At 35.0% G+C, this 72,089-nt stretch overlaps 1 protein-coding gene and 1 pseudogene across 8 annotated transcripts; one reads left to right on the top strand and one right to left on the bottom strand.

Annotated features, from left to right (window-relative positions):
- The first annotated feature begins 36,443 nt into the window (after nt 1-36,443).
- On the top strand, nt 36,444-38,164 carry LOC111298796 (LEAF RUST 10 DISEASE-RESISTANCE LOCUS RECEPTOR-LIKE PROTEIN KINASE-like 2.5; annotated as a pseudogene).
- Nucleotides 38,165-39,911: 1,747 nt separating this feature from the next.
- Nucleotides 39,912-45,415, bottom strand: LOC111290527 (chloroplastic group IIA intron splicing facilitator CRS1, chloroplastic-like). 8 transcript variants are annotated; one of them, XR_016328613.1, is made up of 10 exons: nt 44,651-45,415; nt 43,677-44,217; nt 43,164-43,294; nt 42,316-42,666; nt 41,999-42,155; nt 41,532-41,824; nt 41,329-41,388; nt 41,055-41,190; nt 40,841-40,977; nt 40,128-40,738 (listed from the first exon to the last, which is right to left on the bottom strand). XR_016328613.1 is itself a non-coding variant. In XM_022881890.2 (8 exons), the coding sequence occupies exons 1-8, from the start codon at nt 45,380-45,382 to the stop codon at nt 41,134-41,136; spliced, it is 2,322 nt and encodes a 773-aa protein (XP_022737625.2). In that variant the 5' UTR covers nt 45,383-45,415; the 3' UTR covers nt 39,912-41,133. The 8 variants fall into 8 exon arrangements, 2 of the variants coding, with proteins under 2 accessions (XP_022737625.2, XP_022737612.2); XR_016328615.1 differs by having other exon boundaries at nt 40,128-40,734; XR_016328612.1 differs by having other exon boundaries at nt 40,841-41,190.
- Nucleotides 45,416-72,089: the final 26,674 nt, after the last annotated feature.

Here is a 72,089-nt window from a genome sequence, read left to right as displayed (position 1 = left end):
GCCTACAGTGCCTGCACCACCTTTCTAAGGCATTCTAGAAGCTTCTCCCAAATGGTCCTTAGGCTTAGCATTAGGTAACTCTTATAAGAACTCATTCTTATGGCCTAATACTTGAGCGAGGGTTTGGCCTCCATGCGATGGGATTCAAACCTTAGCCTCAATGGTGCACATACAGGGTGTGACATTCTCTTCCACTATTCTGTCAATGCGTTCATCATGTCTTCTTCATGAAACTTTTCAATCTGATCCTAAAACTATCATAATGCCTTAGCTAGCCCCTAACTTATCTCACTATCTGATTGGCCTTTCTATTATACTAAGTACTCATGCATAAGCATGTGTTTCCATTATTGTACCATGTAATTGGCTAAGATGAACTCAACCTCTCAATCATAAGAGGCCTTAATGCCTAGTGCTCTCTTTGATTAGCCTTGAGAGGGATTATTTAAGTATCCGTGATAGGGTTTGAGCATACTTACATGGAAGATCAGATGTATGTTAAGCTGTGAGGGTAGCTCAAGCTTGTATGTAGTCTTGCCTTGTTTAAGAACTCTGAGTATGCCCATTGTGCATCCCTAGTTATCATAGCACCATGTCTAGCTTGACCAGCACCAAGTAGCCTACTTGATTCTACATGTCCCATTACTTTCAATCAGCCTACTTTTTCAATCACTTTACTGCCTTATATACACTCACTCAAGCTAGATTGGCTTATTCTTGCCATGCCTTGGCAAATTTGTAAGCTACTAGGTTCAGTCTCATGTACCCCAAGGTAATAGCATTAGGTATACATGACTGTTGCCTGGTCACAATCTCAAAGGGACTTTGATTTGTAGCCTTGCTCCATTGAAGATTATATGAGAAATGAGCTACATCCAATCTCTTGGGCTAGTCTCATTGAGGGTACTGATATAGTACTAAAGGTACACCTCTAATAAGGCATTCACCCTCTCGGTCTATCCATTGGTCTAAGGGTGCATAGTGGTAGAGAATCTAAGTTTGACCCTAGAAGCCTAAATAGTTCACTCCAGAACTAGCCGTAAACCTACCATCTTGATCTCTAATGATGGATTGAGGAATATCTTAGTACTTCATGACATTCTTGAGGAATAATTGGGCTGCTTCTTCCACTAGGCATTCCTTAGCTGCTAGAATGAAGGTTTTATACTTAGAGAACTAGTCTATCACTATGATGATGCTACTATACCCATCCATCTTAGGTAATCCAATAATGAAGTCCATGGAGACACTCTCCTATAGGTATTAAAGAACTGACAGTGGTTTTAAGAGTCCAACTAGGGATTTTTGCTCTATCTTGTCTTGTTTGCACACAAGACAAGTTCTGACATAAACCTTCATATCATCCCTCATCCTAGGTTAATAGTATCAATCCTCAATAAGGGTTAAGGTAAGGTGCATACCTGGATGGCCTACCCACCATGATGGACGGTCGGTCCATCGTGAGCCATGACTTTCTTTTACGACTTCCTTTTATAGCTTGCAAAACTATAGGATAAAGAGTTAGTTTCCCTTGGTGTATAGTAGATCACCTTTAAGCCATAACCATTTGATCTTTCCTTTTTTTAATACTGGATCAAGGTTTTGGCTATGAGATCTTAAGTCAACCTCTCTTTGATATGTACAACCAAAAAACCTTGTAGCCTTTTGTTCGCTGCTAGTTCAGCCTAGTAGTTGAGTGCATCAGCCATGACATTGGCCCTTCTTGGTCTATACCCCATGGTAAAATTGAACTAGGCAAAGAAGTCTTACCAATGTGCCTACTTGGGAATAAATTTTTTTTTACTTTGGAAGTAGATAGTTGCCACATTGTTGGTCATCACCATAAATTTGCTTCCCAATAAGTAATGTCTCTACATACGTAGGCAATGCACCATGAAAATTATCTCTTTCTCTCATATTGTATATCAACACTTAGTCTCATTGAGCTTTTTACTCTCGAAGACAATTAGATGCCAATCTTGCATCAACACACCACCAATAGTAAAGTCATATGCATTAGTGTGTACCTTAAATGGCTTGGTGTATTTGAGGAAAGCTAGGACTTCCTCTTTTATGATAGCTTGCTTTAGATAATTAAAGGCCTTCTAGCTGTCAAGACTCTATTTCTAAACTTGTCCCTTATTAAGTAGGTCGATTAAGGGTGATGTAATGCCTAAGTACCCTTTTATGAAACATCAATAGTAGTTTGCCAGACTAAGGAATGACTGCAACTTTGTGACCTTGGTTGATGGTTCCCATTCTTGGATTGCATGGACCTTGTCACCATTCATTTGGATATGCCTATTTCCTATAATATGGCCTAAGAATGAGACCTCATGCTGGGTGAATGAACATTTCTCCTTTTTTACATATAGATCATTCTCCTTTAGTACTTGGAACACTTGCCACAAATGATCCACATGATCCTCAAGCATTCAGCTATAGATAACAATATCATCAAGGTATACTACAACAAATCGATCAAGGAACAATATATAGTACCTTGTTCATCAATGTGTAGAATGTCACAGGCTCATTTCTTAAATCAAAAGGTATCACCAAGTACTTGTGTGCCTAATAACAAGTCACACATGCTATCTTTGATTCATCACCTTTGGCTATCCTTACTTGATAGTATCTTGATCTTAGATCCAACTTGGTGAACCCCCGTGCTCCTTTTAGTTGGTCAAACAAGTCGGTAATGAAGGGAATGGGATACTTGTTCTACACTATAAGCTTGTTAAGCACTCGATAGTTAGTGTACATTTGTAAAGACCCATCATACTTTTTATAAAATAGGATTGGTGCACCATATGGACCTTTAGAGGGCCTGATGATACATCTCAAAGCTCCTTGAGTTACCTCCTTAGCTTCTCTAGCTTTAGGGGTGACATCCTATATAGGGCTTAGGCTAGTAGCTTGGCATTATGCACTAACTCAATCTCGTGGTCTACCTCCCTTTTAGGTGGTAGTTTCTTAGGTAGTTTTGTAAACATAACATCCTTGAAAGACTCCAACACCTCTAGCACCTTCAAGGGGGTGTTATCATTTAGCTTTCAAGGCTTATTTTCCTTTAGTGCCACCACAAAGTGGGCTCTTCTTTTAGCACACCCTTGGTGAGCTGAATAGTAAATAGTGCCTTGGTTTTAGTCCTTTGCTTTTGTTTCATCGAGATAATACATTACACCAATGGTCCAAAATGCAAATACAGTTGGTAAAGGGAACAAATAATGTATTGATCCTATTAATGAAATCTAAATTGATAATAAAATCATAGTCATCAAGAGGGATTAACTTGACTTATTGTATCTTGCCCATGATATGTACCTTTTTGAAGTTGATAGTCTTGATTCATCCAAACCCTTTCTCAACCTTGAGCCCTAGTCTCTTGGCCACTCCTTCAAACATGAAGAGATCAGATGCACTTGTGTCCATTAGAGCATTCAAGTGCTTGCTTGTAATTGAGATTTCAATGAACATGAACCCGTTTCTCTTGCTCCCTTTCTTTGCTAAGATAAAACTTAACAGGATCAAAGCAAAATTCAATCCCTCATTCTTGGTTTGATAGTCACATAGAAAACATGTCATGGGTTAATCCCTAGTCACTAGCCATTTGTTTTTTTTTTCTCTTCCTTATTAGAAGGCTTTCATTTGTGCATTGGTGTCCTACCACTGCTACTCTTGTCCTTGTCTCCCTACCTTTGTCCTTATCTTGAAAGACTCAAACTTGTCCCCTTTTTGAATTCTATTAAAGATTCAGTAGCGGTCATGGCTTGGGTGAAGTCTTGGACACCCATGCTCCTTATCTTTCACTTACCCCATGGCTTGAGCCTATCCATAAATGTGAAAAAGGCCTTATCCTCCATAAGGCTAGGAATTTGGAGCATGAGTTTTAAGAACTCTTGAACATAGTCTCGCACCTTTCCATATTGGGTGAGCAACCATAACTTGGCTCAAGCCTCCTTGGCAATGTATTGTGTGTAAAAGTACTACCTATACTCTTTTTGGAACTCCATCCATGTTTTAATGGTAGCACCCTTGTGCTTGGCCTCCCCAAACCTATGATGCCACCATAAAAGTGCAATGTCCAAAAGATACATAAAAGTAATGCTTACTTTAGCAATGTCCTCTTTAATGCCTATTGCATGGAAATACTGCTCCATACTCTATAAGAAGTTATCTACATCATTTGCAAATTGCATCCCCCTGAGCTCCTTTGACTTGGGAACCTCCACCCTAGTATTAGGAGCTATTGTGAGTATGCCTCCCCTTATGGCTACCTTACATATGAAGAGCCTCATTTTGAGCTACTCCATCTCTTCCGTCATGGCTTCCACTAGGGCCTCTAAGGTAGAGTTCTTATGGATAAAGCTTTTGATATTTTTGAAAAGAGTTTGCCTTAACTCTTCCATGATCTCCTTTCCAGCTGAAACCAATTCCTCCATTTGAACTTTATACTTGTCCGCATTTTAGCCATGGCCAATTCAACCTTGGCCAATCGAGCATCAAAGGCTGAGATCATGTCCCTACTAGTGCCTTTCTTGCCATTTCCAATAGTACGTGTCTTATGAGCCTCTTGCCCCTCAGCATGTTGGTGGCTTATCTCGAAAGTAGACATTTATCTTGGATTAGAGTTACAAACCAAACTATGCTTTGATACCAATTGTCATGGGCTTTGGTTTTAAGCCTTGCAACCACATAGCCTTAGGTAGGAAACTACCACTAATGTACACCTAAGTTAGCCTTTAACCTAGTTAAGTGAGTGTGCCACCTACTAAGGACTAGTCAGACCCTAAAGACAATCGAACATTATAGCACAGTAATAAGGCACCGGTAAAAGAACACAAGATCTTTTTTATTGCAGGAATAATGTGGCTATGTACAAATGTGCTTGAATAGCTTGTTGTTTTAAAAGTTCATAGGTTCATAAGTTGGTTTTATAGGGGAAAGGGCACTTCTATTTATATTTGAGCCCCCATGGCCTATGTGGTCACTAAAGAGCCAAGTGTGTGGCCCTTATATACATTATAGAGGGTTCTAAAGCCCCTAGATACATACAAGGTCTGTTAGGAAATTTCTAGAAAGGAGCTGATTACGAACACTTTGTGGCACATTAAGTCTAGAAAAGTTTTAGGCTCTGTCATAAAGTGCCAAGGCCTCAGTCCTTCCAAAAGCTTCTCTGTCTAGTGCTATAATAATCATACCCACTTTTGGTCCAAGCGTAGAGCTTCTATAAAGGTAAACGAGTTTGAGTTGGTTAAGGATTGAAGCCATAAGTTTGTGATGGTTAGCAGACCATGAGTTTCAGTGGTTAAAGGATGATGAAAGTATACCGATTAGTGGACCATGCTTGTGTTGTCTTGACAAGGCCTTGTGAGATATGGTGCTCAGTGGACCACGACAGTGTGCTATTTAGTGGAACGAGCAAGTAGGAGTTGGCTAGTCAATAAAGCCTTGAGTTTTGTAGGTCAAAGGGTCGATTTAGTTAAGCGAAGCCGATGGCATTGGCATTCAAGTTTGTATCCAGTCAGCTAATTGGAAAAGTTTGAATAAGGCAAAGAAAAGTTAATTGAGTTGAGCCAAATATGGAGACCTTTAGTAGATTAGGCCAATGGGATCGCCATGAGTTCGAGTACATCAGTGGACCTTGAGTACTAAATGGGTTAGTGAAACCTAAGATAGAGCCTACCAGGAGACCTTGAGTTTTGAGTTGGATTAGTGGATCCTCAAGCACTAAGTAGGCTTTGAGTTGCCATATAAGTTATGCCGGAGTCAAGGTAGATAAGTTATGGAACCATCATGGAGATATGGTTGCATGCAGAGTTGAGTTAAGTTTTAGTAAAAGTGGGAAAGACTTATGATTTTTAGTGGTATTGAGCAAAGGTGGTGAAGTCTATGAGATATCTAAGCATTGAGTTTCAATCTGAGATAGTGAGCATTATGGTGCTGCCATTAAGGCGGTTGGCCAAAAGGCCACACCTAGAGAGGTGACCTTGGAAGGGCTAAAAGGATCCAATTTGTGAGATGACCAAAGTGTTTGAATGCCACATGGTGGCCATTCACTCAATTAAAGGTCATGATTGACAAGGGTGTCTCAAGGTCATAACTTGGTATGATCATGGTTGAAGCAATCTAATAGCATTTAATAAGAAACTAAGATTGAGTTTGATAGGCAAAAATGGAAATAGCACAAAAGGTATGGATGAGCAAGGATGAGACCTATCTACATCAATAATGAATTAGTACTATAGACAAGGGCCTGGCTAGTTTGAAGTGAGCTACTCTTAGGCACATATGGTGTCTAGGTGGGTAGTTATCATCAAGTCATGAATGTAGCATGGTGTCTTCTTGGGTTATGGTAAACTCAAAGACAGTTAGGGCCAATGGGCTTTATATCGCACCTTTGCATTGAACCATAGGGTTAGGTAATAACATTGACTATGCCCTTTAGTTTCCCTTCCTTGAGTTGGAAGGATTATGAGATGGTGTTTGCATATAAAAGGCACCACTGAGCCTGAGGGATGAGTGGAGTAGCAGATAGGTACACTATTAGACCCTTATCACCAATTGGTAAAGGTATGCTATGGGTGATAGCATACTTGAGTTCCTCGAGGCAAGATGGGAATGATGTTAGGTGTCCATAATGCATTTAGGTAGCTTAAAATAAGGCGTAGGGCTAAGGCTCTGAGATATGAGTTTTATGGGATGAGATAAGCCTAGTGTGGCTTAGAGCTGTCTATTGACCAACATTGGTGTTATGCCTTCAGGTTTTACACATAAGAGCTTGTATATGATAGAGGCAGGCATGGTGTTAAGTTCTTAGCATGCCATAATGAGATAATATCATGAAAAACATGGCTGTGAGCCCTTATCTGTAAGGTAGGTCAATGCTTAGGACTTTGATGCCTACAGACAGAGATGGGTGCTCAAAGCCACCTGAGAATTATAGGCAAATGAGATGTAAGGAGTTGGGTTCTTCCCTATTGATTTTGAGAATGTTACAGGCAACGCTATCATGGTTTGAGTTAGGAAAAACTCACAAGTATGCTATTTAAAGGATTGAAAATGATCTATCCTTGGAGAAATAGAGTCGAGAAAGGCTAACCTTAACTAAGAGTAGTGTTGATGCCATATGGACACATGGTTTTGGTCTAAGGAATGTGTGGCTCATGACATTTTGGTATGAAAGCCATGTTTTGCTTAGTAGTGGGACTAAGGTGGCCCCAAGTGTAGGCATGATAATGATATACCAAAGTGGTGCTAAGCTCAAAGAGAGCTATCAAGGCACTATTATGATAATATGGCTATATGAGCTAGATAAAAAGCCATTGATGCATGCTATAGGAAAAATTGGCCTAGGTGGAAGGCCATCGAGTGGACTCTTGGATGCCAAGCAAAAGGGCTTAAGAGCGTAGCTTTATCTAGTGAATAGTGTTAACTCATACAGGCATACAATGCCATTGAGTGGTGGACAATAGATGAGACCAAAATGCAAAAGAGGCACACACCTTAAAATAGTGTTTAAGCAAGGCCATGTGGGCTAAGATATGTGTGGTCTTAAGGGACATGAGTTGAGCATTGAGATCAGTGACTAACATATGCACTTGTTGTGTGGAGCAATTGCCCTAGCAGGGGTACGAGTTGAGTATTTGGGGTCCAACCATGGAGACATTTTATAAAGGTAGAAAAATTTGAGTTGGTTAAGGATTGAAGCCATGCATTCATGATGGTCAATAAACTATAAGTTACGATGGTCAAAGGATCATAAAAGTGTGCCAACTTGTGTTGGCTGAGAGAGAAGGCCTTATGAGATGTGGTGCTTAGTGGACCATGACAGTATGCAGTTTAGTGGAACAAGCAAGTAAGAGTTGGTCAGTTGATAAGGCCTTGAGTTCTATAGGTTAGAGGACTGATTGAGTTGAGCAAAGCTAATGGTATTGGCATTTGAGTTTGCATTCAATCAGTAAACTAGATGAATTTGAGCAAGATAGAGAAAAGCCAATTGAGTTGGGCTAAATATGGAGTCTTTGAGTAGATATGGCCAATGGGATGGCCATGAGTTTGAGTAGGTCAGTGGACCTTGAGTACAAAATGGGTTGGTGAACCCTAAGATGGAGTCGGTCAGGAGACCCTATGTTTAAAGTTGGACTAGTGGATGCTCGAGCACTAAATGGGCATTAAGATACCTTATGAGATATGCTAAAGTCAAGGTAGATGAGTTGTGGAACCATCATAGAGATATGGCTGCATGCCAAGACGAGTTGAGTTCGAGTAAAAGTGAAGAAGACTTGTGATTTTTGGTGGTACTAAGCCAAGGCAATAAAGCCTATGAGATATTTGAGCATTGGGTTTGAATATGAGATAGCGAGCATTAAGGTGCCACCATGAGGGTAGTTGGCCAAAGGGCCACACCTAGAAAGGTGACCTTGGAAGGGCCAAAAAGACCCAAGTTGTAAGATGACCAAAGTGTTTGAATGCCATCATGTTAAAGTCTATTATGGGTGGTGCTGCATAAATGTAGTTGGCCTAAGCACCATTTCTAGTGATGCACATTAAAGAGTTGGTTTCGTAGGCATGCAATTGGAGTGATGGGTCACATCCAGTGGGGCACACCAATGTGTGGAAAATGTTGGTGGCCATTCATTTAACTAAGGGTCATGATCAACAAGGGTGCCTAGTGGTTGTAACTTGGTGCGACCATTGGTGAAGCAGTGTAGTGGCACTTAATGAAAAACTAAGATTGAGTTTGATAGGCAAAAATGGAAGCAACATAAGAGGTGTAGTGGAGCAAGGATGAGACCCATCTACATTGACAATGAATGAGTACTAAGGGCAATGACTCATTCGATGGGGTCTCGACCCAAACCTTGAAGGCAAAAGTGAGAGACATATGAGAAAACATCAACTATGTGCAACAAGAGAGTTGGGTGTGGTCTTGGCATTGATGAATGCATCAACATAGTAAGTGTGGGAAAGTGTCATGGTCAGACCCTGGTATGCCTCGACCTTACCATGACTAACCCTGAACTAAGTAGGGGATGAGGCCTCAAAGTTGGGACAGTGGTCTAGGAGCTATGCGCGGGTAGTGGAAGCCTTGGAACATGTTACTGGTAGTGTGTGTGGCTGGTGTGAAACCTCAGCCCCAAGATGTATGGGCATGTGCAAGCTAACGGGCAAGCACGTTGGAGTAGGGTAGCCAATTAGGTGTTGTCAGTTGAAACTGTGTTCAGGCACCCTCGAGTGGGTTGGTTGAGTAACAAGTGGAATGTTAGAATTATGGTATCCAAGAGACAACTCAATAAGCACCAAATTGGTTGAAGAAAGGCCCTAAGGTGGCTAGGGAGAAAAATGTCCCCATTTTAAATGATTTCACCGTTCTAGGTAGGATGGCTAGGAAATTTATTATGCTCTCTATAGGAGAAAGACTGGTGTCAACTTTCCACCAACCCCTTGGCTAATGGGTACGCAGGGGCGTAGCTAGTCTGAAATGAGCTACTTCTAGGCATATGTGTTGTCTAGGTGGGAGAGCATCATTGGGTTACGAGTGTGGTATGGTGTCTGCCTTTACATTGAACCATGGGGTTAGGTGGTAGCATTTGCTATACCCCTTGGTTTTCCCTTTTTGAGTCAAAAGGATCATGAGATGGTGTTTGCATAGGAGGGGCACCATCGAGCCAAAACAATGAGAGGGCTAGTAGGCAGGGATGCTACTAGACCCTTGTGGCTAATCGATAAAGGTGTGCTATGGGTGAGAGCACACCTTAGTTCCCTAAGGTAGGACAGGATTGATGCCAAGTGTCCATCATGTGTACTGGTAGCCTAAAATGAGGCTAGGGACTGAGCCCCTTAGATATGAGTTTCATGGGATGAGATAAGCCTAGTGTGGCTTCGGGCTAGCTGTTGACCAACATCGATATTGTGCCTTTGAGTTTTAGGCATGACAACTTGCATATGATGCCATGGTGTTGGGTTCTCACCATGCCAGAATGAGATAATATCATGCGAACTATGGCTGTGAGCTTTTTTATGCAAGGCAGGTTAGTGCTCAGGACCTTGATTCCTACAAGCAGATATGGGTACTTAGGGCCACTTTGAAAATCATAGGCTGATAAGATAAGGGGAGTTAGGTTCCTCCCTATTTAGTTTGGGAATGTTGCGGGTGACCCTATAAGGTCTAAGCTAGGAAGAGTTCATAAGTATGCGGCTTGAAAGAGTGGAAATGATTTGTCCATAGAGAAGTGGACTCGAGAAAGGCTAACCTCAATTAAGAGTAGTTTTGGTGCCGCATGGATGCGTGGTTTTAGTCTAGGGAACTCATAGCCTGTGACATTTTGGTATCAGAGCCATGTTTGGCTTACCAATGGGACTAAGGTGGCCCCTAGTGTGGGCATGATAATTATAGACCGAGGTGGTGCTAAGCTCAAAGAGAGCTATCGAAGTCTGATTGTGATAATGTGGCTAAAAGGGCTATAGAATGAGCCCTTGATGCATGTTATAGGAAAAACTAGCCTATGTTGGAGGCTTTTGAGTGGACTCTTGGATGCCAAGCAAAAAGTCATGAGAGTTTAGCCACAACTATTAAACAGTGTTTGCCTTGTACGGGTATACGATGCCTATTGAGTGGTGGACAATAGATGAGACTGAAATGTGAAAGGGGCATACACCTTGAAATGATGTTTGAGTAAGGCCATGTGGGCCAAGACTATTGTGGTCTTAAGGTGCATGAGTTGAGCATGGAGAATAGTGACTAATGTGTGCACTTATTGTGTGGTGCAAGTGCCTTAGCTGAGGATGAGCCAAGTATTTGGGGTCCAAGCATGGAGCTATTCTACAAAGGTAAATGAGTTTGAGTTGGCTGAGGTTTAAAGCCATGAGTTTATGATAGTCGATGGACCATGAGTTCTAGTGGTTAGAGGATCATAAGAGTGTGTCAGTTAATGGACCATGCTTATGTTGGTTGAGAGAAAAGGCCTTATGAGATATAGTGCTCAACGAACTATGACAGTGTGTAATTCAATGGAACGAGCAATTGAAAATTGGCCAGTTGATAAAGCCTTAGGTTTTATGGGTCAAATGATCAATTAAGTTAAGCAAAGCTGATGGTATTAGCATTTAAGTTTGCATCCAGTTAGCAGATCGAACAAGTTTGAGCAAGGTAGAGAAAAGCCAATTGAGTTGAGCCAAATATGGAGTCTTTGAGTTGATGCAGCAAATAGGATAGCCATGAGTTTGAGTAGTTCAGTGGACCTTAAGTACTAAATGGGTTGGTGAACCCTGAGATGGAGCTAATCAAGAGACCTTATGTTTAAAGTTGGTTCAGTGGATCCTTAAGCACTGAATGGGCTTTGAGATGCCCTATGAGCTATGCCAAAATCAAGGCAGATGAGCTGTGAACCATCATAGAGATATGGTTGCATGCAAAGAAAAGTTGAGTTTGAGTTAAAGTGGGAGAGACTTGCACATAGCCTCAGTTGTCATGATATTATCTCATTATGGCATGGTTAGAATCCAACACCATGCTCGCCTACATAGAACACAAGCTCTCATTCCTTGAACCCTAAGGCATAACACAAATGCTGATCAATGGCTAGCTTGGAGCCATACTTGGCTCATCTTATCCCACGAAACTCATATCTCAGAGTCTTAGCCCTTAGCCTTATTCTAGGCTACCTATGTACATGATGGACACTCAACATCATGCCTGTCCTACCTCGAGGAACTTTGGTGTGCTACTCTAGACATAACACACCTCTAAGGATTAACCATAATGGTCTAGCAGCATGCTTGCTTGCTAGCCCAGTTATACCTCTAGCTTGATGGTGCCCTTCTTATGCAAACACCATCTCATGATCCTTGGTTACTTATCAAGCCAGCTCAAGAAGGGGAAATTTAGGAGGCATAGTGAATGCTAGCATCTAACCCCTTGTGTCACAATGTATATATCCATGGACCTACCAATAGACATAGATTAAATGGAGTCACCACCAATCTTTTTTGTTTAGGTGTGATTAGCCATCTCATCGAATTTGTCCCATTTAAAGATGAATCCCCAAGATTGACTTATGTATCTTTAAATAGTAGATTCTAATCCACAAAACCAAATTTTAGGTTTGAGAGTGTAGTAACGTGTAAGGAAAGTTATAGCACCCCTTAGCGCCCATCCAAAGGATGGTACCAGTTTTGATTTCAAATGTATTTGTAATTTACCAATGTATTTAATATTGAAAATTGATCCTAAAGTTACCTCAATACTTTGGTAGTAATTTAAGATAATTCTCTCACCTCAGGAATATTCATGGAAACTAGTCTCCTACCCTGAAAAGGCTCCACACTTGGATTTATTAATGTATTTTATTCAAAAAAATTAGTAAAGTCCTCCAATAGTTTGATAGGATTTACTTTGAGGTAGATCTCTTAATAGTTTAGTAAGATTTTATTTGAAAATATTTGTAAAAATTTTATTCATGTGAGAAAATTCCTTAAATCTCTAAATAGTTTGATAAGACTTAATTTAGGAAGCAATCCTCCAATAGTTTTGCAGAATAAAAATTGTTTTTCATTTTTTGAAATTTATTTATGAAATTTTCCAATAGTTTGGTGGAATCTATAAAATTTAAATCTATAAAAATTCTCCAATAGTTTGGTAGGATTCAAGAATTTATTTGAAAAGATTTATTTCTTTATTACTATTTTTTATTTTCAGAAAAAATTGCAAAATGTTTAATAAATAATATGTTACTCAATAAATAATAAAAATTAGTAAAATAAAATAATAAAATAAAATACATAAAAATCAAAAAATCAAAAAATCAAAATGAAAAAATAAAATAAAAAAATTTGGGACGTGGGGTACGATTGAAGTTCCGTCGCTAGCCCTTAAGGACACATGACAAATAAAGGATAGTAACACATCCAGTTTCCATCGATTTAGGTATGCAGCACAAGATCTCGACTGCACCCAAAGGGATAATGACCACATAGGAGGAGATTGAAGAGGATGATTGGTTAATAGTTTGATGCATTGAGCATAGTGTCACACCCTGGGCGGGCGCGCCAAGCACATCAGGCGCACCAGCACGCGAGCCAAAGGTTGAGGCCCGCAGACCAGGCGTGCTGGCGGGTATTTACGCACAAGGCCTAGGAGACGAGGCCAGAACACCCACCCAACTTGTAGGCCAGCCCGTGAGGCCAAGGCCTGGCATGCAGGCTACCCGCACCACATCCAGAAGGGCCCAAGGTGCTAGATACGCAAGTGAAGCTTCTGGAAGCTTGCAGGATCAGCAGGAGCCTCCTGGTAGATTTGGTTGACCCTAAAAATCAAGAGTTACAATCCTGATTGATTGTAATCTGTGTAATCCCATGATTTTAGCCTTTATTCTAGGGATATTGCCATTAAGTGTAGCTGGAGCCTCAACTATAAATAGAGGGCTGCTCCACCCTCATTTGTACACCATCAAACACTTCTGTTTCAATGAATATATAGCATATTCCAGCATTCTGCCTTATTATCCTATTTCTCTTTAACTTGCGTAATCAGCCCTTCCCATTGTTCTAGTGCCTGCACGCTTATGTTTTAGGTTGACTTAGGCATAAAGGAGGAGATTCCAAGCCTAAGGCTGCATGGATTCTGAGTCTAAGGTCAGAGCAAGTTTGATTCTGCATGTTTGTGTTGTGCAGGTTAGATCATGATTAAGGAGATGGCATCCCAAAGCGACGTTGCTAACCAACAACCAGAGGCCCAGGAGCAGGGGCGTGGAAGGGACAAGAAAGCTAGTTCAAGATATATATGGTCTACCATGGATGGTAGGCTGACCAAGGTGGAGGTGACCATGGGTGACATGGGGGAAAAGCTTAAGGAAGTGGAGACTCACATTGCATCGCTAGACTCCATGGGAGAGGAGATCCAAGATGAGCTACAAGCTGCTCTCAACAAAGGCATAGACATGATCACCCAAAAGAATGAGGCCTTGGAGGCTGAAGTGCTGACCTTGCGCGATGGCATGGAGGCCATGCACCAGCGGATAGAGGAGCTTGCCAGTGAGCTCATTACTTGCAAGACTGCCATTGGGAATGGCATGTTTGCTGGAGTGTCCAAGTCCAGGTTGGATATCCCCAAGCCTAAGGAGTTCAAGCGAACTATGATGGTCAAGGAAGTAGACAACTACCTATGGGGTATGGAGCAGTACTTCCGGCCATGGGCATGCAGGATGAGGTGATAAACGTAAGCACCACTGTTATGTATCTCACTGATGTAGCCTTATTATGGTGGAGGCACAGATGTGATGATGTTAGGCGTGGGAGTGCCAAGATTGGAACCTGGGCAGAGTTTCAAGAGGAGTTCAGAGAGCAATTTTACCCGAAGTATGCTGATGATGAGGCGAGGGCAAAGTTACACAGGCTGAGCCAGCAAGGGGACATCAGGGAGTATGTCCAGAAATTCTCTAAACTGATGCTACAGATCTCGGATCTAGGCAAGAAGGACACCTTATTTGCTTTAATAGATAGGCTGAAGCTGTGGGTGAAGCATGAGCTACAACGGAAGGGAGTTCATGACTTCGCTAAGGCCATGACTACTGCTGAGGCCTTGATAGAGTTCAAGCCTCTAAACAAGTTTGAGTTTTCCAAACCCAAGGGTAAGGGCAGGGACGATAGGGACCAACAGAAACAGTCCAAAAGGAAGGACCGTGATCGGGAGTCCAAAGATGGAGACCAATACCGTTCAACCAAGGATGGCGAAAAGAAGCCACCAGCAGGCGAGTGGAAAGCAAAGGGGGATCGAGAGCCACTAGCATGCTACCTATGTAGAGGGAGCCACATAGCACACAATTACCTATAGAAGGGCAAGCTGGCTGCTGTAGACAAGGAGTCTAACGAGGAGCTAGAGACAAGGGCAACAAAGTTTAGGTCATTGGTGCTTAATGCTGTCCAGAGTAAGGGGAGCCACAAGCCAAAGGGCTTGATGTTTACAGATCTGATGGTTACGGGTCAAAAGGTGAGTGCACTGGTGGACACAAGTGCCTCACATCTTTTTATTTCAAGTGATGGAGCCCAAAAGCTCAGACTAAAGGTGCAGAAAGGGACCGGTACCATTAAAACGGTGAACTCCAAAGAGGTTCCAGCCATTGAAGTAGTGCGAGGAGTGGACTTACAGCTTAGAGACTAGAAAGGCAAGGAGACCATTGAGGCAATACCCCTTGACGACTATGAGTTTGTGATTGGGTTGGATTTCCTTGTTTGGATTAACACCCTCCTTATGCCTTTTACCGATTGTGTTTGCATCTTGGATGCACGGTGCCAATGCCTAGTACCATTGAGGAGAGGGTCAGGAGTTAGGTCGCGGGTGGTGTCAACCATCCAATTTGCCAAGGCGGTAAGCCGAGAAGAAAACACCTTCTTGGCAGCCCTGAAGTATGATGAGCCAAGGGAGAAGGAGACCGAGTCACCCTTGGAGGTGCTAAAGGTGGTGAAGACCTTTAGTGATGTGATGGTCGCAAAGCTACCTAGCCAACTGCCACCTAAGAGGGAGGTGGACCACAAGATCAAGCTAGTGTCTGAGGCTAAGCCGTCAGCTAAAGCCCCTTACCGAATGTCCCCACCAGAGTTGGAAGAGTTAAGGAAGTAGCTCAAAGAGTTAGTTGATGATGGCTTCATCAGGCCATTGAAGGCACTATATGGTACACCGATTCTATTCCAGCACAAGCATGATAGGTCGTTGCGGCTGTGCATAGACTACCGAGCTTTGAACAAGCTGACCGTCAAGAATAAGTACCCAATCCCACTCATTGTGGACTTGTTCGACCAACTTAGGAGTGCAAGGTGGTTCACCAAGCTGGATTTGAGGTTGGGCTACTATCAAGTCAGGATCGAGGAAGGAGATGAGCCAAAGACAACATGTGACACTAGGTATGGTTTGTATGAGTTCTTGGTGATGCCTTTCGAACTCACAAACGCCCCAACAACATTTTGCACCCTTATGAACAAGGTACTTCAGTCGTTCCTTGATAGATTTGTTGTGGTTTATTTGGATGACATTGTGATCTACAACCAAACTTTGAGAGAGCATATAGACCCTTTGAGACAGGTGTTCGAGGTGTTACGGGTGCACAAGTTTTTTGTCAAGAGGGAGAAGTGCTCATTCACCCAGCAAGAGATTTCATTCCTAGGCCACATAGTGGGAGGTGGCAGGATATGCATGGATGAAGGCAAGGCACACGTCATTCTGGAGTGGGAACCGTCAGCCAAGGTCATTGAGTTGAGATCATTCCTTGGGCTGGTTAACTACTACAGACGCTTCATCAAAGGTCACTCAGCAATAGCCACGCCATTGATTGACTTGCTCAAGAAAAAGAGAGCATGGGAGTGGAGCGTAGGGTGCATACGGATGAGGTTGAAGCAGGCTATGACCGAAGAGCCAGTCTTGGCCTTGCCAAACCATGCCAAGCCATATGAGGTGCATACGGATGCATCAGACTTTGCCATAAGGGGCGTGTTGATGCAGGAGGGACGTCCAGTTGCATTCGAGAGTCGAAAGCTGAACGAGATTGAATGCAAGTACACGGTCCAAGAGAAAGAGATGACTGCAGTGGTGCACTACTTGCGCACTTGGTGTCATTACCTATTAGGGTTGAGGTTCATGGTTAGGATGGACAATGTGGCGACTAGCTACTTCTAGACACAGAAGAAGCTATCCCCCAAGCAGGCGAGATGGCAAGATTTTCTTATGGAATTTGATTTCCAGATGGAATACAAGCCAGGACGGGCGAACCTAGTGGCAGATGCCCTGAGCAGGAAGGCTAACCTTGCTACCATTAGCCAACCAAAGGGGTTACTAGTGCCGCACATCAAGGAGGGACTTGCGCATGATCCTACTGCCAAGGCTCTTATGGAGTACACCCAATAAGGTAAGACTAGGCAGTTTTAGATGCAGGATGGTTTGTTGTACACTAGAGGCAGTAGACTATTTGTGCTACAGCATGGGAAGCTTCGCAAGGAAGTTTTGCAATAGTGCCATGATTCAAGGTGGGCTAGACACCTAAAAGTGAGTCGAACCTTAGCGCTGATCGAGGATCGATACTACTAACCGTATATAAGGGACGATGTGAAAGCCTAAGTGAAGACTTGTCTTATGTGTCAATAAGATAAGGTGGAGCTCAAGAAACCAAATGGTCTCTTGGAGCCATTGCCAGTGCCAGAGCGACTATGGGAGAGTGTTTCTCTAGACTTTATAGTCGGTCTACCCAAAATAAAAGGGTTTGGAAGCATTATGGTAATGGTGGATAGGTTTTCCAAGTATGGAACTTCATTCCAGCAACCAAAGAGTGCCCAGTCGAGGAGGCAGCTCGATTGTTCCTGAAGAACATGGTTAAGTACTGGGGAGCACTGAGGATCATTGTTAGTGATCAGGACGGGCGTTTCACGGGCAGGTTTTGGACTGAGTTATTCAAGCTGTTGGGGTTAAACTTGAACTTTTCCACTAGCATGCATCCACAGACTGATGGGCAGACAGAACATATGAATGGACTATTGGAGGTCTACCTCAGGCACTATGTAAGTGCCACACAAAGGGACTAGCCAAAGCTGTTAGATGTTGTACAGTTTTCCGACAACTTGCAAAGGAGCGAGGCAACGAACCAGAGCAGATTTGAGTTTGTGACAGGGCAACAACCACTAACACCCGATTCAATTGCTGTAGGTTATACAGGGTCAAATCCAACAGCATACAAGTTTGCCAAGGCATGACAGGAGCAACCTGACTTGGCCAAAGTCTATCTACATAAGACGATAAAGAGGTCGAAGAAGTGGGTAGACCAGAATAGGCGGGACGTGTAGTTTCAGGTTCGAGACTTGGTGTTGGTAAAGTCGCATCCCATTGTGCATCACAGGGGGTTGCACAAAGGCCTAGTCTGAAGGTATGAGGGACATTTTCGAGTAGTCAAGAGGGTAGGCAAGGTTGCCTACAAGCTGGATATGCCACCCAAGCTGAGGGTACACCCAGTGTTCCATGTAAGCATGCTCAAGCCGTTCCATAAGGATGAGGGAGATCCAAGACGGGCAAAGTCAAAGTGTGCACCATTGGGAGTAAGGGTTTTATATGAGAAGGAGGTCCACAGCATCATAGCTGATCAGGAGGTGAGATGGAAGAACTAACAACCAAGACAAGAGTACTTGGTATGCTGGAAGAGACTTCTAGACAGTGAGGTGAGCTAGGAACCAGCAGAGGACTTATGGAGTTTGAGGACCAAATCAGGTAGTACCATGTAGAGGATACAATGAGGGCGTTATGCAATCAGGTAGGGGAGAATGTCACTCTTTGGACAGGCGTACCAAGCACATCAGGCACACCAACATGCGAGCCAGAGGTTGAGGCCCGTAGACCAGGCGTGCTGGTGGGTATTTACATGCAAGGTCTATGAGACGAGGCCAGAATGGCCGCCCAGCTTGTAAGCTAGCCAATGAGGCCAAGGTCTAGCATGTAGGCTGCCCGCACCACATCCAGAAGGGCCCAAGGTGCTAGATATGCAAGTGAAGCTTTTGGAAGCTTGTAGGATCAGCAGGAGCCTCCTGCCAGATTTGGTTGACCTTAGAAATCAGGAGTTAGAATCCTGATTGATTGTAATCTATGTAATCCCATGACTTTAGCCTTTATTCTAGGGATATTGCCATTAAGTGTAGCTAGAGCCTCAACTATAAATAGAGGGCTACTCCACCCTCATTTGTACACCATCAAACACTTCTGTTTCAATGAATATTCAGCATATTCTAGCATTCTGCCTTATTATCATGTTTCTCTTTAACTTGTGTAAGTAGCCCTTCCTATTGTTCTAGTGCCAGCACGCTTGTGTTTTAGGCTAATTTAGGCATAAAAGAGGAGATTCCAAGCCTAAGGTCGCATGGATTCTGAGTCTATGGTCAGAGCCCATGACAATAGAGCCTGCCAACATAAATAACCATAGCACCACTCATACGCCCATTACATAAAAGTGGCAGCATCTATGCACACTGATCCATTACCCACCAATCAATTACTCAATGAACGAGCAGAGGAAATGATGTACGAGGCCATGCCACAATTGCTTGGCTCAAGAAACACACAAGTAAGGGCCATGAGACTTGCCTTACCATTCAATAGGCAACAACAGCATGACACCATCAATGGTTGGTTTGGCTAGGATCGCACATGCAAACTCTGCTGTCACCACAACAATGGGACATTGTTCGATCTAGGGATTTGTTCCTAGGGTCTTGGGTAGCATCGCTGCATGCACGGGCTTGGCCAAGCGAAGGTATTTTTGGGGTCAACGAGAAAAGACCATGAGACTACTAAATACCTGATGACTTGGCCAGACCAAGCTTGGAACCATAGCTTTTGCTTGTGTCATAGACTTCAATCTTAAACCTTACAATCGTGCTACCTTATGTGAGAAACTATAGTTCACGTATCCCTAAGTTAGGCTTTAACCAGGTTAAGTGAGTGTGCCACTCACCAAGGACTATTCAGACCCTAGAGATAATAGAACACTATAGCATACCAAAAAGACACTGGTGAAAGAATACAAGATCCTTTCTATTGCTGGAATAATGTGGCTTATGTAGAAATGTACTTGAATAACTTTTTAGGTTCATAAGTTCACTAACTCATGAGTAAGTTGTATGGGGGAAGGGGCACCTCTATTTATACTTAAGCCCCCATGGCCTATGTGGTCACTAAGGAGCCAAGTTTGTGGCTCTTATTTACATTGTAAAGGGTTCCAAAGCCCTCAGACACAAACAAGGTTGGTTAGGGAGTTTCTAGAAATGAGCTATTTCTAGACACTCTATGGCGCACTAGGTCTAGAAGGTTCTAGGCTCTCTCATAAAGTGCCCACGCCTTGGGCCTTCTAGAAGCTTCCTTACCTAGGTGCTAAAGTACCCATGCCCATTTTCATATTTGGCTCTTCTAGAAGTTTCTATACCTATACGCCTAGCTTATGTCTAGGCTTATCTATAACCTTCACCTGTACATTGCCCTTACCTTCTTTTTAGGGCTTTCTAGATGCTTCCTTCAAAAAATATTTAGGCTTAGCATCGATAACTCTAATAGGGACTCATTCTCATGTCCTAGTCCTACCTATTTCATCATTACCCTCATCATATCATTTTCATGTAACTTGTCGGTCTGATCTTATAACTACCATAACACCTTAGCTGGCTCCCAATTTATCTCACTATAGTGCTAGCTTTTCCATTGTTCCAAGTACTCATGCCTAGCCTTTATCGTACCACATGGTTGGCTAAGATATGCTTAACCTCTTGATCATAAGAAGCCTTAATGCCCACCGGAGCTCTGTTTGATTATTTTTGAAAGGGATCATCCAAGTCTTTTGGTAAGGTTTGAGCATACTTGCATGGAAGATTAGATGTACCTTAGGCCTTAGGAAGAGCTTAAGCTTGTATGTAGCTTTGCCTACTCGCTTTAGAACTCTAAAAGAACCTTCATACCTAAGAGTACCTTATGCATCCTTGGATATCGTAGCACCAAGTGTAGCTTGACTAGTACCAAGTTCCCTACTTGATAGTGCATGTCCTATCAGTTTTGATTAACCCATTTTTTCAATCACTTTGCTGCCTTATGTAGACATACTCGAGCTAGATTAACTTATTCTTGCCATGCCTTGCCAAATTTGTAAGCTATTGGGTTCGATTTCGTGTACCCTGAGGTAATAGCATTGGGTGTACATGGCTACTACCTAATCACGATCTTAAAAGAACTTTGATTTGTAGCCTCACTCCATTGAAGATTGTATGAGAACTAAGCTACATCCAATAGCTTGTGCCAGTCTTGTTAAGAGGCACTAACATAGTGCTGGAGGTACATCTTCAATAAGGCATTCACCCTCTCAGTCTACCCATTTATCTGAGGGTGCACAGTAGTAAAGAACCTCAGGTCTGATTGTAAAAGCCTGAATAATTCACTCCAAAACTTGCCCATAAATTGACCATCTCAATCACTGATGATGGATTGAGAAACTGCCTAATATGTGATCACTGATGATTAATTAAGGAACTCCCTAATACTTGACCACGTTCTTCGGAACAATCAGGCTGCTTTTTCTAGTAGGCATTAACTAGTTGCTAGAATAAAGGTTTTATGCTTGGAGAATCGATCCATCACTATGAAGATGCTACTATATCCATCCACCTTGGGTAGTCCAATAATGAAGTCCATGCAGATACTCTCCCATAGGCATCCGAGAATCGATAATGGTTCTAAGAAGTCAGCTAGAGACTTTTGCTTTATCTTGTCTTGTGAGAGACAAGACAAGTTCTGACATAGGCCTCCATATTGTCCTTCATCCTAGGCCAATAGTATTAGTCCTTAACAAGGGCTAAGGTGTGATGGACACCTAGATGGCTTACCTATCGCAAGTCATGGACACTCCATCACTTTCTTTTGTAGCTTATCGAATTTTGGGAAAAAGAGTCAGTTTCCCTTGGTGTATAGTAGATCACGTTCAAGCCAAAACCATCCAGTCTTCCTTTGCTTCACATACTCGATCAAGGTTTTAACTGTGGGGTCTTGGGTTAGCCCCTTTTGATACGTGCCACCAAGAAACCTTTTAGCCTACTGATTGCTCCTAGTTTGGCCTTGTGATTGAGTGCATTAGCCATAATGTTGGCCTTTCCTAGCTGGTACTCCATGGTAAAATCAAACTTAGCTAGGAAGTCTTTCTAACGTGCTTGTTTGAGAGTACGCTTTTTTTGGCTTTGAAAGTAGCTAGTTGCCACATTATTAATCATCACTGCAAACTTACTTCCTAACAAGTAATGCCTCTATGTGCATAGGCAATGCACCATAGCAATTATCTCTTTCTCCTAGACTATTTATCGACATTCGATATCATTTAGCTTTTTGCTCTTGAAGGCAATTGAATGCCAATCCTACATTAACAACCACCATTAGCAAAGTCGAATGCATTATTATGTACCTTATTGGTTTGGTGTAGCGAAAGAAGGTAGGACTAGCTCCTTTATGATAGCTTACTTTAGGTACTCAAAGGACTCTTGGCTCTTGGGACTCCATTCCTATACTCATCCCTTCTTAAGCATGTCGGTCAAGGATACTGTAAAGCCTGAGTACCCTTTTATGAAGCATCGTTAGTAGTTTGCTAGACCAAGGAATGACCATAACTCTGTGACCATGGTTGGTGGTTTTTGCTCTCAGATTGCACAGACCTTGTCACCATTCATTCAGATTTGGCCATTCCCTATAATATGGCCTAAGAATGAGACCTCATGCTAGGTGAATGAACATTTCTCCTTATTTACGTATAGTTCATTCTCCCATAGTACTTGGAACACTTGCCATAAGTGATCCGTATGCTCATCGAGCATTCAACTATAGATATCAATATCATCAAGCTGTAATACATAAATCAATCAGAGAAGGGTTATAGTACCTTGTTCATCAGGGTGTAAAATGTCACAGATGTGTTCATCAAATCAAAAAGCATGACTAGGAACTCATATTTCCCAAAATAAGTCACACATGCCATTTTTAGCTCATCACCTTCGGCTATCCTCATTTGCTAGTTTCCTAATCTCAAATCTAGCTTAGTAAACCACTGTGCTTCTCCTAGTTGGTTGAATTAGTTGATAATTAGGGGAATGGGATACTTGTTCTTCACCATAAGTTTGTTTAGGGCCTGGTAGTTAATGCATATCTGGAAGGACCCATCATGCTCTTTCACTGAAACAGGACTAATGCATCATATGAAGCTTTAAAAGGCCTGATGAACCCTACATTTAAAAGCTCTTTGAGCTATCTCTTTAGCTTCTCTAGCTCTAGGGGTGACATCCTTTATGAGGCTTGGGGTAGGGGCTTGGCATTTGGCACCAGCTCGATCATATGGTCTACCTCCCTCTTAGGTGGTAGTCTCTTAGGAAGTTCTATGGGCCTGACATCCTTGAAGGACTCTACCAACTCTATCACCTCCAAAAGGGTGTTGTCCTTCATTTTCTAAGCCTTATCTTCCTTTAGAGCCACCAAGAAGGTGGGCTCTTCCTTTCACACACCCTTAGTGAGTTGAATGGTGGATAGTGCCTTGATTCCAATCCTTTGCTCTTATTTCACTGGGACAGTGCATTGGCATTGATGGTCCATGATGTAAATTCAGTTGGCAAAGGGAATAATGAGTGCATTGATCCTATTGAGGAAATCTAAATCGATAACAAAGTCAGTCATCGAGAAGAGGGATTACCTGGATGGATTCCTTACTTTTTCATGCTCCAAGTTGTAAATTGACTCTTTGTGCTGTGCCCATGATTGAAACTTCTTTGGAGTTGATGGTTTTGATCCATCTCACCCCTTTCTTGACCTTGAGACCCAATCTTTTTGCCACTCCTTCAGGCATGAAGAGATCAGATGCACTTGTGTCCCTCAAGTTGTTCAAGCACTTGCTTACGATAGAGATTTTGATGAACATAAGCCCCTTTCTCTTGCACCTTTTTTTTGATAAGATAGAACTTAGCATAATTGAAGCAAGCTTCAGTCCCTCCTTCTTTAGTTGCTCCTCATAGCCCTTGCCAATGGCCATGAGTTTGGCTCTATTAGGATAGTCCCTGGCTCTGTGTTGACCATCACACAAAAAATAGGTCATGGGTCCATCCCTAATCACTAGCCATTTGTCATTCTTCTGGTCTCCATCCTTGGAGGACTTCCATTTATGCATTGGTGTCCTACCACTGCTTCTCTTATCCTTATCTCCCCTATCTTTGCCCTTGCCTTTGGGCTTAGAAGAGTCATACTTGTCCCCTTTCTTGAATTCCACTAAGGATTTAGTGGTGATCAGGGCTAGGGTGTGGTCTTGGACACCCATCCTCAGCTTTTTCATAGCCCATGGCTTAAACTCATCCATGAATATGAAAAGTGGCTCATCCTCCTTAAGGTTGGGAATTTGGAGCATGAGTTCTGAGAACTCCCAAATATAGTCTAACATCTCTCTATGTCAGGTGAGTCACCATAGCTCGGTGAGTGCCTCCTTTGCAATGTACTGTGGATAAAACTACTACCTAAACTCCTTTTGGAACTCTTTCCATGTTCCAATGGCAACACCTCCATGCTTGGCCTCCTCGGACCTACGATACCACCATAGAAGTGTGATGCCTACAAGATACATAGAGGTGGTGCTTACTTTGGTAGCATCCTCCTTAATGCCCATTGCATGGAAATATTACTTTATGCCCCATAAGAGGTTGTCTAAGTCCTTTACAGACTGAGCCCTCTTGAACTCCTACCTTCATATTATAATTATGAAAGTACCCCTTCTATTACAATTATTTAATAAATAATCCCTTACGAAAATACTAAAAGGCCCTTTACATTGTATAATAAAAAATTTTGATGTGGCCAAATTGACTATTATGCCTTCAAATCATAATTATAAAAATACCTTTTCTTTTATAATTATTTAGTAAATAATCCCTAATGAAATTACCAAAATGCCCTTTTCATTGTATGATATAAAATTCACATGTGGCCAAATTGACTATTATGTCCCTATACCATAATTATGAAAATACCCTTCGCTTATAATTATTTACTAAATAATCCCTTATGAAATTAACAAAATACCTTTTTCATTATATAATAAGAAATTGACAAGTGACCAAATGGACTATTATTTTTCATACGTAATAACGAAAATACCTTTCTCTAATAATTATTTACTAAATATTTACCAAAAAATCCCTTATAAAATTACCAAAATGCCTTTTTTCGTTATATGATAAGAAATTAACATGTAGCCAAACGGATTATTATACCATCATGCCATAATTACAAAATACCCCTTCTCTTATAATTAGTTACTAAATAATCATCTAGCAAATTATGAAAATGATATTTTTATTATATGATATGAAATCGGCATGTGGTGAAATTGACAATTACGTTTTCATAACATAATTACAAAAATACCCTTCTCTTATAATTATTTACTAAATATTCCCATACAAAATTATCAAAATACCATTTCCTTTATATGATAAAAAATTGACATGTAGCCAAATAAACTCTTATGCCTTCATGGAATAATTAAGAAAATACCTTTTCTCATATAATTAGTTACTAAATAATCCCCTAAGAAATTACTAAATTTCCTTTTTCATTATATGATAGGAAATTGACATGTGATCAAATTGACAATTATGTCCTCATATCACAATTGTGAACATACCCCTTCTCTTATAATTATTTACTAAATAATCCCCTATAAAAGTAAAAAAATGCCTTATCTATTATATCATAAGTAATTGACACGTGATCAAATTGATTATTATACCATCATACCATAATTATGAAAATAACCCTTCTTTCATAATTATTTACTAAGTAATCCTTCAAGAAATTACTAAAATGTTGTTTACATTATATGATAAAAAATTGACATGGGGCCAAATCAACTATTACACCCTCATATCATATTTATGACAACATCGCTTCATTTATATTTATTTACTAAGTAATCCACTATTAAATTACCAAAATTTCCTTTTCCGTTATCTGATAAGAAATTGACATGATGCCAAATTGACTATTATGCCTTCATAGTATAATTATGAAAATACCAATTCTCTTATAATCATTTACTAAATAATCTTCTATGAAATTACCAAAATACCTTATCCAATAAATGATAAGATATTGACATGTGGCCAAATGGACAATTATTCTCACATATCATAATTATGAAAATACCATCTTATAATTATGTACTAAATAATTTCTTATGAAATTATCGAAATACCCTTGCCATTATATGATAATAAATTAACATGTGGTCAAATGTACTATTATTTTCTTATACCATGGTTACAAAAATACCTTTATCTAATAATTATTTACTAAAAAATCCCTTATGAAGTTTTTGAAATGCCCTGTCTGTTATATGATAAGAAATTGACACATAGCCGAATGGACTTTTACATCCTTATATCATAATTACAAAAATACCCCTTCTCTTATAATTATTTTTAACTAAAAAATTGACATGTGGTCAAAGTTACAATTACGCCCACATATCATAATTATCAAAATGCCCATTCCCTTATAATTATTTACTAATTAATCTCATATGAAATTACCAAAATACCCTTTTCTTTTATATGATAAGAAATTGACATGTGGCCAAATAGACTATTATTCCCTCGAACCATAATTACAAAATACCCCTTCTCTAATAATTATTACTAAATTATCTCTTACTAAATGACCAAAATACCCTTTTTCCATTATATTATAAGAAGTTTATCTGTGGCCAAATGGTTTATTATGCTCTCGTACCACAATTATGAAAACCCTTATCTCATATAATTATTTACAAAATAATCCTTTATAAAATTATCAAAACACCCTTTCCAATATATGATAAGAAATTGATATGTCACCAAATAGACTACTATGCCATCATGCCATAATTACGAAAATACTACTTCTCTTATAATTATTTACTAAATAATCACTTATTAAATTACCAAAATAACCTTTTTCATTACATGATAAGAAGTTAACATGTTGCCATATTGACTATCATGCCTTCAAACCATAATTATGAAAATACCCTTTGTCTTAAATTATGTACTAAATAACGTGTTAAGAAATTACCAAAATGCCCGTTCTATTGGATGATATTGAATTTTTATGTGGCAAAATTGACTATTATACCCTAATATCGTAATAATGAAAATAACTCTTCTCTTATAATTATTTCATAAGAAACAAATATTTTGACCTTTTGCTTTATCATAAAACAACTGGTTCTATTCATGCAAGCTTATTTTGAATAAAATAATATAAATTTTTTAATATTTCAAAAATTAATAAGTAAAAGATTTAAAAAATAAATTTATTTACTGAGCAAGTTTAAATAGTTATGACTATTTGAATAATCATTTATTTCAAATTGTTATGATATTTTGTTTTGTCTCAAAATAATTATTTCTATTCATACAATTTTATTTGAAATAAAATAATACTAATTTATTAATATTATAAAAATTAATAAGTTGGAGACTTAAAAAATATATCTATTTATGAAACAAGTTCAAATAGTCATGTCTATTTGAACTATCATCTATTCTAAATTATTATAACACTTTGTTTTGTCGTAAAACAATTATTTCTATTTATACAAAATAATTCAGAATAAAATAATACTAATTTTTTAATAGTTCAAAAATTAATAAAAGATTTAAAAACTAAATCTGTTTATTAAACTAGATCAAATCGTTATGATCTTTGTCTTGTCATAAAATAATTGTTTCTATTCATATAAGCTTATTTGGAGTAAAGTATTGCTAAATTAATAATATTCTAAAAATTAATAAGTAAGAGATTTAAAAAATAGATGTGTTTGCTTAACCAGCTCAAATAGTTAAAACTATTATGATAGTTATATATTTCAAATCATTATGACATTTTGTTTAGTCATAAAATATTTTTTTAGTTCATACATGCTTATTTGAAATAAAATAATACTAATTTATTAACATTTAGAAAATTAATACACAAAAAACTTAAAAAATAAATTTGTTTACTGAAAAAGTTTAAATAGTTATGACTATTTAAACAATTATCTATTTAAAATAAAAATGACCTTTGTTTTCTCATAAAACAATTGTTTCAGTTCATAAAAATTTATCTGAAATAAAATAATATTACTTTATTAATATTTCAAAAATTGATAAGTTAGAGATTTAAAAAATAATTCAATTTATCAAATCAGTTCAAATAATTATGGCCATTTAAACAATTATCTATTTCAAACCATTACGAACTTTTGTTTTATCATAAAACAATTGTTTTTCATCATACAAGCCTATTTAGAATAAAATAATAGTAATTTATTAATATTTCAAAAATTAATATGTAGCAGATTTAAAAAATAAATCTGTTTACCAAAGTAGTTGCTATTTAAACAATTATCTATTTCAAATCATTATAACCTTTTATTTTGTTATAAAATAATTGTTTCAGTTCATATAAACTTATTTAGAATAAAAAAATACTAATTTAATAATATTTCAAAAATTAATAACTAAGAGATTTAAAAAATAAATCTATTCATCAAACAGTTTAAACAGTTAAGACTATTTGAACAATTATCTATTTTAAATCGTTATGGCTTTTTATTTTGTCATAAAACAATTGTTTTAATTCATACAAGCTTATTCAAAATAAAATAATACTAATTATTAATATTCTAAAAATTAATAACTAAGTGATTTAAAAAGTGAATCCGTTTACCAAATCAGTTCAAATAATTATGGCCATTTCAACAATTATCTATTTCAAATCGTTATTACCTTTTGTTTGTCATATAACAATTCTTTTTTATCATACAAGTATATTCGAAATAAAATAATACTAATTTATTAATCTTTCAAAAATTAATAAGTAAGAGATTTAAAAAATAAATCTGCTTACCGAACTAGTTTGAATATTATGACTATTTCAATAATTGTATATTTCAAATCATTATAACCTTGTGTTCTATTTTAAAATAATTATTTTTATTCAAAAAAACTTATTTGAAATAAAATAATACTAATATAATAATATTTCAAAAATTAATAACAAAGATATTTAATAAATAAATTTGTTTCTCAAACTAATTCCAATAGTTAAGACTATATGAATAACTATCTATTTCAAATCATTTTTTTTGTGTCATAAAATAATTTTTTAATTCATACTAGCTTATTCAAAATTAAATAAAATGAATTTATTAGTATTTAAAAAATTAATATGTAAGGAATTTAAAAAATAATTTTATTTTTCTAACCAACTTAAATAATTATGACTATTTGAATAATTATCTATTTCAAATCGTTATGACCATTTGTTTTGTCATAAAACAAATATTTTTATTCATATAAGTTTGTTAGGAAAAAATTAATAATATATTAATATTTCAAAAATTAATAAGAGATTTAAAAAATAAATTTGTTTATCAATCCAATTCAAATAGTAATAACTATTTGAGCAATTCTTTCTTTTAAATTGTTATGACTTTTTATTTTGTTATAAAACAATAGTTTCTATTCATACAAACTTATTCGGATTAAAACAATACTAATTTATTAATATTTTGATAATAAATAACCAAAAAAATAAAAAAAATAAATATATTTACTGAACTAGAGCAAATAGTCATGACTATTTGATTAAATATTTAGTCGAAATCATTGTGACCTTTTGTTTTAGCATAAAAAATTATTTCAATTCATAGAAACTTATTCAAAATAAAATAATACTAAGTTAATAATATTCTAAAAATTAATAATTATGAGATTTAAAAAATGAATATGTTTACCAAACAAGTTTAAATAATTATGACTATTTCAATAATTATCTATTTGAAATTGCTATAACCTTTTGTTTTGCCATAAAATGATTTATTCTATTCTTACAAGCTTATTTTGAAAAAAATAATACAAATTTATTAATATTAAGATAATTAATAAGTAAAAGATTTAAAAAATAAATTTGTTCACTAAACAAGTTCAAATCTTTATGACTATTTGAACAATTATTTATTTCAAATTGTTATGACTTTTTGTTTTGTCATAAAACAATTGTTTTTGCTCATACAAGCTTATTCAGAATAAAATAATATTAATTTATTAATATTTCAACAATTAATAAGTAAAAGAGTTAAAAAATAAATATGTTTTCCGAACAAGTTCAAAGAGTCATGATTATTTGAATAATTATCTATTTCAAATCATTGTAATATTTTGTTTTATAATAAAACAATTGTTTCAATTCATATAAGCTTATTTCAAATAAAAGTATGCTAATTTATTAATATTTCAAATATTAATAAGTAAAAATCTAAAAAGTAAATACGTTTTCTGAATACGTTTAAATAGTTATGACTATTTGAAGAATTGTCTATTTTAAATCATCATGACCTTTTGTTTTATCATAAATCAATTATTTCTGTTCATAAAAGCTTATTTGAAATAAAATAATATTAATTTATTAAAATTCCAAAAATTAATAAATAAAAGATTTAAAAAATAAATCTGTTTACTAAGTGAATTTAAATAGTTATGACTATTTGAATAATTATTTATTTCAAACTATTATGATCTTTTGTTTTGTCATAAAACAATTGTTTCTATTCATAAAATAATACTAATTTATTTATATTTTAAAAATTAATAAGTTGGAGATTTAAAAAATAAATTTGTCTACCGAACAAGTTCAAATAGTCATGTCCATTTGATCTATCATTTATTTTAAATTGTTATGACATTTTGTTTTGTTATAAAACAATTGTATATACTTATACAAAATTATTCAAAATAAAATAATAATAAAATTTTAATATTTGAAAAATTAATAAGAGATTTAAAAACTAAATCCATTTATGGAACCAGTTCAAATCATTATGATCTTTGTTTTGTCATAAAACAATTATTTTTGTTCATATAAGCTTATTTAGGGTAAAATATTGCTAAATTAATAAGTAAGAAATTTAAAATATAAATGTGTTTGCTGAATCAGTTCAAATAGTTAAGACTATTAGAACAATTATCTATTTCAAATCATTCTGACCTTTTATTTAGTCATAAAATAATTTTTCAGTTCAGACATGCTTATTTGAAATAAAATACTACTAATTTATTAACATTCAAAAAATTAATACATAAGAAATTTAAAAAAATAAATCTGTTTATTAAACAATGCAAATAGTTATGACTATTTGAACAATTATCCATTTAAAATAAATATGACCTTCTATTTTATCATAAAATAATTGTTGTAGTTCATGAAAGCTGATCCAAAATAAAATAATATTACTTTATTAATATTTCAAAAATTGATAAGTTACAGATTTAAAAAATAAGTCAGTTTATTGAATCAGCTCAAATAATTATGGCCATTTGAGCAATTATCTATTTTAAATCGTTATGAAATTTTGTTTTGTCATAAAACAATAGTTTTTATCATAATGCCTATTTGGAATAAAATAATACTAATTTATTAATATTTCAAATATTTATAAGTAGGTGATTTAAAAAATAAATTTGTTTACCGAACTAGTTCCTATTTGAACAATTATCTATTTTAAATCATTATAACATTAAGTTTTATTATAAAATAATTGTTTTAGTTTGTATAAGCTTATTCGAAATAAAATAATACTAATTTAATAATATTCCAAAAATTAATAGCTAAGAGATTTAAAAAATAAATCTATTTGCTAAAATAGTTCAAACAGTTAAAACTATATGAACAATTATCTATTTCAAATCATTATGACATTTTGTCTTGTTATAAAACGATCGTTTCAGATCACGCAAGCTTATTCAAAACAAAATAAAATTAATTTATTAATATTCCAAAATTTAATAAGTAAATGATTTAAAAAGTGAATCTGTTTACCGAATTAGTTCAAATAATTATGGCCATGTCAATAATTATCTATTTTAAATTGTTATTCCCATTTGTTTCATCATATAAGAATTATATTTGAAAATTCAAGCTTATCCAGAATAAAATAATACTAATTTATTAATCTTTCAGAAGTCTATACGAGATTTAAAAAATAAATCTTTTTACCAAACTAGTTCAAATAGTTATGACTATTTGAACAATTGTAAACTTCAAATCTTATAACCTTTTGTTTTGTCATAAAATAATTTTTTTGTTCATACAAATTTATTCGAAATAAAATAACAGTAATCTAATAGTATTTCAAAAATTAATAACTAAGAGAATTAAAAAATAAATTTATTTATCGAACCATTTCAAATATTTAAAACTATATGAACAATTATATATTTTAAATTATTATGACCCTTTGTTTCTTCATAAAATAGGTTTTTTTTTTTGAATTTATACTAGCTTTTTTGGAATAAAATAAAATGAATTTATTAATATTTCAAAAATTAATAAGTAAGAGATTTAGAAAATGATTTTGGTTACCTAAACAGTTTAAAAAATTATGACATATATTTCAAATCATTATGACATTTTGTTTTGTCATAAAACAAATATTTTTGTTCATATAAGTTTGTTGGGAATAAAGTAATACTAATCTATTAATATTTTAAAAATTAATAAGAGATTTAAAAAATATATCTATTTATCGAACCAATTCAACTAGTTATGAATATTTAAGCAATTATTTATTTCAAATCGTTATAACTTTTTATTTTGTTATAAAACAATAGTTTCTGGTCATACAAGCTTATTCAAATTAAAATAATACTAATTTATTAATATTTTGACAATTAATAAGTAAAAAATTAAAAAAAATAAATATGTTTACTAAATTAAATTAAATAATCATGACTATTTGAATAATTATCTATTTTAAATCGTTATGACCATTTGTTTTGTCATAAAAGAATTGTTTCAATTCATATAAACTTATTTAAAATAAAATAATACTAATTTATTAATAATCCAAAAATTAATAATAAAGAGATTTAAAAAATAAATCTGTTTACTGAACAAATTTAAATAATTATGACTGTTTGAATAATTATCTATTTGAAATAGCTATTACCTTTTGTTTTGTCATAAAATAATTTTTTTCTATTCATCCAAGCTTATTTCGAATAAAATAATATAAATTTATTAATATTAAGACAATTAATAAGTAAAATATTTAAAAAATAAATCTGTTTACGAAATAAGTTCAAATCGTTATGACCATTTGAGCAATCATTTATTTCAACTTGTTATGACTTTTTGTTTTATCATAAAATAATTATTTATATTCATATAAGTTTATTCATATTAAAATAAAATTAATTTAAAATACTTTGACAATTAATAAATCAAATATTTAAAAAATAAATATAATTATCGAACAGGTTTAAATAATCATGACTATTTGAATAATTAGCTATTTCAAATCATTATGATATTTTTTTATAATAAAATATTTGTTTCAGTTCATATAAGCTTGTTTGAAGTAATATAATATTAATTTATTAATATTTCAAAAAAAATGAGTAAGAGAATTAAAAAAAAAAGAGTATGTTTAACAAAAAAAGTTTAGATAGTTATGACTATCTGAATAATTATCTATTTCAAAACATTATGACATTTTGTTTTGTCATAAACCAATTGTTTCGGTTCATAAAAGCTTTTTTGAAATAAAATAATATTAATTTATTAAATTTTCAAAAATTAATACGTAAAAGATTTAAAAAATAAATTTGTTTAACGAATAAGTTCAAAAAGTTATGACTATTTGAACAATTATTTATTTCAAATTGTTATGACCATTTGTTTTGTCATAAAATAATTATTTCTATTCATACAATTTTATTCAAAATAAAATAATACTAATTTATTAGTATCCTAAAAATTAATAAGTTTGAGATTTAAAAAATAAATTTGTTTACCGAACAAGTTCAAATAGTCATGTCTATTTGAATTATTATCTATTTCAAATCGTAATAACATTTCGTTTCATTGTAAAACAATTGTTTCTATCTATGCAAAATTATTTAGAATAAAATAATATTGTTCTATTAATATTTTGATAATTAATAAGAGATTTAATAACGAAATCTATTTACAAAAACAGTTCAAATAGTTATGATTATTTAAAGAATTATCTATTTCAAATCGTTATGACATTTTGTTTTGTCATAAACCAATTGTTTCTATTCACAAAAGCTTTTTTGAAATAAAATAATATTAATTTATTAAAATTTTAAAAATTAATAAGTAAAAGATTTAAAAAATATATCTATTTACCGAGTAAGTTCAAATACTTATGACTATTTTAATAATTATTTATTTTAAATCGTTATAATCTTTTGTTTTGTCATAAAATAATTATTTCTATTCATACAATTTTATTCAAAATAAAATAATACTAATTTATTAATATTCTAAAATTAATAAGTTTGAGATTTAAAAAATAAATTTATTTATCGAATAAGTTCAAATAGTCATGTCCATTTGAATTATTATCGATTTCAAATCGCAATGACATTTTATTTTATTGTAAAACAATTATTTCTATTCATGCAAAATTATTTAAAATAAAATAATATTGATCTATTAATATTTTGATAATTAATAAGAGATTTAAAAATGAAATTTATTTATCAAAACAGTTTAAATAGTTATGACTATTTGAACAATTATCTATCTTAAATCTTTATGATCTTTGTTTTGTCATCAAATAATTGTTTCTTTTTATACAAGTTTATTCATATTAAAATAATACTAATTTAATAATATTCCAAAAATTAGTAGGTAAGAGATTTAAAAACTAAATGTGTTTATCGAACCAGTTCAAATAGTTAAGACTATTAGAATAATTATCTATTTCAAATCGTTTTAACCTTTTGTTTAGTCATAAAACAATTATTTCAGTTCATACAAACTTATTCAAAATAAAATAATACTAATTTATTAACATTCAAAAAATTAATGAGCAAGATATTTTAAAAAAATAAATTTGTTTACCAAATAAGTTAAAATAGATTTGACTATTTGAACAATTATTTATTTAAAGTGTTATGACCTTTTTTTTTGTCATGAAATAATTGTTTCAATTCATAAAAACTTATATGAAATAAAATAATACTACTTTATTTCAAAAATTAATAAGCAAGAGATTTAAAAACTAAAGTTGTTTTTCAAACCACTTCAAATAGTTATGACTATTCGAACAAATATCAATATCAAATAGTTATGATCTTTCTTTTCTCATAAAACAATTATTTTTATCATCAAGCTTATTTGGATAAAAATAATACTAATTGAATAATATTCTAAAAATTAATAAGAGATTTAGAAAATAAATGGTTTGCCTAACCAGTTTAAATAGTTAAGATTATTAGAATAATTATCTATTTTAAATCATTTTAATTTTTTATTTAGTCATATAATAATTATTTCAGTTCGTACAAAGTTATTTGGAATAAAATAATACTAATTTATTGACATTCAAAAAATTAATAAACATGAGATTTGAGAAAATAAATCTGTTTACAGAACAAGTTCAAATAGTTATAACTATTTCATCAATTATTGATTTAAAATCATTATGACCATTTGTTTTGTCATAAAATAACTGTTTTATTTCATAAAAGCTTATAAAAAATAAAATAATACTACTTTATTAATATTTTCAAAATTAATAAGCAAAAGATTTAAAAAATAAATCAATTTATCGAATAAGTTCAAATAATCATAACCATTTAAACAACTATCTATTTTAAATTGTTATTACCTTTTGTTTTGTCATAAAACAATTATTTTTTAGCATACAAGCTTTTTCAAAATAAAATAATACTACTTTATTAATATTTTAAGAATTAATAAGAGATTTAAAAAAAAAATTATTTGCTGAACCAGTTCAAATAGTTATAACTATTTGAACAATTATCTATTTCAAATTGTTATAACCTTTGTTCTATCATAAAATAATTATTTCTATTCATATAAGTTTATTCAAAATAAAATAATAATAATTTAGTAATATTCTAAAAATTAATAATTATGAGATTTAAAAAATAAATCTGTTTACCGAACTAGTTTAAATAATTAAGAGTATATGAACAATTATTTATTTCAAATATTTATAACTTTTTGTTTTGTCATAAAACAATTATTTCAACTTACACAAGCTTATTCGGATTAGAATAAAATTAATTTATTAATATTTGAAAATTTTATAAGTAAGAGATTAAGAAAATAATTCTATTTACAGAACCGGTTCAAATAATTATAACTATTTACATAATCATTATTATTTTTTGTTTTATCATAAAATAATTATTTTTGTTAATATAAGTTTATTTGAAATAAAATAATATTAATTTATTAATATTTGAAAAATTAATCAATAAGAGATTTAAAAAGTAAATCTACTTGACAAACAATTTAAATAGTTTTGACTATTTGAATAATTATCTATTTCAAATTATTATAACTTTTTATTTTGTCATCAAATAATTAGTTCTATTTATACTATATTGTTTGAAATAAAATAATGCAAATTTAATAATGTTCCGAAACTTGATAACCAAAAAAAAATTAAAAAATAAATCTAATTACCAAACCTATTCAAATATTTAAGATTATATGAATGATTATCTATTTCATCATTATAACTTTTTCTTTTGTCATAAAATAATTATTTTATTCATACAAGCTTATTAATAATACTAATTTCATAATATTTCAAAATCTAATAAGTAAGATATTTAAAAAATAAATTTATTTATCGAATCATTTCAAATGGTTAAGACTATTAGAATAATTATATACTTCAAATCGTTCTGACATTTTGTTTAATCATAAAATAATTGTTTCAATTCATACAAATTTATTCAAAATAAATTAATATTAATTTATTAATATTTCAAAAATTATTTCGAACTTTTATACTTATTTTTGCCTTTAATTTGCTGCAAATATGTCTCAAGGTTTCAGGATCCTTCCCCTTGCTAGGCTACTCACAATCTTTTTGTCTATACAAGTTTGGTGTGTTTGTTCAGCAGCGACGATAAGAAAATCCCTAGAATACAACAAACTATTTCATTGTGGAATCATCCAAAAGCTCGGTTATCCTCTTCGGCAACGGGGTAGCCCAGAGTATTGTGGCGAACAGGGATGTGAGTTATGCTGTGAGGGTGGTAATCCCACGATTACAGTTAGTTCACAAAATTACCTAGTTCTTGTATTCAATTTGTCCCTTCGATCTTTCAATGTTGCTCCAATGGATAGTTCTTATAATGTGCTTTGTCCCCGGCACCTCGTCAACACCTTTTCAAATCTTAGCCCTTTCCACACTGCTCCGAGTACCAAGAACATAACACTTTATTATGATTGTCCAACGAATGCAAATCAGTTGATAGGACTTTCAAATCATCAATTCAATTGCACCATGAATGGAACTGACATCATGGGCCACTTCGTGGCCACATCTGCCTTTTACAACCTCTCAACTGCAGCAAAGGATACGTTGAGATCATGTCGTAGCAGTGTTATTCTTCCAGCATTTACTTCAATTTTACAGGTTTTGGAAAACAACCCAAGTTCAGCAACTCTGCGTGTGACCCTTGCTAATGGCTTTGGGTTTCTATGGAGTGAAAATGATTCCCTTTCTGGTATGATTGCCAACAGAACAAGAAATACATAAATAATCTGTGTTGGAGTTTTCTTTATAAAGGTAAATTACCTGATGGCCGATTGGTTGCAGTAAAAGTCCGCAGTGAATCCAAGGTAAGTGGAAAGGAAATTGTTAATGAAGTAGCTAGCATTAGCAGAACCTCCCAAGCCAATATAGTGGCATTCGTCGGTTTCAGCTGTGAGATCTCAATAAGAGATCTAATCTACGAATTCATGCCCAATGGCTGGTTGGATAAATTCATTTGCCATTGAACATCTCCGGATAAATCCCATCAACTAGAGGTGAAAACATTGTATGACATCGCAATCGGCGTTGCTAGAGGATTAGAATACTTACTTCAAGGTTGTAACACTAGGATTTTACACTTTGACATAAAGCCGCACAATATCCCCCTAGATGAGAGATTTTGCCACAAAAATTCGGTTTCGATCTTAAAAAATTATTTGAGTGGAAGGATAGTACTATTTCTACCATAAATGCTAGAGGAACTATTGGATATATTGCTCTGGAGGTATTTTGCCAAAGTTTCAGAGTAATCTCTCACATCCGATGTTTATAGCTATGAGATGATAGTCCTTGAAATGGTTGGAGAAAAAGAAAATATTCATAATCCTACTAGTAAAGCGAATTTTTCTTTATGGATTTACAGGCGACTGAAAGAAGCAAATTTGAAACTTAAAGAAATGACAATTGAAAATGAAGAACTAACGAGAAAGATGATCATAGTGAGTTTGGGGTGCATTCAAAGTAATCCATCGGATCGACCATCAATTACGAAGGCAAAGAGATGTTACAAGGAAGCATTGAATCTGTCAATTCCACCAACACCTTTCCTGTTTTCTCCTCCAAGATCACCTAAAAACAACTCACATGGATGACAATGAATATAGTTCATCTAGTGTATGAAAAAAAGTATGTGTAATCAGACCCAGCTAGTGAACTTAAATCATATTCAGTACTAAATTCATGGCTGTCAAATATCTGGTTACAGTCTCCAATATATGTTCTGCTATTTGCAAGTTGAATTTGGATATATTTCAAGAATCTAATAAATTTCAAACTTCAGGGATTAATTAAAATTAGAGAGAACCCCTATGCACCGTTCAAACCCTTGGAACAAACTTGCCTTCGGGAACTGCTTGGAGTCAATATTCCTATTGGAGACAAAATTCTTAACAGCAATAAGCATTAATCAAGAAGCATTTAAGAAACTGAATGGAGGCATGTTTACTACTTATATTAGAACAAGGCGGCAAAACAACTGTTAGTTATATCAAATGGAAGGTGATCACCAAAGAATATTATGTCGGCTCTTTAAATTTTTTGTTTTTCTCATTTTCTTTTTTCTTTCATTTTTCAGCCTGCAGGTACTGATTTTATGCACTCCCAGCTAGAAATCATATGGCCGGTTAGCTATGCAAGTTCTTATGGTATATAATAAGTTTGCATATAAGACAGCGGTCAACATCCATATCGATTGAGAGCCAATCCTTGGAAAATGGATATATAAATAAGCTGATCGTATTGAGGTTAGAGCAATAAAAGAACCTTTACTAAGTAAAAGCGACACCTATCAAAGACAGTGAAATCAAGCTGCATAAAAAGACGAAATTCAATACTAACAATACCAACAATCAACGAAAACCCCAACTTCCATATATACCAACACCTAACTATTTGAAACAATTACTGAGAAACATAAATCAAAATATGGAAAAATAAGGTATGCATGAAAGATCTTAAACGGTGTAAGTATCGACTATCTTATCAAGTAGATTTACACGCAAGCTATACAGGTTAAGGTGTCATATAGGCCGGGCAGTTAATGGCATGATATGGCTCGAAAAGGTGTGGTTTGTGCTTGGCAAGACACGCTGTGAAGCAACCGGGCTGGGCCGAGCATGACCCGTGTGCTTTGCTGGGCTATCAAGACAGTGAAATCAAGCTGCATACAAAGACAAAATTCAATGCTTACAATCAACAAAAACCCCCACTTCCATATATCCTTCCTCCAGAAACACTTCTGCTTGCCATTTGAAACAATTACTGACAAAACATAATGAGAATCTTATGAGCAATTAATCAAAATATGGAAAAGTAAGGTATGCAAGGTTCTTACTGATACTTAAGCTGCTAGAAGGATCATAAACAGAAATGTATCGACGAACTTATCAAGAAGATTTAAAGCAAGCTGTATAAGTAAAAGACGACTTCCAGCCAAAGAGGAGATAGAGTGATTGCAAACTAACATATCAATTATGAAGAACCAATACAAGGACCATCTTCTCATGGAAATGCACCTTATATGTTAGAGCCATTGCCTACATCTATGGCAGAAATGCCACATTCCTACTATAATAAAACAGCTATTCTTAGTAAATGAATTCAGAAACACTCATGCAAACCAAGTTTCTTCTTGTGATATCTTTTTTGTAGCTATCAAACTAGACTGACTAAACCAATATCATAACAACCAAATGGAAGATTGAGAAGCCACTTTATCTTCCTACAGGAATCATCTGCAACTTCAAAGTTCATAGTTCATCAACCTATTCCTTCAATTTCCATCCCTCTCCCTTTTTCTCATTTCATAATAAGAATAAATGAGGCCAGAAGGTGATAATCCTGTGATGCAAACATTCTCCAATATGTTGAGGAATGGATTAGAATTGTGAAGCGTAATAACAGTCATGCCAGAGTCAACAATAATAATAGTAATATTGCATGAATAATTAAAGCATCAGAACCATATACCAATCAAATGAACCTAACTAAATCATAAATTAATCTTTACATAGCGGGTAAGCAGAGGACCCAAGAATCCAGGAAAATTACGCTCTGATTATTCTGTCTACAAGGCAATGACGTATCCCTTACATCATAATTAGTTATACTTAATCCAAATAATTATTAACCATTGTCATTTAGTGGCATTGTGTTTTTCGCAGGCAACAAACGATAGCAAGATTGTCAACAGGTTAACTTTGAACTAGTTAGAAATATACGAGAAATGTGCAACTGAAGCTAACTGTTACAGCATAAAGATGGGATATCAATTTTCTTCACATGTGCTTCTCCAAGTAGGAGTGCAATTCTTGTCCTAGATGAAAGTTGAAGTGTCATTCCTGAAATTGCTTCTCTAAATAGGAATGTTGTTCATTGTTCTAGCTCACTACTTAATGCCACTAAATGTTGAAAATCTACTCCTGCACCAAAAGCATGCCATCTAAGAGATGCCAAAAGCTTCTCAAATAGTCCACTGTCAGATTCAGCTCAGTTTGTGGATCTGGTGTTATATCACGATTATTCAGTGGCTACCATGATTGGAAGTGGAACAAATGTACTTGAGTGCCAGAATGGATAACTGAGATACTGTCCTCTCAACTGTAGCATTTCAACATGAACCATGCAGATAGAAACCTGCACACCAACCCCTGCTAGTCCATAAGTTGCACCGGATATTGACTAATTAGTGACTTCAACCAAGTAAGAAAAATCAATTGGCTGCACGACTATATGGGAATAAGGTGTAACACCATTGAGGAACACGTGGCATAATCAGGGCTGACCAGTCCTGCCTTGGATTCAGGATATCGTGTTAGATCATCACCTGAATAAGTGTTTGCAACTGTTTTTTCTGTGTACCATCTCAAGCTTAAAATGTCTGAATCAACACTTACAAGAAGTAGAAAGAAATCTTGTCTGAATTTCCCCAGGATGGGCAGTCAAGAGCTTGGCTAACTTGCTACACTGTTACTATAGTGATGCACACAAGCACGTGCAACCATCTCATCCAGGAGTCTTTCTCCATTTTTGCCTGCATACATAATAAACTTGAATCAAGACCCAAAAATGGAATATTACATAATTCAAAATTTTCAATTTGCAAGATACCAAGAGCCATCGTCAAATAATATTGATGATTGATTACAGTAGAAACTTCCAGTGTACATCACAATTCATAGAACATCTGTTAGTCAGCAGCTTGCCACCCTTGCAGAGTACCAACTCTTCTTTTCTTTAGCTCGGCCTAAAGTTTCAGTACATCAGTTTAAAAGGTAAATAAGAAAATATGGGTAAGCTTTGCTTTACTGGAGTTTACAAGGTTTCACAAGCTATTTTAAGATGTAGGTGTATCACTGATGAGAATAAAAAACTTTATCCTTACCAGTTTGAGTTCCGAATCTAAGATTGCCTGTCGTCGTTGGTAAGCAAAAAACTTCAATGACTGATACCAAAAAAAAAAACAGAAAGAGATCATGTTTCAGCCTAGAAACGCACAATGGACAAAGAGATTAAACAGAAAATTTCTGTAGAATGGTAAGAGCAGTAAACTTGTGAGAGAGAAGAAAAAAGATAAAAGGAGCTTACTCCAATTTTCTGCAATTCGATAGACCTTTGTAATGCTTCCCTCTTAGTTAGAAGATTGTCAGTCATTAGCTTCAAAGGGCGTCGATAATTTTTTCCTCGGTATATGATTATAGCATGGCCATCTTTTAGCTTCTCAATTGAAACCAAAATCCCACCACTCTCTGCTACAAGCAATTTTGCAGTATGGATGACTCGTACAAACACTCTCTGCATTGTGATTATCTTGACAACTTCTCTGTGCTTCCAATGTTGATGTACTCCTTCTATGACGCCATTAAAGACCCCACGCCGACCTGAACATATTTAAACAAAAGATAAATCAAGAGAGAGAGAAACTGATATATGGGCAAGATCGCTGAATTTAGATGGTGGAAATATCAGCATAAAAGCTATCAAAAATTTTCAATCAATAGATTTGAAAGAAAAAAAGATTCAATTGGCAACTAGAAGAGCAGTCTTTCCCTTACCAAGTACCAAGCAACTATGGAGTTTCAGTCCTATCTTCCGCAAGCATTCTCTCTCCTCCTCAGCAATTATTTCAAGATCCACATCCAGCTCAGCAGGTTGCCACGAAGAATTCAACTTTGCTAGCTTTTTAGCTGACTTCTCTATCTTTATGTTAAGCTGCAAAGTGAAATAAGATTGTGTCAGCAAACAGCACTCCCAAATGAAACAATATGATGTTAAGCATGAAAGCGACAAGTTTAAACAGGTGAAAATGGTGTAGGAGGTTTAATGATTCAGAACAAGTAAAAAAAAAAAAACAAAGAGGAAGGGATCTTACAATTGAAAGCTTGCGTTCTTGGTTCCTCAATTCCCTCTCTAAGTTTTCCTTTTGAGCTTCCAATTGAAGTTCAAGTTCATTATTTTCTTTTTCCAGGTCTCCAAATTTCGCCTGGATATCATGAAATTCTGATAAAGTTCCTACAGTGCTACTCTTAGCCAAAGGTTCATCAGCAACCTGAAAGGTTTCAGCCACTTTCACTCTAGCACCTTCTTCATTAAGTTGGCATCTTCTGAGTGCCATTTCTCTCTCAACTACCAAATTAGCAACACCTTGAGGAAGGAAATCCTTACCCCTATAAAATATTATTAGGAACTTATTGCGTAATAACAAAATTCCTCCCGTGAGATTCTGCATAATCAGATGTATTAGTCATCGTAAATTTAATATATTTAGCTGTTCATAATCATAAATGGCAAGCATAAATGTGCATGCATGTCATGCTGATAGGGCCATACCAGATTGCAAGGCATGGAAGGCTACCAGTGAACCTTCCAAGAGCCTTAGTTTCAATAAAGTCCTAAATTCACCTACACAGGGTTTTTTATGATCAAATCATAATAGCAATGCTATCAGAGCCACTGTACCCAATAATATCATGGATTCAAGCATGGGATTGATCAGAAAATTTTTATCCTTAAACCAAAAGAATTTCAAGTCAGGCTCACAAAGAGGTCCATCATATTGTTCTCTAAAGACATGACACTTAAACCACCCTGATGCAACTTAGTGATGGCACAAATCAAGTTTGTTGACCATATAAACACAGATTTGCCCATGTTTTTAATAAATAGAGCAAACTTAAGAGACCATGATTGTTAAACAGGTCAAAAGAATTATAGACTTACCTTGAGATCATATGCCATTTGCTCATTGTCAATATTTTGAATCCCCCATTTTATAGCAATCTTTGCTATGAGACTTTTTTCCCATAATTTCAAGATAGCAGCAGCCAAGCCTTCAAGGTTCCTATTCCTCCCTTCAGCAAGAAGAAGAAACCAGAATCAAGAATTTTGAAAAGTGCAAACATTAGTGAAACACAAAGCAGCCGAGCATAGCCCAGTACATCATTTGTTATACAAAATTTAAAACATCAAGAGTGTTGTCAATGAATTAGTACTAATGTATAATGTGGAATTGCAGATTTACCCTCAAAATAACTTCTCAGTAATTACAGAGGCAAATGTTTTTCCAGATAGACTAGATTATTTTCCCTTCCCTTATTGTCTATGGTAGTTACTTAATGGTAGGAATAATACATGCATATGCCATATGTCTACCACAATGCACAAATGCCCATGCCAACACTGAGGTGCATGTGTAAATTCTAGCCAATAAGTTTACAATAGACAAGGTGGTACCAAGAGCAAAATGAAAAGGTAAAGGATGAGCAAGCTTTCTCAAATATGTCAACTCTGCTTCATTCAATTTTGATCTAGTGTTTGGAGGAGAAAGCCTTAATGGAGGCCTAAATCCAGGAACCACTTCTGGAAGCAAGTCTGCATCAACTGGTAGTGGCTTTCGCATCCACCAGTCAATAAAGCGAGGTCCTAAACCATCCAATAATCTATCAGTTTCTCTCTCATACAATGACCCAACAACTGTTCGGTTATTTTCATCTCCTTTGATATAGATGCTGGTTGGCGTAGACTCCTTTTCTCTGTCTTCTCTATACAAACTTCTCCCCAAAGCACGTAGATTAGATTTTTCTTGAGACATATTAATAGTATTGCCTGAAGTAAGGCGACTGACTGCAGATGAAGATATTTCTTGACCATTGGCAAAACATGATGAATACTCCATTAGAGAAAATTTTGAAGTCAGCCCATGTATCCAAGTCCAACCTCTGTATACAACCAGAATATCTTTCTTGCTCCATACAACCAAGCCCCCAGTCTTCATCTGTTATGAAAAGATTTAACCATCAGAAAGTTTGATATGGTTATATCCAAAATCTGCCGATTTATCTATGTTTGAAACATAACAAACAATAATCTTAAATGATTATTTATAATCGACTAATCATTAAAAAACACATAAAAATTATTATTATTTGCATATGAAGAGAGAAAATGTTACCTTAAAATACCCTTTCATACAATAATACTCTTCCTTAATACATGAATATTCCTATCAAGTATTCTTTTCTAGAATTGAATTGTAATGAATCCTATTTTCATTTGGTTCTAAACATATTGTAACCTTTTCAAATTATAAAAGATATATGACCAACAATAAACAGCCTTGAAACTTCTAACATAAAACAAAAAACTATCAATAAAAAGAAGAATCCTCAAGAAAACAAAAACGCAAAAGAAATCAACAGAAAACAAACCTCAACAATTTCTCTTGCTCTATCCATATTTCTACACAAAGGGACGCCAAATTTCACCATTACAAGCTCATTCTTCCCCCAAGCCAACCTTATCTCATCAACAACAGCCTGAGTTACACCAGCTTTCATCACCTTAACCCATTTCCTCATCCTCATAGCCTTCCTTCTCAATCTCTCAAGCAAATCCTCATCAAGACTAATCTCAGCTTGAGTCAAAACTTTCTCCTTTTTCATCCTCCTAAACATAACTTTCTCTTCTTCTCTCAACCAAGGCATTTTTGCATCATATTTCTTCGCTTCTCCATCTCTTCCAATCTCCTCCAACCAATTCCCCAGCTCGAATTCTTCACAAATCCCAATCTGGGTATCTTCCAAAACAGCATTTCTTTGTAGCTTTTCCACGTTTCTAATGATCTTTTTCGTCACTTTCTTCCCTCTAACCCCACTTTCCTTACCAAACAATGCCTTGTCAGGTGCCTTAGCATTTCTGTTTGAGCCCTTTTTGGTGGTGGGTTTTGAAAGGTTTAACATTTCACGGGGTTGGAGAAGGAGAGGAGCCTTCATCCACGGAGCTGTAGGCATCTTAATGGGGCCATTATTGGGGTTTTCCGAGATAGAGAATTCAAAATTTTTGTTAAAAGAGGGATTTCCTCTTAGGGTTTTGGAAGGATTTTGGTTTGAGTTCAAGGAAGAAGATAAAGGAATGAGAGAAGTTAAGACAGCGGCAAGCATGAGTGGTTATGGAAGAGCGAGTTACCTGAACTTAGATCACCAGAGATGTAAGCCTATCGTCTAAATATCGCCAACCAATTGCAATTGAGTCAAAAGCCATAATGATCATTCTATTTTTAAACGTAATTTCGTAAGTTAATATTTTCGAAATCGATTTTTTTTGAAAAATTTTCATATTATATTTTAAAAATATTTAATGATTTTTATAGTATTCAAAATTATGAAGCATTTTCGAAAGTATAAAATTACAAAAATAAAAAATTTTATAATTTGACTTTTAGGAGATTAAATTTTCACATAACTTTTTAAATTTTAATTTTATATTATTTTATAATTTTTTTGTGTTTTAAAATTACAAAAATTAACACAAAAGCTTCATTTTTCAAGAAAATAGTTTAAAGATTGAAAACTTTATATTTGAGGTAAAAAAATATTTTTACTTGATGCAAAAGTTTTAAAAATCATATCTTTGATAATAAACAATTTGGAATGTTGGATCATATTGAAAATTTTGATCCAAAGGTAAAAGTTTGCTATTTCAAACAAAAATAAAGGTGAATTTTGGATCCTTGGATGAATTTGTAACAATAAAATTGGAACCAGTGTGGATTAAAATTGAAGTTTATGATTTTAAAGTATTAAAAACTTTATTGCATTTCGAATAAGTAAAATTATCAAAATACATTTTGATGGTATTTTCATAATTTAGTCTTCTCGAAGTCAAATTTTTGTTGAAATTTTCTAATCATAATTGAATTTTTTTAGGATTTTTGATGCATTAGAAACCTAGATCACACCATCGGAGGTGTGAAATTATAAAAATACCTTTAAAGATATTTTCATAATTAAACTTTCTTAAGGTTGAAATTTCGTAAAATGCTTTAAAGAATAGTTTGCTATTATTTGATGATTTTTAGAATTTTAAAAATTTTGATTGCACCTTAAAAGGTGTGAAATTATCAAAATACCTTTTAAAAATAATTTCGTAATTTAAGCTTCCCAAGATCGATTTTTTGTGAAACTTTTCATATCATACTTTTAAAATATTTGATAATTTTTTGTAAATTCAAAACTATGACTGCACTTTCGAGATGTATGAAATTATCAAAATATTCTTTAAGGATAATTTCGTAATTTGATATTTTCAATGTCGAATTTTCACGAAATTTTTTATATTTTAATTTCATATTATTTCATGATTTTTTTGTAGTTTCTATCACAAAAATGAACACAGGACTATCGATTTCCAAGAAAATACTCTAAAAATTGAAAACTTTGTAATATGAATAAAATGGTCTTTTTACATGATCCAAGAGCTTTAAAAATCACTTCTTTGGCAGTAAATAATCTGGACCTTGGGATTACATTAGGAATCTTGATACAAGAATGAAAATTTATTCTTTAAAACAAAAACAAATGTGAGTTTTTGACCCTTAGATGAAATTGTGATAATCATATTGGAACAAATGTAGATTAAGATTGAAATTTGTGATTTTGAAGCACTAAAAACTTTGATTGCCCTTTGAGAAGGGTAAAATTACCAAAATATCATTTAGAGATATTTTCATAATTTGGCCTTCTTAAAGTCAAATTTTTATAAAAATTTTCAGATTATAATTGAATTTTTTTAAAGATTTTTTATACATTAAAAACTAGGTCACACCTTGAAAAATGTGAAATTACAAAAATACCCTTGAGGTGTTTTTGTTAGTTAACCTTTGTAAGGTCAGAATTTCACAAAATGTTCTAGATTATGATTTGAAAACCTTGATCATATTTTAGAATGTGTGAAATTACTAAAATACATTATAAGGATAATTTTGTGATCTGATTTTTCCAAGGTTGAATTTTCACAAAACTTTCTAAATCATGCTTTTAAAATATTTGATGATATTTGGAGCATTCAAAACAATCACTGCACCTTGGGAGGTGTAAATTATCAAAATAACCTTTAAGGGTAATTTTATAATTTGACATTTCTCATGTCAAATTTTCACGAAATTTTTTAGATTTTAGTTTCATATTATTTTATGATTTTTGGTGCTTTAAAGTCACAAAAAAGAATATGAAAGCATCGATTTTGAAAAAAATGGCCTGAAGATTGAAAACTACGTATTAAGGGCAAAATAATATTTTCATTTGGTTTAAAAGCTTTAAAAATCACTTCTTTAGTAGTAAATAATTTGGACCGTTGATCATACTGGGAATCTTGATCCAATGGTGAAAGTTTGTTCTTTGAAACAAAAACAAAAGTGAATTTTGGACCCTTAGATGAATTTGTGAGAATGAAATTGGAACTAATGTGGATTAAGATTGAAGTTTGTGATTTTAAGGCATTGAAAAACTTGATTGCATTTCGAGAAGTGTAAAATTACTAAACTATCTTTTAGAAGTATTTTCGTAATTTGACTTTCTCAGAGTCGACTTTTCATGAAAGTTTTCAAATATGAAAAATTTCAAATCATAATTGCATATTTTTGAAAATTTTTATGCAATAAAAACTCAAATCACAGATTGAGATGTGTGAAATTACAAAAATACCTTTAGGGGTATTTTCATAATTTGACTTTCTCAAGATTGAAATTTTGTGAAATGTTCCAAACCAAGGTTTGATATTATTTGATAATTTTTAAAATTTTGAAAACCTTAATCGCACCTTAGAAGGTATGAAATTACCAAAATATCCCTTAAGGATAATTTCATAATTGAACCTTTCCGAGGTTAGTCTTTTGCAAAATTTTTCAGATCATGCTTTTAAAATATTTGATGATTTTTGGAGTATTCAAAACCATGGCAGCACCTTGGGCGGAGTGAAATTACCAAAATAGGATAATTTCGTAATTTAACCTTTTTGATGTCTAATTTTCATGAAGCTTTTAAGATTTTATTTTCATATTATTTCATATTTTTAGTGGTTTAAAATCACAAAAATGAACATAAAAGCATCGATTTTCAAAAAAATGGCTTAAAGAATGAAAACTTTGTTTTATGGGCAAAATGGTTTTTTCATCTGATCCAAAATCTTTCAAAATTACATCTTAGGCAGTAACAATCTAGACCATTGATCACATTGGGAATCTTGATCTAAAGGTGAAAATTTTCTCATTGAAATAAAAACACGGGTGAATTTTGGAGCTTTGGATGAATTTGTGACAATCAAATTGGAACCAATGTGGATTAAGATTGAATTTTGTAATTTTAAAGCTTTAAAAACCTTAATTGCACTTCGAGAAGGATAAAATTACCAAAATATCTTTTAGCAATATTTTTGTAATTTGACTTTTTTGGAGTTAAATTTTCATGAAAATTTATAGATCATAATTGAATTTTTTTTAGGATTTTGATTCATCAAAAACCTAGATCACTCCTTAAAAGGTGTGAAATTACAAAAATACCTTTAGGGGTATTTTTGTCATTTTACCTTTCTAAGGTTGAAATTTTACAAAATGCTCTAGATCATGGTTTGATATTATTTGATGACTTTTAGAATTTGAAAACATTGATCATGCCTTGGAAGATGTGAAATTAGCAAAATACCCTTTAAAGGTAATTTGCCTATTTGACCTTCTCAAAATCGATTTTTTGTGAACTTTCTAGGTCATGCTTTTAAAATATTGATGACTTTTGAGGCATTTAAAATCATGGTAGCACCTCAAGAGGTGTGAAATTACCAAAATACTTATTAGAGGTAATTTTGTAATTTGACCTTCCCGATGTTAGATTTTTACAAAACTTTTCAAATTTAGTTTCATATTATTTTATGATTTTTAGTGCTTTAAAATCACAAAAAATGAACACAAAAGTATCAACTTATAAAGAAAATGGCCTAAACACCAAAAACTTTATATTATAGGTAAAATTATCTTTTCGCTTGATTCAAGAGCTATCAAAATCACATCTTTGGTAGTAAACAATATGAACTGTTGGATCACATTGGGAATCTTGATCCAAGGGTGTAAGTTTGCTACTTGAAACAAAAACAAGGGAGAATTTTGGACCTTTGGATGAATTTGTGACAATAATTTATCATTTTAAAGCACTAAAAACCTTAAATGCATTTCGGAAAAACATAAAATTTTCAAAATACCATTAGGAGTATTTTCGTAATTTAACTTTTTTAAAGTTAAATTTTTGTGAAAATTTTTAGATCATAGTTGAATTTTTTTTTAGGATTTTTGATGCATTAAAAATTGAGATCACACTTTGGGTGGTGTGAAATTACCCCTTAAAGGTAATTTTGTAATTTGACCTTCCCAAGGTCAATTTTTTACGAAACTTTTCAGATTATATTTTTTAAATATTTCATAATTTTTTGTACATTCAAAACCATAGCAGCATCATGAAAGGTGCAAAATTACCAAAATACTTTTTAGTGGTAATTTTGTAATTTAACTTTCCTATAGTCAAATTTTCATGAAACCTTTTAGATTTTAGTCTCATATTATTTCATATTTTTTGTACTTTAAAATCATAAAAGTGAACATGAGAACTTTAATTTCCAAGAAAATAGCTTAAAGATTGAAAATTTTGTATTAAGGGTGAAATGGTCTTTTCACGTGATCTAAGAATTTTGAAAAGTACATATTTGGCAGTAAACAATCTAGACCGTTGGATCACATTAGAAATCTTGATCCAAGGGTGAAAGTTTGATCCTTGAAACAAAAACAAGGGTGAATTTTGGATTTGGATGAATTTGTGATATTCAAAATGGAACCAATGTCAATTAAAATTGAAATTTGTAATTTTAAAGCACTAGAAACCTTGATTGCATTTCAAGAAGCGTAAAATTACCAAAATACCTTTTAAGAGTATTTTTGTATTTTGACCTTCTCAAAGACAAATTGTAGTGAATATTTTCATATCATAATTAAATATTTTTTGAGAATTTCTTATGCATTGGAAACCCATATCACACCTTGAGAGGTGTGAAATTATAAAAATACCCTAAAAGGTATTTTCATAATTTGACCTTCCTAAGGCTAGATTTTTGTGAAATGCCTTAGATCATGTTTTGAAATTATTTGATGATTTTTATGTTGTTGAAAACCTTGATTGTACATTGAAAGTTGTGAAATTACTAAAATGCCTATTAAGAGTAATTTTGTAATTTGATATTTATAGGGTCAATTTTTTGTAAAACTTTCTAGACCACATTTTAAAAATATTTGTTGATTTTTGGTGCATTCAAAACCATGGCAGCACATTGGGAGGTGTGAAATTTCCAGAATACCTATTTGGAGTAGTTTCATAATTTGACCTTCCCATTGTCGAATTTTCATGAAACTTTACAAATTTTAGTTTCATATTATTTCATTTTTTTGTGCTTTTAAATCACCAAAATAAACATGAGAGCATTGATTTCTAGGAAAATGGCCTAAAGAAGAAAAACTTTGTATTAAAGGTAAAATAATCTTTTCATTTGATCCAAGAGCTTTCAAAATTACATCTTTGGTAGTAAATTATTTGGACCATTGATCACATTGGGAATCTTGATCTAAAGGTGAAAGTTTGCTCCTTGAAACAAAAAGAAAGGTAAATTTTAAACCCTTGGATGAATTTGTGATAATCAAATTGGAACCAATATGGATTAAGATTGAATTTAGTAATTTTAAAGCCCCAAAAACTTTGATTGCACTTTGAGATAGTAAAATTACCAAAATACATTTTAGGGATATTTTTATAATTTAGCCTTCTCAAAGTGAAATTTTTGTGAAAATTTGTAGATCATAATTGATTTTTTTTTAGGATTTTTAATGTATTAAAAACCCAAATCACACCTTAAGAGGTGTTAAATTATAAAAATAACTTAGGGGTATTTTTGTCATTTTACTTTCCCAAGGTCAAAATTTCACAAAATGCTCTAGATCATTGTTTGATATTATTTGATGATTTTTAGAATTTTGAAAACCCTAATTGCACCTTGAAAGATGTGAAATTAGCAAAATACACCTTAAGGGTATTTTCGTAATTTATCCTTCCTGAAGTCAATTTTTCGTGAAACTTTTCAGATCATACTTTTAAAATATTTGATGCATTCAAAAGCTTGGTAGCACCTCGAAAGGTATGTAGTTACTAAAATACTCATTTAGAGGTAATTTCCTAATTTGACCTTTCAAGGTTGAATTTTCATGAAACTTGTTGGATTTTAGTTTCATATTATTTTATGATTTTTGGTGCTTTAAAATCACAAAAATGAACACGAGAGTACTGATTTCCAAAAAAATAGCCTAAAGATTGAAAACTTTATATTAGTGGCAAAATGGTCTTTTTACTTAATTCAAGAGCTTTAAAAATCACAACTTTGGAAGTAGACAATCTAGACCATTGGAACACATGGGAATGTTAATGCAAGTGTGAAAATTTGCTCTGAGTTGAAGGTCAACTTTGAAACCAAACAAAATGAATAGGAGAAATGCTTTTTTCTTTTTGCAAACAAAAGCAACAATATCATGTATCCCAATGGTTACAAACTTATTTGGTTGGTACTTTGTCTAAAGAACTTATATTTTTACAATGGAGGAAGTTTGAAAGAGTTGAAAGACTAACTTTGAAACCAAACAAAATGAATAGGAGAAATGCTTTTCGTGGTAAACAAAAGCAACAATATCGTGTATCCGAATGGGACCTATATATTTTGCTTGGTATTTTATGAAAAAAAAAGCTTATACTTTTAAGAAGAAAGAAGTTTGAACCAGTTAGAAGACCACCAACTTTGAAACAAAACAAAATGAATGGGAGAAATGCTTTTTTTGGTAAGAAAAAGCAATAAATCATGCATCCCAATGGTAACAAACTATTTCACTTGGTAATTTGTGAAAATGACTTATACATTTATAATGGAGGAAGTTTGAACTAGTTGAAGGACTAACTTTGAAACCAAACAAAATGTAAAGGATAAATGCTTTTTTTTGGTAAACGAAAGCAACAATATCTAGTATCCTAATGGGAACTATTTATTTTGCTTGGCACTTTGTGAAAATAATTGCCACACAAATCATGGATTTTAATAATTGATAGAATGCTCTTTTAGATTGTAAATTATGGGAAACTGTGGTTTAAATGCAAAGAGTGAATTATTAGAGAATCCCATGATTTACGTAAATCAAGGAAATTAGGTCTTAAATGTTGATTTGTTGATGGTTAACCGAAATCCCTTCTTAGATAGTAAATTATGAGTGGCAATGGTAATGAAGGTAAGAGCAAGACTAGGATCAATCAAATTCATGGATAATCCCTCAATTAGTGGAAATGTAATTGATTACTTGCCAAAGTCAAGAGTGTCCAAATTCATCCTTCAATAAATAGTTCATACATCTCACTTGTAAATAGAGAGGATTCCACATCCCACTCTTTTCCCTCTTTCTCTTGTCTTTTCCTTTTATGGTTTCACTTAGTTTTCTTTGTAAATTGACTAAGGTGATAGACTAGTCTAGATCTTTTGTTATTTCTTTTACTCTTGGCTAAGGTGACAGACTAGCTATTGTTTTATTTTCCAAAGCTATTTCTTTTAATACAAGTTTATTTTCACTCAAATCTCTTTTTCTCACTTTGCATGCCCAACTTTCTTTTGCAAGTTTTCAAGATTCAAATTTGTTCTTTTATGCTCTCTTTTACTTTCGGCCAACATTCAAGCTTTCAACTTTTTTTATTTTCTAGTATAATAGGCCTACCCTTTAAGCTACCAAATGATAGTTGGTTAGCTTGACTTTTGGCCTATACATTTATAATTTCCATTCTTTCATTTTTGCTTTCAACCAATCGACCATTTTATCTATCTAAATATAAAGTAAGAAAGAACTTCATTTGGTACTTGGTTTTGCACCCTAACATAATCTGTATAGGATCGACAACCTTACTCACACTTTATTACTTGGTTGCGACCTGTGCACTTGCAGCCTAAAAAAAAAGGAGCAACCAGTAACAAACTATCTAGCTTTTTAACTTTGTGTAAACAACCTATAATTTTATGATTAAGGAAGTTTGAACAAGTTGATGACCAACTTTGAAACAAAACAAAATGAATGGGAGAAATACTTTTTTTTTTTGTAAAAGAAAACAACAATATCATGTATCCCAATAGTAACAAACTATTTTACTTAGTACTTTATGAAAAGAATGTACACTTTTACAATGGATAAAGTTTAAATTAGTTAAAGGACCAACTTTAAAACCAAACAGAATAAAAGGGAGAAATGCTTTTTTTTTGGTAAACAAAAGCAACAATTTATTATATCCCAATAGAAACTATCTATTTTGCTTGATACTTTGTGCAAAGAAATTATACTTTTATAATTGAGGAAGTTTGAACGAGTTGAAAGACTAACTTTGAAACCAAACAAAATGAAAGGAAGAAATGCTTTTTTGGTAAATAAAAGCAACAATATCTTGTCTCCTAATAAGAACTATCTATTTTTCATGATATTTTGTGAAAAAAACTTATATTTTTATGATAGATGAAGTTTGAATAAGTTAAAGGACCAACTTTGAAACCTAATAAAATGAAAGGCATAAATGCTTTTTTTGGTAAACAAAAGCAAGCATATTATGTATCCCAATGGTAACAAATTATAATGCTTGGTGCTTTGTGAAAAGGACTTACATTTTTACACTAGAGGAAGTTTGATTGAGTTGAAGGACCTACTTTGAAACCAAACAAAATGAATAAAAGCTTTCTTTTGGTAAACAAAAGCAACAATATCATTTATCCCTATTGTAACAAATTATTTTGCTTGGTATTTTGTGAAAATAACCTTTACTTTTACGGTGAAGAAAGTTTAAACAAGTTGAAGGGCCAACTTTGAAACCAAACAAAATAAAAGGGAGAAATACCTTTTTTGGTAAACAAAGCAACAATATCATGTATCCTTATAGGAACTATGCATTTTGCTTGATACTTTGTGAAAAGAACTTATATGACCGAGGAAGTTTGAATGAGTTAAATGACCAACTTTGAAACCAAATAAAATGAAAGGGAGAAATGCTTTTTTTGGTAAACAAAAGTAACAATATTGTGTCTCCCAATGGTAACAAATTATTTTGCTTGTTACTTTGTGAAAAGATCTTATACTTTTACGATAGAGGAAATTTGAATGAGTTAAAGGACCAACTTTGAAATCGAACAAATCGGTGAAATGCTTTTTGTGGCAAACAAAAGCAACAATGTCATATATCCTAATGAATGGGAGAACTGTTTCTTTTGGAAAATGAAAGCAACAATATCTTGTATCCCAGTGGGAGCTATATATTTTGCTTGATAGTTTTGGAAAAGAACTTATACTTTTACAATGAAGGAAGTTTGAATGCATTGAAAGACCAACTTTGAAACCAAACAAAATGAAAGGGAAAAATGCATTTTTTTGGTAAACCAAAGTAGCAATATCTTATATCCCAATGGGAACTATCTATTTTGCTTGACATTATTATGAAAAGAATATATACATTTACAATGGAAGAAGTTTGAAAGAGTTAAAAGCCTAACTTTGAAACCGTATAAAATGAAAGGGAGAAATGATTTTTTTGGTAAACAAAAGCAACAATTTCTTGTATCCCAATGAGAGCTATCTATTTTGGTTGGTAATTTGTGAAAATAACTTATACCTTTATGATGAAGGAAGTTTGAACGAGTTGAAAGACTAACTTTGAAAGCAAACAAAAAGAAAAGGAAAAATGCTTTATTTGTAAACAAACGTAACAATATCTTGTATCCCAATAGGGAATATCTATTTTGCTTGGTGCTTTGTGAATAAAACTTATATTTTACGATGGAGGAAGTTTGAACGAGTTGAAGGATCAACTTTGAAACCAAACATAATGAAAGGGTGTAAGGCTTTTTTTGGTAAACAAAAGCAACAATATCTTGTATTCCAATAGGAACTATCTACTTTGCTTGGTACTTTATTAAAAGAACTTATATTTTATGATGGAGCAAGGTTGAATGAGATGAAGGACCAACTTTGAAACCAAACAAACTGAAAGGAAGAAATGCTTTTTTTGGTAAACAAAAACAACAATATCTTGTATCCTAATAGGAACTATCTATTTTGCTTGATCTTTGTGATAGGAACTTATACTTATATGATGGATGAAATTTGAACAAGTTAAAGGACCAACTTTGAAACCAAATAGAATGAAAAGGAGAAATGCTTTTGTTTGGTAAAAAAAGCAAAAATATCATGTATTGCAATGGTCAAGGACTATTTTTCTTGGTACTTTGTGAAAAGAACTTATACTTTTACAATGGAGGAAGTTTGAACGAGTTGAAGGATTAACTTTAAAACCAAACAAAAGTATTTGTGAAAAGACTTATGGTTTTACAATCAAGGGAGTTTGAATGAGTGAAGGACCAACTTTAAAACCAAACTAAATGAATGGGAGAAATGTTTTTTTTGGTAAACAAAAGCAATAATACCATGTATCCCAATGGTAACAAACTATTTTTCATGGTACTTTGTGAAAAAAACCTATTCTTTTACGATGGAGGAATTTTGAACGAGTTGTAGGACCAACTTGGAAATCAAACAAAATGAAAGGGAGATAGTTTTTTTGGTAAACAAAAGTAATAATATCATGTATCCAAAAGGTAACAAACTATTTTGCTTAGTACTTTTTCAAAAGAACCTATATTTTTACGATGAAGAAAGTTTGAACAAGTGGACCAACTATGAAACCAAATAAAATGAAAGGGAGAAATGCTTTTTTTGGTAAACAAAAGCAACAATATATTGTATCCCAATAGAAACTATATATTTTTCTTTATACTTTGTGAGACGAACATATACTTTTAAGATGGAGGAAGTTTAAATGAGTTAAATGACCAACTTTGAAACTAAACAAAATGAAAAGGTAAAATTGTTTTTTTGGTAAATAAAAGCAAAAATATTGCGTACCCCAATGGTAAGAAACTAATTTACTTAGTACTTTGTGAAAAGAACTTATACCTTTACTATATAGGAAGTTTGAACAAGTTGAAGGATCAACTTTGAAACCAAACAAAATGAAAGGGAGAAAATATTTTTTCGTAACCAAAAGCAACAATAACTTGTATTCCAACTTTATTTTATCTGGTACTTTGTGAAAAGAACTTATACAATTACAATGTAGAAAGTTCGAACAAGTTAAAGGATGAACTTTGAGACCAAATGAAATGAAAGAGTTAAATGCTTTTTATGGAAAATGAAAACAACAATATCTTGTATGCCAACGGGAACTATCTATTTTGCTTGGTATTTTGTCAAAAGAACATATACTTTTACAATGGAGGAAGTTTAATAAGTTGAATGACCAACTTTGAAACCAAACAAAAAGAGTGGGAGAAATACTTCTTTTGGTAAACAAAAGCTCCAATATCATGTATTTCAATGGCAACAAACTATTTTGCTTGGTACTTTGCGTATACTTTTACAATGAAGTCTGAACGAGTTGAAGGATGTATACTTTGAAATGAATGTAAACTTTGTGAAAAGAACGTATACTTTGAAATCAAACAAAATGAATGAGAGAAATGCTTTTTGTGGTAAACAAAGGCAATAATATCTTGTATTCCATCAGGAACTATCTATTTTGCTTGATATTTTGTAGAAAAAACTTATACTTTTACGATTAAGGAAGTGTGAACGAGTTAAAGGACCAGCTTTGAAACCAAACAAAATGAAATGGAGAAATACTTTCTTAGGTAAAAAAAAGTAACAATATCTTGTATCCCAATGATAACTATCTATTGTGCTTTATACTTTGTGAAAAGAACTTATACTTTTACGATGGAGGAAGTTTGAACAAGTTGAAGGACCAACTTTGAAACCAAACAAAATGAAAGGGAGAAATGCACTTTTTGGCAAACAAAATAAAAAATATCATGTATCCCAATGGTAACAAACTATTTTGTTTGGTGCTTTGTGAAAAGAACTTATTCTTCTACAATGAAGGAAGTTTAAAAGAGTTGAAGGACCAACTTTGAAACCAAATAGAATGAAAGGGAAAAATGATTTTTTTGGTAAAAAAAAGTAACAGTATCTTGTATTCCAATAGGAACTATCTATTTTGCTTGGTAATTTGTGAAAAAAACTTATATTTTATGGTGGAGGAAGTTTGAATGAGTCGAAGGACCAACTTTGAAACAAAACAAAAAGAAAGGGTTGAATGCTTATTTTGGTAAATGAAGGCAATGATATCTTTTATCCCAATGGGAACAATCTATTTTGCTTATTACTTTGTCAAAATAACTTATATTTTATGATGGAGGAAGGTTGAATAAAATGAAGGACCAACTTTAAAACTAAACCAAATGAAAGGGAAAAATACTTTTTTGGGTAAACAAAAGCAACAACATCTTGTATCCCAAAGGAAACTATCCATTTTGCTTCATACCATGTAAAAAGAACTTATACTTGTTATGATGGATGAAGTTTGAATGACTTAAAGGACCAACTTTGAAACCAAACAAAATGAATGGAGAAATGCTTTTTTTGGTAAACAAAAGCTAGAATATCATATATGCCAATGGTACAAACTATTTTACTTGGTGCTTTGTGAAAAGAACCTATACTTTTATGATAGAGGAAGTTTGAATGATTTTAAGGACCAACTTTGAAACCAAACAAAATGAATGGGAGAAAAGCTTCTTTTGGTAAACAAAAGCAACAATATTGTTTATGACCATGGTAACAAATCATTTTGTTTGCTACTTTATAAAAGAACCTATACTGTTACAGTGGAGGAAGTTTGAATGAGTTGAATGACCAACTGTGAACCTAAACAAATTGAAAGGGGGAAATACTTTTTTTTTTGGTAAACAAAAGTAATAATATCATATATCCCAATGGGAACTACGCATTTTTCCTGATACTTTGTGAAAAGAACTTATAATTTTACGATAGAGGAAGTTTGAACAAATTGAAATACCAACTTTGAAACGAAACAACATGAATGGGAGAAGTGCATTCTTTGGTAAACAAAAGCAATAGTATCATGTGTCCTAATGGTAGCAAACTATTTTACTTGGTACTTTGTGAAAAGATCTTATACTTTTATGATGGATGAAGTTTGAACGAGTTGAAGGATTAACTTTGAAATCAAACAAAATGATGGGTGAAATGCTTTTTTTGGCAAACAAAAGCAACAATATCATGCATGCAAATGAATGGAAGAGATGCTTCTTTAGGAAAATGAAAGCAATAATATCTTGAAATCTAGCAGGAACTATATATTTTCCTTTGTAGTTTGTGAAAGAAACTTACACTCACAATGGAGGAAGTTTGAAAGCATTGCAGAATCAATTTTGAAGCCAAACAAAATAAATGGGAGAAATGTTTTTTCCTTTTGGCAAATAAAAGTAACAATATCATTTATCCCAGTGGTAACACAAATAATTTTGCTTGGTACTTTTTGAAATTAACTTAGACTTTTATGATGCAGAAAGTTTAAGACCTAGTTGAAAGCACTAATGATCGAGGTGTAGGCATATGGTCAGGAATATGTACAGGCATGCTTAAACACAAAGAGAGGATCAAATTTGGGTTCTTCTAGAAGGCCTATTGCTTAGCATAATTTCAAGAAATCAAAGATTGTGCACCAACACCAAATCTATTAGAATCAAGGATTGTAATGTAGCTCCTAGAATCAAGGGATTGTAATCTCTAGAGTTTAGAAATGTATTTTAAGCACTAAATGTAAGAAGGGCTCAGCTATAAATAGAAAATCCCTCACCCACATTGTACATGCACCATATCCATTAAGTAATAACATTCTTGCTCTTGCCTTAAACCTTTATGTTGTTTTTTTGTTAGCTTTTCTTGTAGCATTTGCTGTGCCCTTTCGTTTTGCAACATACTAGGTGGCCAAGCCATACAATCTAGAGTGTCCATGCACCATTTCTTGTGTTAGGTTGATATGGGACACGAAAGAGTCTATTCTTATGTCCTATATCCATGCCAACCTAGAGCTTCAATCTCAACCCATGACTAGTGGGGTTCTCTCCGAGTTGAGTGATAGGTCCAGTTCTAGTGAGACAAAGTTTGACAACCTAGGGTATAATGCTTTGAGGAACATTAGAGGTCCAAGTCATGGGAAATTATCTTGAAATAATGGGGCGAACAATGATCAAGACTCCAAAGGCTTAGGGAAGTTGTTTAGGTTTGGCAAGATTAAGCTAGGCCCAGGGGCGGGGCGTTGGTGACCAATGCAAGGGCACCCGATCAAACCTAAGTAGGAACATTGATAATCGAGGTGCAGACACATGATCGAGCCTAAGTGCATGCATGCTTGAAAACAATCTTAGGAGGATCAAATTTGGAAGCTTTTATAAGGGTTCGTGCTCAACATGATTTCAGCAAGTCAAGGATTGTGCAGTAGCACCAAATCACCTAGAATCAGGGATTATATCTTAGTTGTTATAGTCAAGGGATTGTAATCTTTACAGTTTAGCAATGTATCTCAGGCACTATATGTAAGGGAGACTTAGCTATAAATAGAGAGTCCTCTACCCTCATTGTACACACACTAGAGCCATTGAGTAATAACATCCTTATTCTAGCCTTAAAATCTTTATGCTGTTCTTTTGTTAGCCTTTCTTTTGGCACTTGCTATGCCCTTCACTTTATACCGTAACAGGCAGCCAATTCCCATAATCTAGAGTGTTTATGGACTATTTCTTATGCTAGGCTGATCTGGGATGTAAAAGAGTCCATTTTCATGTCTTGGAGCTATGCGAGCCTAAAGCTTGAGTCTTGGCTTATGACATGTCCACATGCCTCAACCACCATCAGGACTTGTTAGCGCTTTGTCTCAGCACATGCTTCAACCATCATCGACATATGATGGCCCTTGTGCGGGTAGTTCCCTTGAACACCATTGGCACATGTTGGGCTACAGACCACGTGAGAGTATCCTAGGCCTGGGTTAGGCACCATGCACACCACGATCTGGTAGTAGGTGAGTTCAAGCACATCTTCATATTTTTTCCATGCCAGTGCCATTTTTATGCCTTGTAAATTCATATAATGGTCCTTCATGTGAATTTTCATGGCAAGAAAACTTGTTTTCTATTTTTCATGATTTTTAGAATTTTTTATGGTTTAGAATTTTTTTTAAAATTTTTTTAAGAGTTTTGGCCCCAAATTTGGTATACGCGATCCTTGTATTTTTGTTGGAATCCATAAAAATATTCAGCTAAAAAATTGAAGTGTAGAAGATTTTGTGGCCATTTGAAAAAAATGTTCCCATTTTAGGCACTTGAATGGCTATTGGCTGTGAATTGGTAAAAGCTCTTATGCTCTTTAAAGTGGTGTTAGTTGTCAAGGTTTCTTGAGGGATAAAAGGGTCAATAAAAGAGCCAAAAACTAGCACCCATTACACAACATGTGCGAACACCCCCTAGCCCCCTACCCCTAATCACTGAAACCCCTAATGCTACTGGTTAGGTTCTTCAATAATGCTCCCATGATGGTGCCTTAGGCAAAAAAATGTGGCATCAACACATGCCCAAGCTCAGCATGTGTAACTTAGCCTAGAATCAAACTTCAGGCAAGACCTCGACCATCAATGACACATGTTGGCACATGCTACAGGTACATGCTTAACCATCATCGACATAAGCTAGCCTTTTATATGGGCACTTGCCTCGACCACCATTGACACAAGCTAGCCTTTGGTATAGGCATTTGCCTCGACCATCATTGGCACATGGTGAAGGCACATGGTGAAGGCACATGCCTCGATTAGCATCAACACAATCTAGACTTGGTGCAGGCACATGTCTTAATCAACATCGGTAGAAGATAGCCCTTGGTACGAGTAGTTATCTCGAACACCATCAGCACATATTGGCCCTTACTACAGGCACTTGTCTTGAACACCATCAGCACATGCTAGGCCATAGTGCGTGCACATGCCTCGACCACCACTGACACATGCGGACCTTTGGTGTAAGATATGTCTATTTGAAAAAAGTGTCCCCATTTTAGAGACTTTAATGTCTACTGCTAGCATATTTGTAAAATCTTTCACACTTTTTAAGGGGTGGTTGTTCAGGCCCCCTCTCTCTCTCACAGGGGGAGTAGGTGTGTGTGATGGGTTTGTCATTATATACATCCATGGCAATGTCCCTAGAGTAAAATCTAGGCCATGCATGCCTTCTAGCCATGTTGTCCGATGGCTAGTTGCTTTGATGACCTGTAGGCATCTAAGCCTTGACCAGTTGGCATGTAGGTGGACAAGGGGCTCAACTATGCCAAGCTCAAGCCCGTACCTATGGCTGATGCTACCCTAGACCTTAAACTAAGTCCCTAAATTAGGCAATGACTCCCTGGGGTGGTGCAAGTAGAAGCTACAGTCATGGGCCAGGTTTGGCCAAGTCTCTTTGGTATTTGAGAGTCTTATGGTCCCTTCTCATCGACAACAAAAATACCTTGATTTGGCCAAGCTTATGCACGTGTCACCTCTCGTATAAGCACCATCAAGGCTAAGGCTCAAGCACTAGAGCACAGAAGCCAGACCCTCTCTCAAGCATCAGGTCACGAGAATGAGTCCTTGTAAGAGTTACCTGATGCTGAGCTTGAGGACCATTAGGGAGAAGCTTTTAGAAAGCCCCAAAATGGTGGTATGGGCACTGTTGGTGTGAAGGCCCTAGATAAGCCTAGACACAGGCAAGCATGTGGGCATAAAGACTTCTAGAAGTGTGAGATACAAAAATGGGTATGGTTATTATAGCACTAGGTAGGGAAGTTTTTGGAAGGCCCGAGATGAGGGCACTTTGTGAGAGAGTCTAGAAACTTTTGAACCTGATACGCCACAGAGTGTTTGGAACTCCCTTCCTTTTATAAATTCCCTAACTGACTTTGTATGTGTCTAAAGACCTTGGAACCCTCTAGAATATATATAAGAGCCACACATTTAACTCCTTAGAGACCAGTTAGGCCATGGGGGCTTAAGTATAAATAGGGGTATGCCTCCCTTATAGAACCAACTTATGAGCTAGTGAACTTGTGAACCCACAAAGCTACTGAAGTACATTTGCACATAAGCCACATTGTTCTAACAATAGAAAGGATATTGTAATCTTTTACTAGTGCCTTCTTAGTGTGCTATAGTCTTCGATTGTCTCTAGGGTTCGACTAGTCCTTGGTGAGTGGCACACTCACTCAAGCCGATTAAAGGATGACTTAGGCATACATGAATGGTTGTTTCCTACCTAAGGCCACATGGTTGCAAGGCTTAAGAATGAAGTCGATGATAGTTGGTATCAGAGCCCCAATAAGCCAATGTCTACTTCTAAAATGACCCCTTAGCATGTTGAGGGCCAAAAGGCTCATGAGACATGCACTTTTAGAAAGGGCAAGAAAATCACTAGTAGGGGCATGATTTTAGCCTTTGATGCCCAGTTGGCAAAAGTGGAGTTAGCCATGGTTGAAATGCTAAACAAGCACAAAGACCAAATGGAAGAATTGGTCTTGGCTGGAAAAGAAATCACATAATAGTTAAGGCAAAGTCTTTCTAAATAAATTAAAAGCCTTACCCATAAGAACTCTACCCTAGAGGCCCTAGTAGAAGCCATGAAAATGGAGATGGAGTTGCTCAAAAAGAGGCTTTTCACATGTGAGGTAACTGTAAGGGTAGGTATACTCATAATAACTTTTAGGACTAGGGTGGAGGTTCCCAAACTAAAAGAGTTAAAGGGAACATGGTCTGCAAAGGATGTAGATAACTTTTTATTGGGCATAGAGTAGTATATACGTGCAATGGGCATTAAAAAGGACACTACTAAGGTAAGCACTACCTCTATGTATCTTATAGACATCACACTTCTATGGTGGCATCGTAGGTTTAAGAAGGCCAAGCTTAGGTGTGCTGCCATTAGAAGATGGGATGAGTTCCAAAAAGAGTTTGGGCAATAGCTTTACCCACAGTATACTGTGAAAGAGGCACACACTAAGCAATGATGGCTTACCCAATATGGAGAAGTAAAGGACTATGTTTTGGAGTTTTTAAAACTCATACTCCAAAATCCCAACCTTAAGGAGGATGGGGGCCTTTTTGCATTTATGGATGGGCTCAAGCCATGGGCTAAGCAAGAGCTAAGGAGGATGGGTGTCTAAGACCTCACCCAAGTCATGACCACTGCTAAATCCTTAGTGGAATTTAAGAAAGAGGACAAGTTTGAGCCTTCCAAGCCGAAAGGCAAAGGTAAAGTTAGGTGGAGACAAGGACAATAGTAGTAGTGGCAGGATACCAACACATAAATGGAAGTCCTTCAAAAAGGGAGACAAGAATAAGGACAAATTGTCAATGACCACAGATGGACCCATGATCAATTTTCTATGTCATAGTCAACATTAAGCTAGGGACTATCATAAAAGCCAAGCTTATGGCCATCATCAAGGGGTATGATGAGCAATCTAAAAAGAAATGGCTGAAGCTTGGTTTGGTCATGCTAAGTTTTATATTAGCAAAGAATGGGCATAAGAGAAAAGGGCTTATGTTCATCGAATTCTCAGTTATGAGCAAGTGCTTAAAACCCTGGTGGACATAGGTGCATCTAATATTTTCATGTCTGAAGAAGTAGCTAATTGACTAGGTTTCAAGGTTAAGAAAGGGTCAGGATGGATTTAGACTGTCAACTCTAAAGAGGTTCTAATCATGGGCATAGCATAAGGAGTTGAGTTACAACTTAGAGCATGGAAAAGCAAGGAATCCATTGAGGTAATCCCTCTCAATGACTATGACTTTGTTATCAAATTAGATTTCCTCAAGAGGATCAATGCGCTTCTCATTCCCTTTACCAATTGCATTTACATCTTAGAACATCGATGCTAATGCATTGTCCTAGTGAAATGAGAGTAAAAGATAAAAACCAAGGCATTACCCACCATCTAGCTTTCTAAGGGCATACAAAAAGAGAAGCCCACCTTCTTGATGGCCCTAAATTAGGATGAACGTTAAGAACTAAAAAACAACACCCCCTTAGAGGTATTAGAGGTGCTAGAGTCCTTCAAGGATGTCATGCCCATAAAACTAGCCAAGAGATTACCACCCAAAAGGAAGGTAAACCATAAGATCAAACCAAGCCTAAGCCCCGTATAGGATGTCACCCCTAAAGTTGGAAGAGCTAAGGAGAAAACTCAAGGAACTTCTAGATGTAGGGTTCATTAGGCTCACTAAAGCTCTATATGGTGCACTAGTCCTATTTTGGTGGAATCACGATGGGTCGTTATGAATGTGCATTGACTACCAGATGCTAAACAAGCTTATAGTGAAGAACAAGTATCCCATTCCTTTCATTACTGACTTATTCAACCAGTTAAGAGGAGCACAGTAGTTCATCAAGCTGTATCTAAGATTGAGATACTATCAATTGAGGATAGCTAAAGGTGATAAACCAAAGATAGCTTATGTGACTTGCTATAAGGTGTACGAGTTCCTAGTAATGCCTTTCAGTCTGACGAATACATCTATGACAATTTAGATGCTGATATACATAGTACTATAACCCTTTCTTGATCAATTTCTTATAGTGTACCTTGATGATATTATTATCTATAGCTAATCATTTATGGAACATGTGGATCACTTATAGCAAGTATTCTAAGTACTAAAAGAGAATGAATTATACGTAAAGAAGGACAAATGTTCATTCGCCTAGCAAAAGGTCTTATTCTTAGGCCATATTGTGAGTAATGGCCAAATCTGGATGAATGGTGACAAGGTCTATGCAATCTAAGCATAAGAACTACCAACCAAGGTCATAAAGTTACAGTTGTTCCTTGGTCTAGCAAACTACAAATGACATTTTATAAAGGGGTACTCAGCCATTTATCTTCGCACATGTTCGACTACCATCGATAAATGTTGGCCCTTGTCTGGGTAATTTTTTCAAACACCATCAGCACATGCTAAGCTATGCACCATGCAAGGGTATCCTAGGCCCAGACCATGCATCATATGTACCATGATCGAGCAGTAGGTGGGCTCATGCACACCTTCATATTTCTACCAGGCCAATACCATTTTTATGGCTTGTAAATTTATATAAGCACTCACCAGTGCTAGTACCTAGGCTTGCCTCAATTTTGTCCAACATAAACACTGTGCCTAAGCATATGAAGTCTTGATCACTACTTATACCACTATTTTGGGCTAGTTCTCCATGACTTAAGCCTCCAGTAGGCCTCAATGCCTAGTCCCCTTGGCTATCAATCCCTATCCCATTAGAACTAGAATTGCTTTTCAACTCAAATAGAACTCTTGGTTCTTGAACAACTTGTGAACCATGACACATGCACATGCTTCGACCACCATCGAGATACATTAGCTTTTGGCCTCGGCTCATGCTTTTACCACCCATTAGCATATGATGGCCCTTTGTATGAATAGTTCACTTGAACAGCACATGCTAGGCTACATAACATATGTGGGTATCCTAGGCTCGGGTTATACACCATGCACACCATAATTGGACAGTAGGTGGGTTCAAGCATATCTTCATATTTATGCTATGCCAATGTCATTTTTATGGCTTACAAATTCATATAAATGCTCACTAGTGCATACACCTGGGCCTGATTCCCCTAGCTATCAAACCCTATCCTGCTAGAACTATAATTTCTCTTTGACTTAGAGAGAACCCTTAGACCTGGACCTGCTTACAGACCATGAGACATGCATATGCCTTGACCACCATCAGCATATGCTTACCCTTGGTATAGGTTGTTACCTTAAACACCATCACCAAATGCTGACACGTGGTGCGACATGTGTACCATGACCCTTCATCACTCTTTCATCCCTTCCAAGGCACTTGTCTGCCCCTCGAGTGACATCAGCACTAAATGATGCTTAGTGCATATGTCGCAGGCTCTAGTCTTAAACAAAACTTTATGGGACCTTAGACAACAAATTGACTTTGTGTGCTTAAGTTAGCCTATAACACTCAAGTGCTCAGCATAATTTTAGCTTGTCAAAGATTGTGCTATAGTATTGGGCCTTCTAAAAGCCTTCAAATTTGATTCTCCTATGACTATGTTTGGGCATGCCCGCACTTAGGTCTGACTACATGCTTGCACATTGATCATTAGTGTAATCACTTGGCTTTGATTGTGTGCCTATGCATCACTCTTCAACACTTGCACTAAGGCCTAGCTCAATTCTACCAAATCTAAACACTATGACTGAGCCTTTAAAATCTTGATCATTACCCATACCATTATTTTGGGCTAGTTCCTTGTGACTTGGGCCTCTAGTAGGCCTCAAGACTGGTCCTTCTAGTTATCAAATCCTATCACACTAGAACTAAAATTGTTCCTTGACTTGGAAAGAATTGCAAGGCTTGGACCAACTTGAGGACTATAATACATGCACATGCATATACCTCGACCAGTATCGACATCGAATAACCCTTGGTGCATGCACATGCCTGGACCACTATCGAGATTTATTGGCCTTTTTTCTTGACACATGCTTTGAACACTATCAATACATGTTGGCCTTTTGTGCGAGTAGTTCCCTTAAACCCATCAGCTCATGCTAGGCTACGTATCATGTGCACCATGATTGAGTAGTAGGTAGGTTTAGGCACATCTTCATATTTCTATCATGTATATGCAATTTTTATGGCTTGAAAATTCATATAATAGTCCCATAAGTCTTTATGTGAAGTTTCATGGCAAGATGATTGATTTTCTACTTTTCATAATTTTCATAATTTTTCACTGTTTAGGATTTTTTGAAATTTTTTATAAGGAGTTTTAGCCCCAAATTTGGTATACAACATCCTTGTATTTTTATTAGCTTCCATAAAATAATTAAGCTAAAAAAATGAACTGCAGAAGATTTTGTGACTATTTGAAAAAAGCATCCTTATTTCAAACACTTAAATGGCTACTGGCTATGAACCTATAAAAGCTCTTATACTCGTTTAGGGCATGTGAGTTGTCAAGGTTCCTTGGGGAATAGGGGGCCAATATAAGGGCTAAGGACCAACACCCATCACACATCATGTGTGCATACCCCTAACCCCTTACCCTCAATCAGCAGAACCCTCAATGTCACTGGTCAGGTTCTTTGATGATGCTCTGACGATGGTGTCCTAAGCAAAAAAATATGACACTAGCACATGTTTAAGCCCAATATGTGCACCGTGACCTAGAATCGAACTTCGACTAAGCTCTCAACCATTAATGGCACATGCTAGTAGTTGATATAACCACATACCTCAACCATCATTGGCATAAGCTAGCCTTTAGTACAGGCACTTTCCTCAACCACCATTGGCACATGCTGGCCTATAGAGTGGGCATAAGCCTTGATTAGCATTAGCATAATCTGGACTTGGTACAAGCATATCCTTCAATTAGCATTAATAAAAGATGGCTTTTAAAGCTATAGTTGCCTTGTGCATAATTGACATATGTTAGGCCTTGGTGCGAACACATGCTTTAACCATCATCGACACTTGTAGACCCTTGGTGCGAGATATGCTTATTTGAAAAAAATAGCACCATTTCACACACTTTAGTGTCTATTGCTAGTATATTTGTAAAATCTCTCATGCCCTTTAAGCTGTGATTGTCTAAAGCCTTCTATCCCCTCATGGGGGGAATAGGTGTGCATGATGGGTCTATCATTGCATACTTCCATGGCAACATCCCTAGAGCAAAATCCAAGCCGTGTATGCCTTCTGGCCATGTTGGTCAGTGACTAGTAGCTCTGGTGACCTACAGGTACCATCACTTCAACTAGTTGGTATGCATATAGAAAAGGGTTTGGCTATGTCGATCTCAAGCTTGTGCTTATGGCTGATACTACCCTTAATCTTAGACCAAGTCTATGAATTTGGCAATAGCTCTTTAGGGTGGTGCAAGGTAAAGCTATGGTCATGGGCTAGTCTAGCCAAGTCTTCTGGGTATTTGGCAATCTTATGGTCCTTTCTTATGACCACAAAAATGCCTTACCCTAGTTAAACTCATGCATGTGTCATGGGTCAAGAGCTTAAGCCTAGCTACTATGCAACCTTAGTTCCAAAGCTATCATTCGTAGGCCTAAGTCAGCATTTTCCCTGACTCAGTGTTGATCACTTTTGTTATGAACTCTATTGATTCCTTAGGAGCTTGAAAGAAAGCTAAGAAGGAGAGTTAAAGCAATTGTAACTTCTATTTACTTGATGCTATATACAATTGCTCTATGCTCGAGTCTATGACTTGGTTTTTCTTACTTGTATAGCTTTTAACTTGTTTACAAATAAGAAGGAGGGCCCCTTTTTATACTTGAGCCTCCCCAACACATATGACCTTTATTGATCCAAGTGTATAGCCCTTATAAACCTTTTAGACCCTTACATGGTCCTTAAACACTTTCTAGGTCAACTAAGGCTTTTGCAAAATTAAACTCATTCTAGGCTCTTCACTGAGCCTTGGTTCTAGATATCTCCAGGCACTCCTATTGAGTGCTTGCACCTAGTAGGTTCCAAAACCTTCCTCATCTTATCATTGCTTCACTTATAACTATGGCCGTCCAAAGCCTTTATCATCTAGGTGCTATAGTACTTGCTGCTATTCTCATGCCAAGCCCTTTTAAAACCTTCAGTTCTTGTGCACCTAGCTAGCCTCTATGCTTCTTTAGACTCTTTTGTCCCTATGCACCTGGCCTGTCTCTAGGCTAATCAAGAGCCTTTTATACCTGCTTGCCCATGCCACTCTTTTAGGGCATTCTAGATCCTTCCAACAAGCAATCATTATTCTTGGCACTGGGTTACTTACCTTGTCATGCTCTCACACCTTAGCCTAGGCCTTGGATTGCACACTTGGGCCTCGTATGTGCCTTTAAGACCTTGTTCTCAATCCTTCTTGGTCTTTCAACCCACTAACTTGAACAAGCTATGTCTCTTGACCCACTTAGCTTAGGACTTGCGCATGGACTATGACATTCTTTCTCACTCATTCTAGTAACACCCTCATTGCTAGGGGATGTTATTCCTTCACTGCACGCATACGTTAGATTGATGTCCCACTCTCATCTCGGTGGTTCTTGGCACATGATTGTTCTTGGTGTATGATGGTTCTTGGTACACATTTGTAATCATCCCTTATTTCAATTGTGATCCTATGTCATTTTCATGAAACTAATACTTGTCAAAGCAAGTAGTGCCTTAGTTGGTGACATGCCATTACACTCTCCCCATGCTCGATGGGCCATTTGGGGCATGCAGCACTCATGTCACATAGGCTTTTGGAATCCTGGCTTGTCAAAACAAATAGTGCTTTTATGTTTGATGTGCCATTAGCCTCTCCTTTGCACTATGGGGTCCTTACCCTCTTCCTACACTCAATGGGCCTTTTAAGGTGTGCAACACCCATAGACATAGGGCATGCAATACTCACGTCTAGGCCATTATCCTTTCTTCAACAAACCATCCATCTTTAAGGCCGATGGCTCTTTTTAGCCACACTTACCTTGCCCTTATTAGGAGCCTAAAAGATCATTTCCTCTCAGTTCAACTACCATCACCACTTTTGCCATTGGACTCTCCCTAGGTCCTCACAATGCCTTTGGGCTTCTTTTGCTATGGGTGTTCCATAGCTTTATGTGGTTCTAAACATAATAAGCAATCAAAAGACAAAGTCACCATACTTTTGTCTTAAACCAAACCCTTGGTCTTTACTTTTAGATATTGGAGTTCTTCATTGGCCTGCTCTTCCCTTAAAGATCTTTTACTCTCATCTCCCCCACTCAAGCCTTTACCCCTAGCTCTACCCTTACCCTTGGGCTATGGAGACTTAGTGTACTTAGCCTCGACCACTAACTTAGTGATGGCAATACTCTTACTTTAAGTCCCATATCCTATTGCTTTACTCGACTCTTACCCATGACTTTTACCCTTTTTAAGACTCCTCCTATGTGGAGTCTAGCACTTGTATGCAATCCTTGGTGTCCTTGAATAAGCTTTCATGGACAATAACATCTACTTTGAACTGGCTTTTCTCCCCTTGCACATAGGTGGATGGCCCTTATGCACATCACTTGTGCACTCAATTACAAATATGAAGCTTGAACTAAAGATCTCCCACACATCTTCAGGGCACTCAAGCATCCTTATGCCCTATTCTAGGCACCTATGACCAACAGTGCTCACACCACACAACCCCACTTGTAAGTCGATGGCACAACTAGCACACTAGCATGCAAGTTACTTATGTAACCCAAGCTGACATCAACACTAGTCATAACAAAGGTTTTAATCCCCTTGGGTTAAAACCTGCTTTGATACCAACTCTGATTAGAACTAGATCTAATAGCAACTATCATAGGCTAAGAGCGTAAGGCTAGCTACTGTATGGCCTTAGGCGAGAAACTATCATTTGTATGCCTATGTTAGCCTTTTCCCTATCTCTGTGCCAATCACTTTTATTGTGCACTCCATTGGCTCCCTAAAAGCTTAGGAAAAAGCTAGGAAAAGAGTTAAAGTAATTGTAACTTCTATTTACTTATTGCTAATTGCTCAATGCCTAAGTCTATGACTTGGTTCTTCTTGCTTGTGTCACTTCTAACTTGTTTACAAATGAGAAGGAGGGCCCCTATGTATACTTGAGCCTCTCCAGCATATAAGGCCCTTATTTATCCAAGTTTATGGCCCATATAAGCCTTTTAAACCGTTGCATGGTCCCTAAACACTTTCTAGGTCAGCTAAAGCCTTTGCAAAATCTAATGTGTTCTTGGCTCCCCACTAAGCCTTAGGTTTGGAAGAGTCCAAGCACTCCCATTGAGTGCCCATACCTAGCAAGATCCAAAACCTTCCTTATCTAGTCATAGTTTCGCATGTAGCTAGGGCCTTCAAAGCCTTTCTCATCTAGGTGCTATAGTATCCACTACTATTCCCACACTAGGCCTTTTTAGAACCTTCGGTACTCATGCACCTGGCTATCCTCCAAGCTTCTCCAAACTTTTCTAGGCCTATGCATTTGGCCTTTCTCTAGGCTAATCTAGAGCATTCTATGCTTAGCTGCCCATGCCACTCTTTTGGCATAGTTTAGATCCTTCAAACAAGCAGTCCTCATTTTTGACACTAGGCTACTTACCTTGCTATGCTCTTGCACCTTAGCTTAGGCACTGGTCCACACACTTGGGCCTTACATGTGCCTTTAGGTCTTCGTTCTTGATTCTTTTTAGTCCTTTACCTACATCAACTCGAACAAGCTACATCTCTTGACCCACTTGGCTTAGGACTTGTGCACAGACCATGACACATGCAGCTGACGCTACATAAGAACTTAAAAAGAAGTCCTTGAATTGGGCAACGTCCCTTTGGGGTAGTGACAGTGGAGTTTACATGTGCGATCTCAACCAAACCAAGCAACGATGGTGTGATACTGTTGTTGCCTATTGGATTGTAGAGGCAATCTCATGACCGTTGCTTATGTTTTTCTTATACCAAGTGATTGTGGCATGGCCTCATACATTATTTCCTTCACTTGCTCATTAAGTAATTAATAGGGTAGGTTATGGACCGGTGTGCATGGATGCTGCCACTTGTGCGCAATGGGCATATGAGTGGTAATATGGTTGTGTGTGTTGGCAGGCTCCATGCTCGATGCATTGAACTATCGACCCATCATCCTTTTCAAACCCTATATGTGGTCATTGTACCTTGGGGACACAATCAAGATCCTGTGTTGCATACCTAAATTGATGGAAATCGGATGTCTTCCCATCCCTCATTCATCTTATG

This window comes from Durio zibethinus, chromosome 16, assembly GCF_047325235.1.
Source record: "Durio zibethinus cultivar Kanyao isolate XHJ-2024 chromosome 16, ASM4732523v1, whole genome shotgun sequence".
NCBI lineage: Eukaryota > Viridiplantae > Streptophyta > Magnoliopsida > Malvales > Malvaceae > Durio > Durio zibethinus.
Note: the sequence above shows the minus strand (reverse complement) of the source record. Positions and strands in the feature narration are given on the sequence as shown.

What these genes read in the sequence shown, in the direction of transcription:
- LOC111290527 (XM_022881877.2), bottom strand. Translation starts at nt 45,382, where the DNA reads ATGCTTGCCGCTGTCTTAACTTCTCTCATTCCTTTATCTTCTTCCTTG. An exon ending in ACCTTTTCATTTTGCTCTTG is followed by an intron (nt 43,295 to 43,676) that starts GTACCACCTTGT and finishes TTCTTGCTGAAG; the next exon opens with GGAGGAATAGGAACCTTGAA. An exon ending in CCATAGTTGCTTGGTACTTG is followed by an intron (nt 41,825 to 41,998) that starts GTAAGGGAAAGA and finishes AAATATGTTCAG; the next exon opens with GTCGGCGTGGGGTCTTTAAT.